Below are 72,089 nucleotides of genomic sequence, written 5' to 3' on the forward strand. Positions count from 1 at the left end.
GTTTTCAGGATTTCCATTATTTTCCACAGGTGATTTGATCAGTTTCACTGCCTTAGTAATTACCACAGCTGTTTCATCTGAGGGAAATCCTGAAAACATGACCTGTTGGGGGTCCATGAGGACTGGAGTTGAGAAACACTGCTTTACACGCACATGACCTTTAATGGCCTCCCAGTCTTAGTCCGTAGGGTTCAATATTGAGTTGGCCCCGCCCTTTCCACGCACATGACCTTTAATGTCCCCCCAGTCTTAGTCCGTAGGGTTCAATATTGAGTTGGCCCCGCCCTTTGCAGCTATAACAGCTTCAACTCTTCTGGGAAGGCCATCCACAAGCTTTAGGAGGGTGTCTATGGGAAGGTTGGACCATTCTTCCAGAACTGCATTTTTGAGGTCAGGCACTGATGTCGGGGGAGGAGGCTTGGCTTTGCAGTTTTCACACTAATTCATCCCAAAGGTGTTCTATGGGGTTGAGGTCAGGACTCTGTGCAGGCCAGTCAAGTTCCTCCACCCCAAACTCCCTCGTCCATGTCTTTATGGACCTTGCTTTGTGCAGTGGTGCGCAGTCATGTTGAAACAGGAAGGGGCCATCCCCAAACTCTTCCCACAAAGTTGGGATCATGAAATTGTCCAAAATGTCTTGGTATGCTGACGCCTTAAGAGTTCCCTTTACTGGAACTAAGGGGCCAAGCCCAACCCCTGAAAAACAACCCCACACCATAATCCCCCCTCCACCAAACTTTACACTTAGCACAATGCAGTCAGGCAAGTACAGTTCTCCTGGCAACCACCAAACCCAGACACGTCCATCGGATTACCAAACAGAGAAACGTGTTTGTCACTCCAGAGAACATGTCTCCACTGATCTAGAGTCCAGTGGTGGCGTGCTTTACACCACTGCATCTGATGCTTTGTATTGCACTCGGTGATGTAAGGCTTGGATGCAGCTGCTCGGCCATGGAAACCCATTCCATGAAGCTCTCTACGCACTGTTGTTGTGCTAATCTGAAGGCCACATGAAGTTTGGAGGTCTTTGGCTATTGACTCTGCAGACAGTTGGCGACTTCTGCGCACTGTGCGCTTCAGCATGCGCTGACCCCGCCCTGTCATGTGACGTGGCCTACCACTTGGTGGCTGAGTTGCTGTTGTTCCCAGTGGCTTCCACTTTGTTACAATCCCACTAACAGTTGAGCGTGGAATATTTAGTAGCCAGGAAATGTCACAGATGGACTTATTGCACAGGTGGCAACCTATCACGGGACCACGCTTGGAGTCACTGAGCTCCTGAGAGCGACCCATTCTTTCATCAATGTTTGTAGAAGCCGTCTGCATGCCTAGGGGCTTGATTGTATACACCTGTGTCCATGGAGGGGATTGGAACACCTGAATCACATGATTTGGAGGGTGGGCCCAATACTTTTGGCAATATAGTGTATATGGTACAGAGTCGGATATTAGAATAGTTGGTGATTTCATACTGCATGTTGAACTAAAAGGGAAAATATGAATAACTGATTTCTTGTTCTCTAAAGCACCATGATTGTTTCAGTAAGAGAACATTGTCATGGCAAAGAATATATGCTTGAGACTCTTTAGATCAGGTGATGAGATGGTGTATTTTGGATGTAGACATGTGAGATTCGTTTCATCACAAACTGAAATTCGGTCAAAATTTCCAGTGGTAGGAGATTCGGATATAACTGAATCTCCGAATCACAATAGTAACTAATATCAACAAATGTTGAATAAATTATAACAAAAATAACACATTCATTTGGATTCACTTGTTTATGACTTCAGAAAGTTTGTAAGTTCAGTAATATGTTTCACACCCTGTAAAGGCTTCTTAGGGACTAAGAACTAGCCGCTGCCATCTTGGTTTTGGGAAAACAATTGATACAAGTGATACGAAGTGCCTGTTTACCATCCTTCCATTGTAAGTGCATTTACCTTATTAAATCTGCATACTCTACTGGTTTACACTATGAGGAGTATCGCCTTTCTTTCTTTACGATGCCAATGTGCATGAGTCCAGTTGTATACTGACCTATAGGAACACAACGGTGCAGTTGTTTAACAAACCATCCGTGAGAAGTTGGATATCCTTGTAGCGTGTATAAGGCATTGTTTGACCACTCAATACATCAAAGTTGCAAGCAAATCACACTGAAGTCACGAGCAAGTCGCTGAAATAACAAAGACATAACAAATTAATCCAAATAACCTGAATTAATCCGAAATAACTTCCAACAATACAAATCGATGCGGAACAACTAATATGCAATATGAATAAATCAGAAAGCAGATCATTCTAACTTAACAAATATGCCAAAGCTAAATGATTGATCTAATAAATGCATCTGAAACTAAACAAATGTTTTCATTGTGCACATCTCTGTTTGAAAGTAGTAGAGTAGGAATGACTTAGGTGAGAGAAGAGGAGGAGGACATCGGGATCTCCACCTCAGCTAATAAGTGGAAGATTTCTATTTATTCATAAAATGTAAGGATACCTATGAATGGCTGAGCAGGTCTCTTCACTACTCGATTTTGTTCTTGGAAATGGATGGGAATAGTTGGGAGGGTTCTTCTATACTTTTGATGTGCACTATCCAATAGTCTTTGTTATGTATATCTCCACTTTTTGGCTTGATTTGCTGAAGCCGGTGCAATGGCACCCCACCCCGTTGCTATTCATAGTCATATGCAGCTATTTCCCTCGGTGGAGCCATTCCTTGTGTTCCCATGACTCCAAGCAGCGGGGTCTGGTGCATTTTGGCCCCTGGAAGCTGTGTTTTTTTCTTTTTTCAGGTTTGTCCAATTGGCTACCTGATCCATGGTTAGATGTAATTGATGTGAGGAGTGTGGCTCACTTGGCCTTTACTTTGTTTTACTTTTCTATGTTTTCTTTCTTACTGGTTTCTATTGTAATGAAGCACTGTGTGTTTGATTTCATCATAATGAGAACGTTGTTCTCTTACTAAGTATGTACTAGTTATATCTAACCCTTGGGTCTTGGGTTGTCTACCTGGCTTCCCAGGGAGAATTTTTTTTTCTCATTTATGCACCCTCATACTCTAGTCATATGCTTCTATATGATTGTTAATCATGGTAATTTGTTGTATCTCTCACAATGTTAAGGGCGTTAATTCACAGAACAAATGTAAAAAGGCATTTCTATATTATAGATGTCTTGGGGCTAAGATTATTTTACTGCAGGAAACTCATTTTGCGGCTAATAAGCATCCCACATTTTTCCATAAAGCACACAAACAGGTTTATTATACGCTGCACTCTTCAAAAAGTAGGGGGATGACAATCTTCCTTCATAATTCCTTCCCTTTAGAGGTTCAACATGTCTTTAGAGATCCGGATAGTAGGTTTATTAGTGTCAAAGGTGCCCTCTTGGGTTGTGAACTTACTATAGTGAATGTATATGCTCCAAACTCTGTTCAGGCACCTTTTTTCTCGAAATGTTTTAGTGTTTTAGACAAATTTACGTCCTCCCATATGTATATAGGTGAGGGTTTTAACCTTGTGGTCAACCCCCTGATGGATAGGAGTACTTTTTCCCCTTTTTCTACAGTCTCCGAAATCACAACGAAACGTCTCTTTTTGTTCCAATTGACGGACTCCTGGCATGCACATAATGTTGGCACCAAACATTATACCTGTTATTCCCGTCCACATGATTTCTTTGCTAGATTATATATATTGTGCCCCGATTATTTTGTCCATCTCCACGGATGCCAGAATCCACTTGTGTTCCTGGTCGGACCATAATATTGTGTCACTGGATACCACTTTTATAGGCTTAGTGAATACTCCTTACTCTTGGCGTCTAAATGATTCTTTGCTCGCTGACCCAACCTCTCTTCCATCCAGGACTACTTTCAGTTAAGCAATATCCCTGATACCTCTTCCGCTATATTGTGGGTGCCACACAAGGCGGTTCTCCGAGGCCTTATCTCTATTTTGGTTACTAAAAATAGGGAACGTTGGAAGCAGATCCTGGCTCTCACTAAAGACTCAGAAGCCCTTTATAGAATTCATATAGGTAACCCGTCCTTATTAAATAGACAACTGATTGCCCAAAATCGACTGGAGTTGAATATGTTATTGTCTTATAAAATGGAAAAAGCACTTTGTTGGTGAATGGGCTAATTTTCTATTACACAGTAACTCAGCATCCGCCATGTTTGTGTGTTAACTTAACCATACGTTACGTCCTCCTCATGTGTATAAATTACATAATGACAGAGGGCATATCTCTTTATTACCCCATGAGGTTTTGGACATATTTAAAAATGTTTACTCTACATTGCTAGCTCCCTCCCATTCAATCCCCTCTCCAGTTGTTGGATCCTGATTTGATTCCATACCACTTCCCTCCTTAACCCCATCCCAGACTTCTGCCCTTAATGCCCCTTGTATGCAGGATGAGGTTCTTAGTCATTAATTCTTTAAAGCGGTCTACAGCTCCAGGCCCAGATGGGTTCTCTGCTAGCTATTATAAACACTTTGCACCACTCCTAGCATCATATCCCTAGAAATACCACTTATTACCACACAATTACAGACCCATCTCTGTTATAAATAACGATTTAAATATTTTCAGTTGTATCTTGGAGGATAGACTGGCTCCTATAATCTCCTCATTGGTTTCCCCTGACCAATCAGGGTTCATCCCAAATAGGCTTATCACGGATAATATAAGACTTACTCAGAATGTGATACAGGATGCCAACTTACACTCTAAGGAGGTTTTACTGCTGATATCAATAAGGCCTTTGACAGTGTTCTTTGGCCTTATCTTTTCTCACTTTTACAGCATATGGGATTTCAGGATGAATTTGTGTCGGGTGTGCAGACCTTATATAATTCTCTTCAAACACGGATTAGACTGCCTGGTTGCAATTCTAATTTTTTCACTTTAGACAGAGGCACCCGTCAGGGTTGTCCACTTTCAGCCCTACTATTCACATTAATTTTAGAGACCATAGCCACTGCTATAAGATTACACCCTGATATTTCTGGGTACCCACTACTAGCCTCCCAATTTAAATGATGTATGTACACAGATGATGTTATGCTTTTTATAACTAATCCATTGTTATCGGTGCCAAACCAATTTTCCTTGTTGACCAGTTTTGCATCCCTATCAGGTCTCACAGTTAAACCAATTGCCTTACCCAGTAATATTGCTCAGCCCCTACGTGAATCTCTTTGTAGTTCCTTCCCATTTCAATGGTCAAGGGACAGGATTCCTTACTTAGGTATTTACCTCATGCCCAGGGATTCTGATCTGTTTGCTGCCAATTATCCCCCATGTGTGTCTCGTCTTCACTGCTCAAAATTTGGCATAAATATTCATTTTTGGGTAGAGTCACGGCGATAAAGATGAATATCTTACCCAAGCTCCTTTATTTATCTAGAGCACTGTACCTAAATCATATCTTGATCACTTCCAACAAGTGCTCAATAACTTTATTTGGCGCAATAAACATCCTTGTTTTGCGTTTCTTGTTTTGTACAGGTCGCAACGTTTGGGGTCCTTAGACTCTCTAATTTTGGCTCTATTTTGGGTCCGCTCATTTTTCCCAGATTGATCAATGGTCTACAATTAACTCAACAGTCCCTTCGGTTCAGTTTGAATCTCATTCAATATGTCCATATTATCTCCCAGGACTGTTGTGGACCACCATTTCTCCATGTCCACTTTCCTGCTATAATTCCATGGTATTTCAAGTAGTGACTTTATGGTCTCAGTATAAAGCTAAATTGGGTCTTGCATTCCCTATCCCACCCGGGTCTTCTTTTTTTCGTAAAATTTTGCTACAACCTTTTCCTGTCCGTTCGCTTATCGTTGGTGGTAGGATCAGGCCCTCATTAGACTAGTTGACTTTCAGAGAGGAGGGGTGTTTATCTCCTTTGACTTGTTGTGGACCCATTTTGACATCCTTATTCAAGAATATTACCGTTACCTACAAATTCATCATTTTTTTTCTTTTGCAACATGGCCTATCACCTTCTTCCCCGCTCACCTTTTTTGAACTCATCTGTCGTGACTCAGCCAGGGGCAGAGGCCTTATATCAGATCTATATCGCTTCGCCCTAACTGCCTATTATGCTTCCCCACATCTTTACGGGGCTAAGTGGGAATCTGATTGTAAAATAACATTCTTGGAGGACGATTGAGACACCATGTTGGATAATATTTGTAAACATTCTAAATATCTTGCTGTCCAGAAGATGGCCCTTAAAGTCCCTACGTGTTGGTATTATACCCCATCCAGACAACATGTTATATTCCCTGGGGTTTCAAGTCTCTGTTTCAGAGGCTGTGGTCTCACTGGTACCCTCATACATATTTTTTGGGACTGTCCTTGTCTTTCTTTGATATGGAGGAGAGTCTCTGAGGTTGCCTCTGCGTTGGTAGAGTCTCATGTTAATCTAGCTCTGCAGACGTGCTTACTGGGTATCTCAGCTGGTTTGAAGAGGTTAATTCACACCATATGTGTGTCTACTTTATGGGCGATTGCTGTGCATTGGAAATGCCTCAGTGTTGCAGAGAGTTGATATGGTTATGCTCATGGGACGTATACATTATACCTTGCTAGGAAGGATGCATTTATTTAGTAATACATGGAATAAATGGAAACTGCACCAACATATATTCCTGGATTAATTTACCTGCTTACATTGTACTCTTACTTGCTTATTTTCTATGAAGATGTTATCAATCCGTGTCATTACATGCTTCCTTTTTGTTGTGCTTTGTTTTCTTTTCATACATATTGCTCAATTTACATTCATTTGTGACTTTTGTACCATTGTGTATTATGGCATGCTTTGTAAATTGACATTGGTTTTCTTCTTTCCAATAAAAGAGTTTGTAAACAAAAAAAACATAGAGATTTATTTTAATGCATTTGATTGCCTATGCGTTTTTTATTTTTTTAGCTATAAAAAAATGACAGACAATTTTGAGAAAAAAACTATTTTTTGCTATTAAACATATCTAGTAAAAAATTTAAAAAATCTAATTTCATCATAAATTTAGGCCAAAATGTATTCTGCTCCATGTCTTTGCTGAAAAAAAATCCCAATAAGTATAAATTAAATGGTTTAAGTGAAAGGTATAGTATTTACAAATGGCAATATATATTGGAATGCTTTGGGTTTTTAAATTTTTTTACTAGTAGTGGCGGCGATCAGCGACTTATAGTTGGACTGCATTGGGCATTCTGACACTGGAGGTAACTGACTTGGTGTCACTGACATCCCCAGTGACACAAATACAGTGATCAGTGCTAATAAAAAACACTGACACTGTACTAATGGCACTGGGCAGGGGTTAACATGTGGTGCGATCAAAGGGTTAACTGTGTGCTATTTCACAGTATGCTGTGTGAGTGCTTTTCACTGTAAGCACGCTGCTTTGTATGGCTCTGCTATGACAGGGTAGAGTTCTGTGTTGTTTACACACAGGTCTCTCCACATCGGAGATAATCAGTGATCACTGGGTGCCAGCGAATAATCACCTGCCGGAATCCTGTGATTGGCAGCCAAGGCCGCAAATGGCAGTGTGGGTAGAAAGGCAGGGATGCGCAAAATCATGTGTGTATATATATATATATATATATATATGTGATATTTCATTTCCATGTAGGGTATGTGAGCAAGCACTCTGATGTAGCCCATAACCTCAAGAGCTGCTGCCCAGACTCCTCTCCCAGGCAGAGTGATATCAAGTGCACTTCACCTGAGACCTTTCTGACAGCTTGGAGAGTGATGCCAGCAGAAACCCAAAGAGGTTTTTGCAATATGCACCCATTTAAAATGGTTAACAACTATTAGGCTGCTTTCATATGGATCCACTGGTGCAACGCCGAGAAGCTTAACTGCACTGAGCCATAGACTTCTATTACATCCTGGTGTTGTAGTGTTGGTGTGGCCAAATGGAAGAGAAAGCTCTCCCTCACACCTCCTGTCCTGTTTGTCTCCTGAGATTGGTGACAGGGTAAGACAGGACATGGATGGACCCCGTGCACCTGTAGTAAACCTTGACCATCAGAAGAACTGGATCTTGCAATGAAGTAGAATTTGAAGATTGACTGCTGGATGTTCTCATGGGGGTTGCAGAAGTAGGAGAAAGGAACATGGTCAGACAGGCAGACAAGTGGGCAGCAGAAGAACAGATTAAGAAAACAAGAGAGTAAACAGAAGCCAGGCCGAGGTAATTATCACAAAGGCAGAAGGTGAGCCAAAGAGATAAGTAAGGTGTGGAGCAGAGAAGCAAGCCAGAGGCCAGGAATGATTTAGATCAGTAGTTAGAAGGCAAATCGGTTATTTCACAAGAGCAGGCAGGGTCTGGTTACAGGTCACAGAAGCTGATGACCGCTTAGCACTGACATTGAGTCTTGCAGTGCTTTAAATAGGCCACTGGATGCCAAAGTCAATTCAAACATTCATGCTTATGCTCATGTGCACTGTCATGTGTATGCACATGTGTAGATGCACGCATGACTCTGGTTCTGTGGACTGTTCTGCTCACATGCTTAGTTCTTTTAGGGTCTTGGTTTTCCATGGACAAAACCGCAGAGATTCTGAGGGCTGGACAATAAGTGCAAAAGGGCAGCTACGTTGGGCAAAAGGGGTATACAGTTATACAGTAGTTATAAATTTAGGTGTAAAGATTTAAGAAGTTTGATGGTATCAAAAAGATTAAATTTTACCTAAAAAAAAATAAATAAATATATATATATATATATATACATAATATAGTATATATGAATATACATTGTATATATGAATATCAGCAAATAGTTCATGAGGTTATTCACTGCTGTAGAAAAAAATATGAGGTAGAGGATGTGGACAATAAATATTTACATGCAATAGTCTGTTTTTCTCTTGTTCCTGTAATACTTTTCCATTTAAAATAGGGGATCAACCAAACTGCATTTACAGACTTGTTTCTCTTGGGATTCCAGAACAGTAAAGATCTAAAAATTCTAATTACATTTTTTTTACTTGTGATTTACTGTATGACAATATTTGGGAACTTCTTGATCATCATACTAGTGTCCTATAACAAAACCCTGCAATCTCCCATGTACTTCTTCCTTACACAGTTGTCTACAAATGACATTCTACTGACATCAGTCATTGTTCCCAACACACTCTATGTTTCGCTAAATGATGGTGGAACAATTTCTTTTGTTGGCTGCATCACCCAGTTTTATTTCTTTGGTGCATCAGAAACCTTGGAGAGCCTTCTTCTTACAGTGATGTCCTATGATCGATATTTGGCCATCTGTAAACCATTGCATTATTCTGTTTTGATGCATAGATGGCTTTGTTTGAAAATGACTATTGTCTCATGGATGTTAAGCATCTCAGTAATACTGACTGATACTCTATCATTATCTACATTAGAGTTCTGCAAAACTAATATTATTGACCATTTCTTTTGTGACCTGGATCCGTTGATGAAAATTTCTTGCTCTGATACATATTTTCTTCAGTTAGAAGTTTCTTTACTAAGTGCTCCACTTTTAATTGTGCCATTTGTAATGATTGTGATATCATATGTTTATATTATTCTTGCCATACTGAGGATCCAGTCTAAGGCTGGTAGGCAGAAGGCCTTCTCCACCTGTAGTTCTCACCTGAGTGTGGTGATCATGTTTTTTGGATCTCTAATAGGCATTTATGTTCTCCCAAGCAGAGAACAGACACTGAACATCAGTAAGATTTTGTCGTTGTATTATACTGTGGTGATCCCTTTGCTGAACCCCATTATCTACAGCCTAAGAAACCAGGATATTAAGAAAGCCTTGGAAAAAAATATAAGAAAAATGATTGTTACATAGAAACCTGAGATTGATTTGTGACCAGTTCTTTTTGTTCTAAGTCAGTTTAAAGCTGAAGTTAAATATACTTTCATGTACAGGTTGTATAGCGAGGGCTACCTGTAAATAACGTAATTACATGAAATGTAAAAAGCTGCTAGAACACCAAAAGGAAACCAACAGACCTTTCAAAAAGATTCAAACGATAAAACGGTGCAGCGCTAGGAAATAGAGTGCAAATGGCAACTGAAGTATTATGAATAGTATGCAAAACCGTTATAGAAGACACAGTGTGTAATGTGATTAATGATCACAGTAAATTATAATGTCCAGATCACAAGATATATATCATATAAATCTTGCAGGATCCTGTCTGTGGTGATAGTATATAATCCAGAGGTGAAACTGTTAGATAAATAGAATGCCCTGCACCCTATGAGGACGTGCTTAGCACGAAACGCGTCAGGGGGCTACAGCATCTGGATATCTAGCCACCGCTGGTGGCCATCCTGAATTTTTGGTCAGTATTGTTTTTGTTCACTATCACTTTGAATTAAAGTTCATCTAAGCAATATTACACTATGTGGCGTCCCTTATTGGGCTCTCTTTGGGAGCACCACCTTCCGCAGTGTCTGCCTTAAAGGGGGACCCAAGATGCCTGTGACTGCTTGATGAATCTTGGAACCTTAACATTACGAGTGAGCAGAGGATGAGGTGGAATGCAGCCTGACCAGAATACTGATGACCTAGGTGTTTGACGAGAAAGGAAACTTCTCTCATGCGTATTTAATACGCACTTCTGGTGAGTGCGCATTCTATTTATCTAACAGTCTTCACCTCTGGATTATATACTATCACCACAGACAGGATCCTGCAAGATTTATATGATATATATCTTGTGATCTGGACATTATAATTTACTGTGATCATTAATCACATTACACACTGTGTCTTATATAACGGTTTTGCTTACTATTCATAATACTTCAGTTGCCATTTGCACTCTATTTCCTAGCGCTGCACCGTTTTATCGTTTAAATATACTTTCAGTTTCCCTTCCCTGGTTCCTCCCATACTATTACCATATTAACATGTTAATAAATGTTTGAATAAAATCCATTCTGTTTTCATTATTTGCTTTTTTTAAACTTACCACTGGGTATCTTTGTGGTTCTTTATGCATGACAGGCAGATCGTGAATGGTGACCCAGCAGGGGGCTGTACAGAGCTTTTTAAAAACATCACAGCACCCAAATAGTTTTTAGTCCTAGGGCAAGCAGCAGGCAAGATCTTTAGAAGATTTTGCAAATATCCAAATGCTTAGATGGGTAGGCATTCCTAGGGACATTACATTTAAATTCAAACCACCCTAGGTACAACCTAAATGTTATGCCATCTGAAACCTAATGAATAGAAAGAAAAGGTCATATACAGTCATGTCGGCAATTAATGGCTAGATAATACTGAACATTTTCCAGCCAGGAAATGAGGAGGGCTCCATCTGCAGCTTCTAATAAACATTGTGAGAAACTCAATGTGTGCAATAAAATCACAGTATGGTACTTGACCACAAGAAATGGATCTTAAACCCCTGTGCAAGGCTGAAGGTACTGCTGAATTGCATATTTAGGGTTGGAGGGTGGGCAGGAGTTGCTCCACAAATAAATGTGGTGTTCAGGTATTAACCAATGCAAGTAGAATGGACAGTTAAAATGATGGTGTGCAGCTTGAACTGGATGGGTAAAAACAGGGCTGCTCCACACAACATCAGAACTGGATGTGATAGAAATAAAAAGTTACCAACATAGGAGCACACACTATTGTACCCTTGGTCTTAAATAATAAGTGGATAATTCCAATAATAATAATATTCAGACATCAAAAGTGCTATAAATCAGTAGTGACAGAAAAAGCCAACAGTTTATAATAAGCTCCAGCCATTTTAATACAAAGGTATAAAGTCATATCAGAAAGTTCATATAACATTTTTGAATTTTGATTGTTATGGCTTAATTCCAAATAATTGAGCCATGCAAGTATAAGCAGGCAGACTTTCATTGTCTCTGTGCTGAGCTCTATGGTGGAACACACTCCATGCAGGTGTCTCCAAAAGGGAAGATGTTGCAAGACAATGTCCGGTGGCTGCTGAGTCACCAGAAGTGACATCACAAAGATCGAGATTATCTCCAATAAACTCTGCAACGATAGAGAAACAGCATGTAAAAGTCAGTAGTTATGACAATGTATTTCGGCACGTGGCCCTTTCTTCAGGTCAGGGTGGCCAGGAGTGCCCCTTGTGGGGCACTGTAGAAAAGTGAAGATACATTGTGACCATCCTGTCATGTATGGCATACCAAGGCAGAAGAGCAATCCAAGATTTTAAAGCATAAAGAAAATAAGTTACAGATCAGTAAACCAGGCCAAGGCTTTAGTTTACAAAGGAAAGTGCTGCCAAAGTTAACAAAGGGCCAATTTAGACAGGAGCCAATTAACCTACCAGTATGTCTTTGGTGTGTGGAAGAAAACCAAAGTAAAAGGAGGAAACCCATGCAGGCACAGGGAGAACATGAAAACTCCAGGCAGGTATTGCATTGGTCAGGATTCAGGCCTGGGGGTCCTGAGGAGCCTTCACAATAGGCAAGGAATCAGAATGAGCATGCAACACATAAGGTGTGTGATGATAGTACCCCTTGCTGTGGAGGGTTCTGAAGTGCTCACTACCTTCTGATTTGAGTGGAGCTGCCTGGTCAGGTCATGGACTGGGAAGACAGAGAACCTATGGTGACTGTGCCCCCTGGGAGTTGGATGCCTCAGGGGTTTTCTTAGTAGCACTATGAGTCTGGAAAACCCCAGTGTAAATGAGCAAAGGGTTATGTTATCATTCAAGTTTTTCTGCACTGCACCTCTGGGGCTAGGCCTTTTGGTCAAAATGTTTGTTACCAGGCTATAACGCCTAACCAATGCACTCGCACTGGCACTTCATTATTTATTTTATTTATTTATTTTTCTCTTTACATGTTTGTCACTTTGCACTTTTGTTTGTTTTTCTTTTTTTCACTTGGATGGAGGGCGTGGGTACTTAGGACTGCCCTGAAGTCTAGGGGGAGGATGTGTGGCTATTAGGTTCCTTCCTCCCCTGAACCAGTGGGTCTCTCTTTGGGAGAGCCCATTACTTAGTAATTACTAATCAACTTTGGCTGTGAATGAGGAGAGCTTGGTGGACCACCAGTGTATCTTGCACTTTGTAGGAGCCTTACTTCCTGGGTGGTCAAGGAAAGGTTCTATTTGTTTAGGAGGTGGACTAGAGACACACCTTTGAGTACACTTTTTGTGTGTGGTTTTCACATGCACTTTTCTGTTCACTTAATTGGTGTGTTGTTTTTGAGCATCACCATGGGTTAAAAAAAACTTTCATTCTTCAACATAACAAAATGTACTTCCCCTTGAAATAGCCAATCCACTTTAATTGATGGACAGAAAATGAGCTTCACTGATGAAACCTGCACTCCTTTTTTGCATTGTATGGAATAAAAACCTTTCACTTACTTTTAAGATTCACTCAACCTTTCACTCTCTGAGAAATTTCCTTACTTTAAATCTAGCAATATAATGTTGATTTAGTAGAAGCAAATAGGCTGTTCAGTTTGCAAGAGAATTTTCCCTTAATTTAGCAAATTAAGTGAAAAATCACTTTACAAAGAATAACCAATCCTGTACAAGGAAAACGGGGGGAAAAAAAACTTTTTGCTTGCAGATGATTGGATCATAGATGTCAGAGCTTCACCTCATTCACTGAGCTAAGAGAAAAGTCCCTTGCAAAGTAAACAGCCCATTTGCTTTTAGTAAATCAAACCTCATTCTCTTGTGGAGAGAATGTCTATTTATATAGGAAGGTGTCATAAGGGAAATAAAGTAAATGCAGATCACACATTAAGATGAAATGTTTGTTAACCCCTTCTGGACCTCCTGTAGCTTTACTGCTACAATGCGGCCTCACTGCACTGGATCAGGTACTGTATATATATGCGATCTAGAACTTCCAGTTAGGGGGCACGAGCTTGCCACCACATATGTGCTGTCATTCACTACAGCACAAGCCAATCAGCAGGTCCCAGCCAATGGTTTATAGCCGGGACCTGCTGATCAGCTAAGCAAATGACAGAAGCGAGTCCTGTGTTGGCAAACAACAAAGGACTCTCTATGGAGGGCAGCAACATGGCTGTTTTTTTCATCCTGCATAACTGATAAAAATTTAATTTGGGTACACCGTTGCATAACCGTGCAATTACCAGTTAAAGTAGCACAGTGCCTAATAGCAATACATGGCCCTGTCATGAAAGAGGTAACTCTTCCGGGGCTTAAGTGGTAAAATTATTTTGTTGGGAGTAGTTTCATTTTCCTAAAGTACTGACATCCCCAAAACTTACATAATTAGAATGATAATAATCTATGGGAGTTTTAATATAGGCAACTTGGGGAGAAACATGAAGATTCACATCTTCACCATCACGACTATGGGATTAACAGATGGGGGGGGCATAGTCACAGATGGGGTGCAGTTTTTGTTGGATTGTGCAGATGCAGTTGAACACAGCAGTTGAACTAAAGCAGCAGGAAGATACAACAAGAAACTCTATTGCACGCTGGATAGTCTGCAAGCAAACACCCTGGGAAACATTTCCTACAAGTCTGAGTCCCACTCCATCTACCTTTGTAATATGCCACCTTTACTCCTCCTTCATATTACTATCCTGCATTCTCTTTACCCCTCTGCTCCACCCCAAAACTTATACATCTCACCCTCACTGCTACCATCTCCCTACTACTGCTGTCATCACCTCCTGCTGATACTTTACTCTCCTGCTGACCCAAACACCAGGACTGGAAGGCATGTGCGCTCATGTACATCCCGCTCCCATGTTACTTTCCTCACCGTCTTTCTTCTCCTATATATCTCCCCAAACCCTGGTTCTCCACTATCTAACCCCCACACCAGGCATCCTCTTTCTTCCAGGAATAGCCGCAATCCCCTCAATTTAATATCAGTCCCCATGTTACCAAAAGCCACCCTCCCTTTTTCATGCGCACTCTCGAATGCCCGCTCTGTCTGTAATAAGCTCACCTCTGTCCATGACCTTTTTGTCTCCCGCTCCCTTAACCTACTAGCAATTACAGAAACCTGGCTTCAAGCAGAAGATTCTTCTTCTCCTGCAGCAGTTTCCTATGGAGACCCACTCACCCAGACCCAGTGGTCGGAAAGGTGGTGGGGTTGGTTTGCTGCTATCCCCACTCAGCACCTTTCAAGTCCTCCCTAACCCTCCCTCTCTATGCTTCTCTTCTTTTGAGACTCACTGCATTTGGCTGTTTTCTCCCATTTCTCTGAGGATTGCAGTGATCTATTGGCCTCCTGGACCGGTGTCCCGCTTTCTTGCTGATTTCTCTGCCTGGCTACCCTACTTTCTCTCCTCTGAACTACCCACTATCATTCTTGGAGATTTTAACATCCCCATTAAAATCAACAACCTGGCTACATCCCAACTTTTCAACATAACCTCATCTTTTGCATTAGCACAATGTATATAGTCCACTCACTCTGATGGACACGGTCCTCCACTCACTTTGATGGGAATACATTAGACCTTGTTTTCTCCCATCTTTGCACTCCCTACAACCTCACAAACACCCACTTTCCTTTCTGTGATCACAATCTCATCATCTTTACAGTGTCCTCATCTTCCAACACTTATCCCTCCAAGCAGCAAACAATTACCTGCAGAAACCTTCACAACTTGAACCCTGTTCCTTTCCACTCTGCAACTGACCAACTCTATGACAGAATCTCTCCCCTGTCCTGCCCTGACCTGGCCACTGCTGTCTACAACAGTTCGCTTTTATCCACTTTAGACTCACTTGCTCCTCTAACTACACTATCAGGCCCCGACCATTACAACCTTGGCAGACTGACGACACCAGAAATCTTAGAACGACATAGTCGTGCGCTGGAGCAAATGTGGCGTAAAACCAAATCTCACCAAGCATTCACCTTATATAAATCTGCTTTCTTAACATACAATTCCTCCCTCCATTCTGCCAAACAAGCCTACTTTGTCACTCTCATCAATATCTTATCATCCAGTCCTCGTCGTCTCTTCTCTACTTTTAACTCTCTACTTTCTCCACCTCCACCAAGTACTGCACAGACATCCATCCCACTTAGCATAACTTATACTAAACCTCCCTCAACACTTTCCTCTTTTGACCTTGCTACTACCGAAGAGGTCACTAAGGGTTTCTCAGAAGACCATCTCACTACCTGCCCCCTGGATCCTGTCCCCTCACAACTACTAAGGTCACCCTCTTCTTCCATCCTATGTTCCCTCACTCACATCTTCAAACTCTCCCTCTCTAATGGTGCCTTCCCCTCCCCTCTAAAGCATGCGCACATTACTTCCATACTTAAAAAGCCCTCCCTGGATCCCACCAACATGAACAACTTAAGACCCATTTCCCTGCTGCCATTTACCTCTAAACTCTTAGAACGCTTATTCTACAATTGCCTGAGCTCCTACCTCACTGACAACAACTTCTTGACCCTTTACAGTCTGGCTTTCGCTCACTCCACTCCACTGAAACTGCCCTAATGAAAACTCACTAATGATCTACTAACTGCTAAAACTAATGTGTGAACAGGGAGGTGCAGCGCTGTATAACCAAACAAATAATAATTACACAATAGTGAACAGTGACTGTAAATTAGTAATGCCACTATATGGTGGCTCCAGGTGAAAAGAGTGAAAAACAGTCCAGTGAAGGAGTGCTCTTAAGATCCAGGGTGATCTTCAGACGTCCAATATACAGGACCATCAGGTGATAAAATATAAAGACTGCGCACTCACCAGATACGCAATCTTTATGCGCATTTGTGTAAAATTATCACTAGGCCTCCTGTATCATCATCCTGGTCTGGTCAGATCTGGTCGGCATATCCCTCATGGCCCGGAGGTTCTGTTGCTGGACCTCGGACCGTCGTCATCCTCACCTGGTCACACGTCACAGTTCTGGTGAGAACCGGCCAAGTCTACGGAACAGCTGCATCCATCCAGTTACCGGGCCATGAGGGATATGCCGACCAGATCTGACCAGACCAGGATGATGATACAGGAGGCCTAGTGATAATTTTACACAAATGCGCATAAAGATTGCGTATCTGGTGAGTGCGCAGTCTTTATATTTTATCACCTGATGGTCCTGTATATTGGACGTCTGAAGATCACCCTGGATCTTAAGAGCACTCCTTCACTGGACTGTTTTTCACTCTTTTCACCTGGAGCCACCATATAGTGGCATTACTAATTTACAGTCACTGTTCACTATTGTGTAATTATTATTTGTTTGGTTATACAGCGCTGCACCTCCCTGTTCACATATATGCTATTGAAGGTTTGATACGGTGCCTTTTGGGTGTACAGCTGCTGCTTATTATACATTATATACTATCACATAAGCGCTCACTTATCCTCTGTTTTTCTTGCTAAAACTAATGGCCACTACTCTGTACTCCTATTACTTGCCCTCTCTGCGGCTTTTGATACAGTTGACCATCCCTTCCTCCTCAAATAACTCCACTCTTTTGGCCTCCGAGACTCTGCTCTCACCTGGTTCTCCTCCTACCTATCGCAGCGCTCCTTTATCATTACCTATAACGCTGCCTCCTCCTCTTCACTCCCTCTTTCTGTAGGGGTCCCTCAAGGTTCCATCCTTGGACCCCTACTCTTCTCCATCTTCACCTCCTCCCTTTGTCACCTGCTAAACTCCCATGGCTTTAAGTACCATCTCTATGCTAAGAACACACAAATCTATCTTTCTACCCCTCACCTCACCCCTTCAGTCTCCTCTCGCATTACTAACCTACTAAGTGACATATCGGCATGGATGTCACTCCACTTCCTCAAACTCAATCTTTCCAAAACTGAGCTCTTAGAATCCCCTCCCCTGACTTCTCCATCAAGATCAATAACACAATCATCAGTCCCTCCCCCCCATGCCAGGGTACTAAGTGTAATCCTAGACTCCCATCTGTCCTTTCACCCCCAGATCCAATAGCTGTCCAAATCTTGTAGACTTCACCTCCGTAACATCTCCAAGATACGGCCGTCCCTAACCTCGGAAACCACTAAGCAACTTATTCACTCCCTTGTTATATCTCGCCTTGACTATTGTAACTCCCTCCTCATTGGCCGACCTCATCGCAGGCTATCCCCTCTTCAGTCTATCATGAATGCTGCTGCCAGACTCATCCATTGCCCAACGAATAAAATTCAAAACATTAACAATAACATATAAAGCCTTGTATAACTCTGCCCCAAATTACATCACCAATCTTGTCTCTAAATATCACCCAAACCGTACTCTCCGCTCCTTGCACAGCCTTCTGCTCTCTAGCTCCCTTGTCTCCTCCCCCTGTGCTCCAGGACTTCTCCAGAGCTTCCCCCATCCTCTGGAACTCTCTACCCCAATTTATCAGACTATCGCCTACTCTGCTCACTTTTAGGTGATCTCTGAAAACCTATCTCTTCAGGGAAGCCTATCCTGCCCTCAGCTAATAATGGAATCTTCTACTCTTCCTACCAGTCCATCCCCCACAGTTACTACCTTTTGTACCACTAGCCCCTCCCTCCTAAATTGTAAGCTCCCAGGATCAGGGCCCTCCTATCCCTCTTGTATTGAACTGTATTGTTGCTGTATTGTCTCCTGTTATATTGTAAAGCGCTAAGCAAACTGTTGGTGCCATAAATCCTGTATAATAATAATAATTATTTCAATATCCTTAACAAGGCTCATATTGAATGCTACTTGAGGGTTGTATCCTTGCAAATTGCTGCCCTAGGTCAAATTGCATTGACCTAAGGGAAGCAACCCTTTAACCTAAGGGAAGCAACCCTCAAGCAATCATTTTACACATATTAACCTAAACACATTAAGCACATATGATATACTCCATATGATTCATATGCAGTATATATTTCTCCTAGACACACAGATGCAACTTTGACATTTAAAAGGTATTGATTTGTTTTATATATACCACAATACATAAGATCCAGTCTTTTTTTTTTTTTTACAATATGTCAAATTAGCACCCTCCATAAACCTGTAATATATACTGTAGTATAGTAAACCAGAAGAGATAATGGTGTGGAGAGAATTTATTTGGGATATCACTAAATCTAGGTGGTACTTTTTTAGGGGAAATTTAAAATATTCAAGGAATAGAAAGATTAAGGGAATCCATTAAAAAGTGTGGATCATTTTCTTACTACTAAAATGTAGAGGAAATCTAACAATCATTAACTGGTCTTGATAGGGCATATGGTGGGCACTCCTTATAATGAACACAGCAGGTGTGCAGAACTGGGAATTCAGCAAAGAGATGGTGGAAACCCTTTATAATGGACACAGCAGGTGTGCAGGACTGGGAGTTCAGCAAAGAGATGGTGAGGACCCCTTATAATGGGCACAGCAAGTGTGCAGAGCTGGGAATTCAGCAAAGAGATGGTGAGGACCCCATATAATGGGCACAGCAGGTGTGCAGAGCTGGGAATTCAGCAAAGAGATGGTGGGGACCCCATATAATGGGCACAGCAGGTGTGCAGAGCTGGGAATTCAGCAAAGAGATGGTGGGGACCCCTTATAATGGACACAGCAGGTGTGCAGAACTGGGAATTCAGCAAAGAGATGGTGGGGACCCCTATAATGGGCACAGCAGGTGTGCAGAACTGGGAATTCAACAAAGAGATGGTGGGGACCCCTTATAATGGACACAGCAGGTGTGCAGAACTGGGAATTCAGCAAAGAGATGGTGGGGACCCCTTATAATGGGCACAGCAGGTGTGCAGAGCTGGGAATTCAGCAAAGAGATGGTGGGGACCCCATATAATGGGCACAGCAGGTGTGCAGAGCTGGGAATTCAGCAAAGAGATGGTGGGGACCCCTTATAATGGACACAGCAGGTGTGCAGAACTGGGAATTCAGCAAAGAGATGGTGGGGACCCCTATAATGGGCACAGCAGGTGTGCAGAACTGGGAATTCAACAAAGAGATGGTGGGGACCCCTTATAATGGACACAGCAGGTGTGCAGAACTGGGAATTCAGCAAAGAGATGGTGGGGACCCCTTATAATGGGCACAGCAGGTGTGCAGAACTGGGAATTCAGCAAAGAGATGGTGGGGACCCCATATAATGGACACAGCAGGTGTGCAGAACTGGGAATTCAGCAAAGAGATGGTGGGGACCCCTTATAATGGGCACAGCAGGTGTGCAGAACTGGGAATTCAGCAAAGAGATGGTGGGGAACCCTTATAATGGGCACATCAGCTGTGCAAACCCAGAAACTCTGAGCAGGGATTGTGGAAGCCCCTCACATTTGCCATGCAGGTTTGTAGACCCAGGAACTCCGGACAGACTCCAAAACACTGAAGAAACTCTATTGAGGCTTAAGACCCGACATCAGCCCACCTCCCGAAAGTAGTACCCCACCTTCTTGAGGCACTCTCGCATTTTTTGCTTTTTTTTTATACTTTCCCTTTCTAGGTGTCTTCAGGCCAGTCACATGATTTCCTCGATCCTTTTCCTCTTTGGATTGGTTACAACGCCAATTTCTTCATTAGTAATCATTGATAGCAGGAAGCTGTCATATGCGCATATATATATATATATATATATATATATATATATATATATATACAGTATACAGTTGCAAGAAAAAGTATGTGAACCCCTTGGGATTTCTTGGAGTTTTGCATGAATTGGGCATAAAATGTGCTCTGAACGTCATCTAAGTCACAACAATAGAAGAACACAGTCTGCTGAACATAATACTACACAAACATTAGATGTTGCCATGGTTTAATTGCACATAACATGTAAACATTCACAGTGCAGGGAGGAAAAAGTATGTGAGGCCCTAGCTTAATGACTTTTCCCAGAGCTAATTGGAGCCAGGAGTGAGCCAACCTTGACTCCAATCAGTGTGATGATATTGGATGAGTTGCTGACAGCTCTCCTGCCCTTAAAAAACACACACCTGTTTTGGGTTTACTGGTTTCAAGAAGCACTGTCTGATGTGAACCATGCCTCGCAGAAAAGAGCTCTCAGAAGACCTACGATCAAGAATTGTTGACTTGCATGAAGCTGGAAAGGGTTACAAAAGTATCTCCAGAAGCCTTTATGTTCATGTGTCCACGGTAAGACAGACTGTCTACAAATGGAGAAAGTTTAGCACTGTTGCTACTCTCCCGAGGCGTGGTCGTCCTGTAAAAATGACTGCAAGAGCACAGCGCAGAATGCTGCATGAGGTAAAGAAGAATCCCAGAGTGTCAGCTAAAGACCTACAGAAATCTCTGGCACATGCTAACATTTTTGTTGACACATCTACAATAAGGAAAACATTAAACAAGAATGGAGTACATGGGAGGACACCACGGAGGAAGCCATTGCCGTCCAAAAAGAATATTGCAGCACGTTTGAAGTTTGCAAAAGAGCACCTGGATGTTCCACAGCACTACTGGCAAAATATACTGTGGACAGATGAAACCAAGATTGAGTTGTTTGGGAAGAACACACAACACTATGTGTGGAGAAAAAAAGGCACAGCACACCAACATCAAAACCTCATCCCCACTGTAAAACATGGCAGAGGGAGCATCATGGTTTGGGGCTGCTTTGCTGCCTCAGGGCATAGACGGATTGTTGTCATTGATGGGAAAATGAATTCCAGAGTTTATCAAGACATTTTGTAGGAAAACGTACGACCATCTGTCCGCCAACTGAAGCTCCGCAGAGGATGGGTGATGCAACAGGACAATGACCCAAAGCATACAAGTAATTCAACAAAACAATGGCTGCAACAGCACAGAATACGTCTTCTGGAGTGGCCCAGTCAGAGTCCTGACCTCAACCCGATTGAAATGCTGTGGCATGACCTTAAGAGAGCGAATCACACCAGACATCCCAAGAATATTGCTACACTGAAACAGTTTTGTGAACAGAAGTGGTCCAAAATTACTCCAGATCGTTGTGCGGGTCTGACCTGCAACTACAGGAAACGTTTGGTTGAGGTTATTGCTGCCAAAGGAGGGTCAACCAGTTATTATGTCCAAAGGTTCACATAATTTTTCCTCCCTGCACTGTGAATGTTTACATGTTATGTGCAATTAAATCGTGGCAACATCTAATGTTTGTGTAGTATTATGTTCAGCAGACTGTGTTCTTCTATTGTTGTGACTTAGATGATGTTCAGAGCACATTTTATGCCCAATTCATGCAAAACTCCACATAATCCCAAGGGGTTCACATACTTTTTCTTGCAACTGTATATATATATATATATATGCCATAAACATACTGCTTCTATATATGATGCTCAGCTCCCACCAAATAGGAGGTTGAATGGGCAAATGTTTGGGCATCTGAGTGCACGACCAGCCAAAGTTTGGTCTGAACCACTAGCTCATCCCTAATCCTGCACTTATAGTCTTTCCTCGTTCTTCTTGGCTGAAAACATCTAGTGAAAAAAAAAGAAGCACTGTGGGGGATAGCTATTGACTGAAAGTGATTATTGCAGTCTGAACTGCTTTTTCCATACAGAGAGATGTATACAAAAATAGCCCAGAGTCATGCTTTATCTTTAAACGCTGTTTTGCTCGGCATACAATTTAATCTGAAGATTTGATAGCACAATTATTATTTTTTTTTAGGTGGACTATATTTTCTTTTAATTAAATCTTAGCAGTCTCAGTAGATTCCATCATTTGCAAATAAAGAAAATATCAGGAGTCTCAAAAGACCTTTACAGTTTGCCTTCAGGTACATTTCTTCTATAAATATACAAGGGTTTGCATTCAGTATTTTATCTTATGAAGAAGAAAGGCATAACACCGTATTTATTATTCCTGTGTCTACTGTTTTTAAAACTGCATTAGAAGTTGAGTGGGTTATGATAATTTTTATAAAATGGAAAATTAAGGAGAATTAACAAACACATTGAGCATGTCATTGCCAAGTTCAAAGTACATTTTTTCTAACATTGTTCCATTATTTTACAGATAATTATACAGATAAGAAGCTGACATTTCTGGATATGTAGGTATGTTATGATGTACTGAGTAGGACTATAATTTTGAAAAGATATTTGCATTTCCATATTTTTCATATATACAGTATTTTGGTAGAGTAAACAATGTAAAAGAAATGTTATATATTTTTAAAATTACTTTAAATAAATAAATAAAAAATTAAGCAGTTTTCCAAATGTAACCTTTTATTCCATATTACAGATCCAGGTCAGTGTAAAGTCAGCTGTGTTCATATTCGTCCTGTCTGCAGTCTCTCTGCATTGTACATCACCGTGCCTTCAGATCAATACTGATAGTAAAGAGACACATATCTTGGTTCAGATGGGTTAATTTGCCAACAAAAATAATCCAAATCATTCAATTATGTGAAAAGCAAATTCCTGTTTACTTGTATCATCTGCACATGATTGGATAATTGAAGTGACTATTATTATTATTATTATACAGGATTTATGGCGCCAACAGTTTGCTCAGCGCTTTACAATATAACGGGAGACAATACAGCAACAATACAGTTCAATACAAGAGGGATAGGAGGACCTGATCCTGGGAGCTTACAATCTAGGAGGGAGGGGCTAGTGGTACAAAAGGTAGTAACTGTGGGGGATGGAATGGTTGGAAGAGTAGAAGATTCCATTATTAGCTGAGGGCAGGATAGGCTTTCCTGAAGAGATAGGTTTTCAAAGATCGCCTAAAAGTGAGCCAAGTAGGTGATAGTCTGATAAATTGGGGTAGAGAGTTCCAGAGGATGGGGGAAGCTCTGGAGAAGTCCTGGAGACGTAAATCAACCTAACAGTCTTTACTTGCAATGTGAATATGTGTTAGTGAGATAAGGAAAAAATTATCACACAAAAAAAGCAATGATTGGGCAAAATGGCACATGGCAGATAAACTTCAATGTTGTTAATGCAACGTTAATACACCTAGCATTTTGCAACAACATTGACCGCTTTACCAACGCCCTATAGCAGAAATACTACTACAGGGCAGCAGGGGTGCACAAAATCATGTATATATACATGATTTTGCATTTCTGGGTAGAGGCCGCACACGTGCCCTATCCGCGCCGCCATTCGCGGCTTTAGCTGTCAGTCACCGGGTCCCAGCTGGTGATTACTCACCGGCACCCGATGATTGCCGAGTAATACCAACGGGGGGTGAGAACTATATGTAAACAATAGAGTTCTCTCCCCTGTCACCTCCAGCACTTTGCTTTGTATGGTTCTGCATAGCAGAGCCATACAAAGCAGTGTGCTTACAGTGGAAAGCACAGACACAGCACACAGTAAAACAGCACACAGGTAATCCTTTTATCGCCCCAGATGTTAACCCTTTTCTGCCCAGCACCATTAGTACAGTGTCAGTGCTTTTTATTAGAACTGATCACTGTATTGGTGTCACTGGGGTCAGTTCCCTCCAGTGTCAGAATGCCCACCACAGTCCCTCTATATGTCACTGATCGCTGCCATTAGTAGTAAAAAAAATGTAATAAAAAACTCCAGTAACTATACTGCCATTTGTAAATGCTATAACATTCACATAAACACGTATTGGGATTTTTTTTAGCAAAGACATGGAGTAGAATACATTTTGCCCTAAATGTATGAGGAAATTTGATTTTTGAAAAATGTTTATTGGACATGTTTAATAGCAAAAAGTAAAAAATATAGTTTTATTCTCAAAATTGTTAATATTTTTTTGATTATAGCTCAAAAAATAAAAAAAAACACAGGAGATTGACTATCACCAAAAGAAATCTCTATTTGTGGAAAAAAGGACGTAAAATTAATTTACACAAATTGGGTTTTTTAGCAAAGACATGTAGCAGAATACATTTTGCCCTAAATGTATGAGGAAATTTTTTATTGGACATGTTTAATAGCAAAAAGTCAAAAATATAGTTTATTTCTCAAAATTGTTAAAATTTTTTTGATTATAGCTAAAAAAATAAAAAACACACAGGCAGTCAAATACCACCAAACGAAAGTCCTATTTGTGGAAAAAAGGACGTAAATTTCATTTGGGTGCAGCGTTGCATGACCGCGTAATTGTCAGTTAAAGTAACGCAGCACCTAAAGCAAAAATGGCCTTGTCAGGAAGGGGGGTAAATCCTCTGAAGGGCAAGTGACTAATGGAGCGAAAATGGAATTGTTGAGAGTATTAGGAATACTGAATAACAGTAGTGATGGGCAAATACTGTATGTCCAGAGTCACCAAAGGTTCAGCACATCTTGATCCAAATTTGGTTAACCTGAACTTAGAGGTAAATGCCATTTAAGTAAATAAAGGGTGAATTTTGTTGTTAAATACTGGGCTAATAGGCAAGGTCATGTCAAAAACTGCATAAGATGTTGAGCCCTGCTATGGGGGACATGAACAAATACAAAAAAAAGTACATTCAATACAGAGGGTCTTTTCATAGAGCTTCAAGGGAAACATTAAACATATACAAAATACCATGCTTGGGGGATATCCTGAAGTTTTATGGGGCGTTCCAGAAGAGTGTGACTTTCAGACAGATTTAGTGATCTAAGTCATTTAATTTAAGAAAAAGGCAATTTATTATGTATTTTTGTCATTGACACATGATTTTCATCAAATAAGTAATGGAAAAAAGAAGTAGAAACTGACCAGTAGTTTGCTAAGCCTGTCTCACTGATGCAAAACTCTCCTGCCACTGGACAATTTCCATTGAATTCTCATTAAGAATAAGAAGACGCAGATGATTCAGCTGTTAGTCAACAGCATGACATGAGAGTGAGGTGGCTGAAACCTACTAGAGAAAAAAAGAGTACAAGCAGCAGTTTTATGGCACCCTGCGCGCTCCCAGCAAATATGTCCGCGACTCACGGAAAGGTCCCGATCTCCCCTTGTGATTGGTACTTTTTCTGATCATGTGAGCGCCGTGACGATGAATTATGGCAGTCACATGACCCTAAAACCCTCCCTACACCCGTCTTCTGAAACTCTTAAAGGGCTGGGAGGAGCTGGTGCAAAGTGGTAATTCATAACGATAAATATACACTATATTCATCAACCCTCCAGTGTGCGGCTGACCCTTCTTCCTGTTGCATCGTGTGTGGTGGCGAGCCAGAGCCTGCACCTGTCATGAATTGATCTGGATTGTTTGCCTGAGCGGAATCCCTCTGTTCTATGAACATAAGGAAGTAGAAAAGATGTCTAAGAAAGATTGGCCTATCTTTCAAATTACAGTATATACATAAGAGTGCAGCCTCTGAGCACCAAATTGCTGAATAAAGTGATTTATCAAACAGGAAAGAATCGTATAACCCTTGTTAATGAAATCTCCTTTTTTATGTGTATCATCTAAAACTACAATATTAACCATTAGCCGCCCGGCCAATGGCTGTTTGGCGGCTTCACAAGTGCTTCTGCACTCCGGGTGCACGCCATTTGGCGTGCTCCCGCACATGCGCAGTTTGCGCTAATGCAGAGCGGCGCAGCGGCGCAATCTGTCACAGGCCGTGTACCTCAGACACGGCCGATGACAGATCTGAGTACCGGCCCCCGTTGCAGGTACCATGTGACCTGCTGTGACCAATCACAGCAGGTCACATGACAGTTGTATACAATGGATGGCTTCATTCATGATGCCATCCATTGTATACTAGTGCCTAGCTGTGAATGGTCACAGCTAATCACATGCACATGTCATGTGATTAGCGGTGACCAAATCACAGCTAAGCACAAAAAAAAAAACAGAAAAAAAAAAAACCTGAATGAATCGATTTCATTCAGGTAAATGCTTGCTTATAGCAAAGTAATTCTTTGCTATAAGCAAATTGTGTAAAAAAAAAAAAAAAAAATACTGATCACTTCCCCAAAGTAGTACAATGTTACTATGGTAACATTGTACTACTTTGGTCATAGTAAAATATGAAAAAAAAATCTTAAAAAAAAATAAAAAAAAGTAATAAAAAATTAAAAATAATAAAAAAATAAAAAAAAATAAAAAAATATATATATATATTTTTTTAATACTGTCACCAGTCAGTGTCCCTGTTCACCACCATGCCAGTTATATGATGATGCTGTACTTCACTGGTGACAGTATGTAAAAAAAAAATAGTGAAAATAATTTTTTTATTTTTTTAATTTTCCGAAAAATTATGACAAAAAAAATACAACTTCAAAAAACTCGCCATGCCTCTTATGAAGACTGTCTACTCTGCAAAAAGGGGTCATTTGGGGATATCTGTACTGTTCTGACTTTCTTGGACCTCAAGAAATTAGATTGGCTGTCAGTACTTCAGGATTGATCAATATTCAGATCTATACCATAGTTTGTGAACTCTATAACTTTCCTACAACCTAAATAATACATCCTAATTTGGGTTATTTTCACCAAAGACATGTAGCAGAATACATCTCGGCCTAAATTATGAAGAACAATTATTTATTTGTAAACTTTTATAACAGAAACAAAGAAAAACATTGTTTTTTTTTCAACATTTTTGGTCTTTTTTTGTTAATTTAGCAAAAAATAAAAACCCCAGCGATGATTAAATACCACCAAAAGAAAGCTCTAGTTGTGTGAAGAAAATGATAAAATTTTAGTTTGGGTACAATGTTGTATGACCGAGCAATTGTCATTCAAAGTGTGAGAGCGCTGAAACGTGAAAAATGGCCTGGGCAGGAAGGTGTAAAATTGCACGGTATTGAAATGGTTAATAATGGTAAAAGAAAACAACTTTAATTTCAAACACTACAGGGAAAACTCTGACATAAAAAATTTTATAAGCTTGAGTACCACATATGACCAACGGCTAGAATGTCCATGTGGCTACCAGTATGTTTGAAATACAACAAAGAGTTTAGGCCAAAGAATAGGTGAACATGTAAAAAAACATCAAAAAGGAGTATTAAAACTATAGTGTATCCAAGTACTTTGAAGATTATATTAAAAAGGATCCTAGCATCAGGAAGGTCATGTAAGTATTCAAGATGTTTTTTCTGTATGAACACCCGCGCAGAGTGGCTTGTAGTCTTACATCAGAGGTTGTTGCTAAATGCGCAGTGATATACGAACTTATGTGTGACTGCATGCATGAACACATGCTGCTATTGTTAGTGCCAAGTGGACTATTTAAACTGGATAGTTACACATGGCAAGTGCTGATTCATCTTTAGCAGTACCTATTAACCAGTGTCCAATATTTCCTGATCAGCTTCCTGATATGCACGTGCCTGCACACCAGTCCACTGATTCTGAGTTTGGCCATCATGTCTGCTGCATAGTTCCAATCTGTCTCTCCGGTGGTGGTCTCCTGCCTTTTATCCTCTGGGAGAAGTCCACACTTCACCACACATGGACTTGACCAGTGACTCCCATTCTTCTGCACCAGTTTCCAGCAATGAGGCACTTGTGCCAGTCTGATTTATTGCACCATCTGCCTAGTCTGTTAGGGGCCCTGGTCTGGAGGTGTAAGAGAGAACATCCTCATCTCATCTGACTCCCCTGCCAGGTACATGACACCAGTGTAATACATTTTTATGGCATATGTATAGATTGAGGGGTTCAAAGTAAAAAAAATGTATTTGAATGAGACAAAATGGATCTATATTGTAGACATTGTGCAACTTGAGGTGGTGTAATATAGAATTGTTTTTATATCAGTATTTTGTCTGTAATATCATAAAGGTTTAAATCACTAATTCCAATAATTTCATGAATTTACTCAACCAATTAGGCACCATTTTGGCATACATTCTGAAATGTATTATGGAGTAGTATATGTTGTGTTTGAATGTTAGGGGGCAATTTTTTTTGCACAATTTTTGGCATACATATTGTAATAAATGTCTACATATGGGATACTTATTCTTTTTGGCCACAAATACATCAAATCTTTTCAATCCTCAGATATGTTGGCTGTATTAGTTTATTATCATTTTTTTTATTGATTACCACTTGAATTGCACCAATTACACAAAAGGTTGGAAAGGCTTTATATAAAAAAAAAAGATGGCACACATATTTATTTCATGAAACAATAACAAATAAAAGCAGCACAAAACAAAATCAAGCACAATAGCAAAATGGGAATATGATACCAAATATAATACTTCAAAAAGTATACATACATTTTGAAATCATTTGACATAAGTCCACCAACTGAAAAATGAAAATTGTGATGAAGTGCAAAGTCCTTATTGATCCACCGAGATCACCAGGTGAACAAGATAATGATGATTGGTTGAATAAAATGATATATAAAAATTATATATAAATATATAAATAAATATAATGAATAAAGTGCACTCAGATATCACCGCGTGCTCCAGAGGAAAACCTCGTCCAATTTAGTGGCACTCACCAGATATCATGGCCCATCCAAACCTGATAGGCAATAGCGCTTGTGGTGAGTGTCAGCGTAGTACAGATCATCAATCAACCGGCCCTTCATCAATTAGAGACTGATATGATGGCGGGACATCCTCCAAACTATTACACTCCGTAATCAGGGAAAGATGTGAAAGGAAACTCATAGCGTAAATCCATTAAAAACCATTTATTGGATAGAAAGTATTGCACTCACATAAAATGAATGAAAGCATGCCAAAATATCCACATTACCCATTAAAGGTATCTGTATATCACATGGAGCGAGTGTCTCACCCGATCCTTCTCACTGCTCATGAGTGATAAGTGATGTATCGCTCACCAGTTTTTATAGGGTACCCCCTAAAATTCATACCAGACACAAAGGTGCATTTTTTGAAAACTCTAATGCAATTTTTTTGAAATTCTTGCTCTAGGAAGTGTTACAGTGAAAATCACATTTATAAAGAAAAAGAAAAAAGATACAATTTAAATTGCTTGCAAATTGCATTTTTTGCCAACATCTTAAAAAAGTGTAGGATCAGGGGACCCCATAAGCATGTTATTTAAAGGAACTGAACATTTTGTATTGTTTTAATTTAGGCATTTAACAAATGATTGCTCCTGGCCAAATGGATTTTTTTTATTAGTTTGTTTTTGCATTGGTACCCAAGGGCAGTTCCCACAACCATGCTATTTTTTGACACCTCTTGCCTATTACCACAGAAAATGGGCACTTTTAATTTGACCGATTCAGCTCATATTAATATCAATGAACTTTCAGTTGGTATCCAAATGATTTGGCAAACCTCTGATGAAACAAACCCAGGTAAGTTTGATTTATCAATACTCACCTCTCCTTCAAAACCATGACTGTTTGTTTGCACACCCCTCCCACCCCCTCCCATAGCAATTGGCACTTTTTGGGTGGGAATGGAGTGGGTACCTGGTTTTGACAGGCACCTGCTCCCACTTCTGGTCGAATCACCTCACCAATCTGAGTGGAAGTTTTGCCTCCCTTCCCCTGCAGCCTTTTAGGAAGCATCACAGATCCCAGAAGACTGTGAGATCATTCACAAAGAGCAGCGTGGCTCGTGCATGTGCAGTCAGAACCCGGCCGCGAAGCAGCAAGGTTTCACTGTCAGTTTCCCATAAATAATAGGCCAGCACCAGGAACCCAAAGCCCATTGAAGAACTGGCTCAGGTGAGGACAACGCTGGATCCCTGGACAGGTAAGTGTCCTTATATTAAAAGTCAGTAGCTGCAGTATTTGTAGCTGCTGACTTTTAATTTTATGGGGGCGAGTTTGGAGCTCCTCCTTAAGTTGGTTTGATGCCTTCAGGACTCAACAATGATTTAGGAGGTTGAAGGAAAGAACCAGCACACAATTTGGAACCCAGGCATCCAAAGCTCCTGGAGCTTTCAATGCTGGAAATGTTCTCTGAGACTGCAATGCTGGAATAGTGGAGAAATAGAAAAAAAAAACAGTAATCTGGAGAAGTAGTAAGTATATGCATTCTTCTAATACAAAAGAATGTTGGACTGAACCCTCTTTAAAGACATGTTAACATACATATCAATCATATAATATGAGCCACTTGTTAAGAAATTAGAGAGCTTTACCTGAATTGTCTTTAGAATATACAATATTGTATGTGGCAATGCAATTAAATTAGAATCCAGGCTCCCCAGTAATTGGCTCTAAAAAAAATGTTTTCTTGTTTAGAAAATAAATGCGCTGAAATACAGAATATTAATGCTTTACTTTAAAATTATATACAAGGTAATAATTCAGTGGGTATTAATCCATAGCTGTCTTAACTCAACACCAGCAAAGAATGAGCAAAACATTGTGGCAAAAGCAAGGTGAAAATGACTGAGAACTATGGAAACATCAAAAGTAAGTCATTGTAAAGCATTATTATTATTCCCACTGCAAATTCTTAGAAAAACCTTCTGATCCTGCTACTGAACTCCACTTCATCCAATGTTATGTGATGGGATGACAACAATGCTGCACTAACCCTGGATCCAGAGCAGCATTGTCAACCTCATGAAGGCTGTACCTCCTTGTACTACCGTTGTTATGGGGGGCATGGCTATCAGCGTTGTCACTGCTGATTTGGAATCCAATAGCTTGTCACTAAACTGACCACATCTAGTCCAGTCCACTTCTTTCTGGTGGACAATACATGCCTTTGTTGCTGAAACCCTCCTTCTGGAAGCTGCCATGTCTTAGAGAGAAATGGTGAAGAGGGATTTGGCTTATTAGGCCTTGTTTACATGCTTTAAAATGTGGCCTTTGACACCATTTTTTTAGAGCACTCTAAAAGCCAATAAAAACATATAAAATGGTTACCTTACAGTCCTGTACACACTTTTAAGTTTGTTTTGCTTCAGAAATTTTGCCCCATGTGTGACCTCTTGTTGTGCTTTACAGCATCTCAAAGCCCCCATAGAAGTGTAAGGTCTTGCTTAGACTTGCTTTGCTGTCTAAAGCATGATTGCTTTTCTCACAGCAACAGACAGGCAGTTGTCCCCTCACTGCCTGTTGCTGCCTAGGGAGCTGTTCAAGAGGCAGAAAAAAAACTCTAACCACAACTACATCTCCATTTAGTGTTAGTTGTGCTTTTGTGTTCACATCCAGGTTGTCGTGTTCAGCAAGAAGAAGGAGGTAGGTGAGCAGGGACTGGATTGGGGAATCAGTAGATATCACACATGATATACAGTGTGGGATTGATAGAGCAGGAAGGTGGAGGGTGAGGACCAAGCTGGAAACTCAACAGCAAGGAATCAGCACAGTGGGAGATCAGAAGGAAATCATCAGAGCAGAGTTGAAGCAGAACAGAGCAGGGGATGTGATTCAGGGGGTGGGGGAGGGCTGGGCCTGCTTCTAACTAGGCTGTACTACTGGGGGGAAAGGGGTATAGAGAATGAATTATATATATATATATATATATATATATATATATACTGTATATACAGTGATGGAAATAAGTATTTGATCCCCAGCTGATTTTGAATGTTTGCCTACTCACAAAGAAATGATCGGTCTAAAAATCGAATGGTGGGTGCATTGTAACACTGAGAGACAGAATAGCAACAAAAAAAATCAGAAAAAATGCATGTCTAACAGATGATGCACTGATTTGCATGTTCATGAGGGAAATAAGTATTTGATCCCCTTCACAAAACATGACTTAGTACTTGGTGGCAAATCCCTTGTTGGTTTGGTGGATGACATTTGGCAACTCAAACTTTCAGCTCCCTCCACAGATTTTCAATCAGATTAATGTCTGGAGACTGGCTAGGCCACTCCAGGACCTTAATGTGCTTCTTTTTGAGCCACTCCTTTGTTGCCTTGGCCGTGTGTTTTGGGTCATTGTCATGCTGGAACACCCATCCACCACCCATTTTCAATGCCTTGGCTGAGGGAAGAAGGTTCTCACCCAAGATTTGATGGTACATTGCCCCGTCCATCGTCCCTTTGATGCGGTGCAGTTGTCCTGTCCCCTTAGCAGAAAAACCCTCCCAAAGCAGAATGTTTCCACCACCATGTTTGACAGTTGTGATGGTGTTCTTTGGGTCATAGGCAGCATTCCTCCTCCTCCAAACACAGCGAGTTGAGTTGATGCCAAAGAGCTCGATTTTGGTCTCATCTGACCACAACACTTTCACCCAGTCCTCCTCTGCATCATTCATATGTTCAGTAGCAAACTTCAGACGGGCCTGGACATGTGCTTTCTTGAACAGAGGAACCTTGAGGACACTGCAGGATTTCAGTCCTTGTCGGCGTAGTGTGTGACTAATTGTTTTCTTGGTGTTTTATTGGTGACTATATATATATATATGTTTTTAATGTTTTTCATCAAAACAGGTAACAATAAAACATTTAATGAATTCATTCTTTTGGGATTTAGTATCAGCAAAAACCTAAATATCCTAATTTTCTTCATCATGCTTGTCATTTACCTTTTAACAATTTTATGGAACCTTCTAATTATCATACTAGTATTCTATAACAAGAGTCTTCAATCTCCCATGTACTTTTTGCTCACCCAGCTGTCAAAAAATGATATATTACTGAGCTCAGTTATTGCCCCAAAGATGCTAAATGTAGTATTATATGATAATGGAAAAATCACATTAATTGGTTGCATCATCCAGTTTTATTTTTTTGCTTCCTCGGAAACATATGAGTGTTTTCTCCTTGCAGTGATGTGTTATGACAGATATTTGGCCATCTGTAGACCTTTGCATTATTCTGCCTTAATGAATATACAGCTTTGTCTGAAAATAGTTGCAATATGTTGGCTTTTAAGTTTGTCTGCGGTTTTAGTTGATACCATAACATTGTCTAAGTTACAGTTCTGTCAATCAAATATTATTGACCATTTTTTCTGTGACCTGGGACCTTTACTAGAAATTTCTTGTTCAGATACTTATATCATTAAATTAGAAGTCTTTTTACTAAGCACACCAATCATTCTCATCCCAGCTCTTGTAATTATCATATCTTACGCTTACATTATTTTTGCCATCTTGAAAATACAATCTAAGGATGGCAGGCAGAAGACCTTCTCCACCTGCAGCTCCCATTTAAGTGTCGTAATTATGTTTTATGGGACTCTATTTTGCATTTACATTATTCCAAGTGTAGGAAAATTAGTGAACATTAAAAAATTTTTGTCTTTGGCTTATACTGTGGTAACCCCTTTGATGAACCCTATTATCTATGGCCTTAGAAGCCAAGAGATTAAGAAAGCTTTGAAGTTGTCTTGTTTACGTGTTTTAAATAAAACTTAAAAGAAAATGTCAAATAAATATTTTTCACAACTTTTGAAATTGTTTTGTTTATGTATTTTAAATAAAACTTTAAAGAAAATGTAAAATAAATGTTTTTCACAACTGACTTTATCATTTTAGTAAAAATATTTTTATTTGCCATGGGACTTTATATGAGGCGCAACACATACAACCGATAAATAGCTTGCGTACGTGATTGATGTTTTATTGATAAATAGATACAAATCTCAATACATAAAAAACAAATAAAATGAATGGAAAGCTAATGTGTAGTCATTTCTATCAGCACTTATCAAATATAATTGAAATGTTACTGGCTATATACATTCCAGTTCATGATTACAGTAAAAAATACATCTGAAAACTCAATGTGTTTCATGAATCTTTGTTCACTTCTTCGGGAGTAGATGCACATATCTGTAAAGAAGAACATCATTTGTAAAGTATATATACTGGTGTTACAATCAAGTCAATGAAGTTGTTCTAGCTTCAAGGGCAACCTAAGGCACACAATACCTACAAATCAGCTATGAAATTGGCAGTATTCCCTCCAGCCCATGCCCCCTCCCCTGACTTCTCCATCAAGATCAATAATACAACTAGAGATGAGCGAATCGAATCAGGCGAAGTGGAATTCGTTTCGAATTTCAGGAAAAATTCGATTCGCAGCGAATCCGAATTTTTGCCAACTTCGGATGGTCGAATCGAATTTTTCCTGATCGGCCGTTTTCATCCCTTCTACAGCCGGCAAAAATGTCCCTGCAGAGAGCTCCGCTATTTCTGACAGCTGTCTGACAGTTCTTTCACATTTCCAGCGGTTGAAACATTGTATCTATTTGTTTCCATTTAGGATACAGATGTTTTTATTAGGAAACAAATAGATACAATGTTTCAATCGCTGTAAATGTGAAAGAACTGTCAGAGAACTGTCAGAAATAGAGGAACTCTGCACATACACTTTTTGCTGTACTGGAATTATTCTTATTTTCATTCTTCTTCTTCTTATTTTCATTCTTCTTTTCATTCTTTTCATTCTTCTTTTCATTCTTTTCATTCTTCTTTTCATTCTTCTTCTTATTTTCATTCTTCTTTTCATTCTTTTCATTCTTCTTTTCATTCTTCTTATTTTCATTCTTCTTTTCATTCTTCTTGTCATTCTTTTCATTCTTCTTTTCATTCTTTTCATTCTTCTTTTCATTCTTCTTCTTATTTTCATTCTTCTTTTCATTCTTCTTTTCATTCTTCTTCTTATTTTCATTCTTCTTTTCATTCTTTTCATTCTTCTTTTCATTCTTTTCACTCTTCTTTTCATTCTTCTTTTCATTCTTCTTCTTCTTTTCATTCTTCTTTTCATTCTTTTCATTCTTCTTCTTATTTTCATTCTTCTTTTCATTCTTTTCATTCTTCTTTTCATTCTTCTTCTTATTTTCATTTTTCTTTTCATTCTTTTCATTCTTCTTTTCATTCTTCTTCTTATTTTCATTCTTCTTTTCATTCTTTTCATTCTTATTTTCATTCTTCTTCTTTTCATTCTTCTTTTCATTCTTTTCATTCTTCTTTTCATTCTTCTTCTTCTTTTCAATTCTTCTTTTCATTCTTTTCATTCTTCTTTTCATTCTTCTTCTTATTTTCATTCTTATTTTCATTCTTTTCATTCTTCTTTTCATTCTTCTTCTTATTTTCATTCTTCTTTTCATTCTTTTCATTCTTCTTTTCATTCTTTTCATTCTTCTTCTTCTTCTCATTCTTTTCATTCTTTTCATTCTTCTTCTTCTTCTTCTTCTTTTCATTCTTTTCATTCTTCTTCTTCTTCTTTTCATTCTTTTCATTCTTCTTCTTCTTCTTCTTCTCCTTCTTCTTCTTTGGCCCCGTGACTGCCCAAATGAGTGAAGTGTGCGGTGATTCTAAGATCGACGGCACTCATCTGCATGTCATACTGACTGACAGTATTATTTCTCTTCCCCAGCAGACTCCAAGGACATTTAAATTAAAGGTACAGTGTTCTGCACTAATATAAAGGCTCTCTGAAGCCTAGAAACCCTTTTTATAAGTAAAATTCGCAGCGAATAAATTCGAATCGAATCAAATTTTTTTGGAAAATTCGGCGAATCAGGCGAATCGAATTTTTGAAAAATTCGCTCATCTCTAAATACAACCATCAGTTCCTCCCCTCATGCCAGGGTACTAGGTGTAATCCTAGACTCCCATCTGTTCTTCCAGTCCCAAATCCAATCACTGTCCAAATCTTGTAGCCTTCACCTCCGCAACTTCTCAAAGATACGCCCGTTCCTAATTTCAGAAACCACTAAGCAATTTATTCACTCCCTTGTTATCTCTCGCCTTGACTATTGTAACTCCCTCCTTATTGGCCGACCTCATCGCAAGCTATCCCCTCTTCAGTCTATCATGAATGCTGCTGCCAGACTCATCCATCTTACTAACCGTTCTGTATCTGCCATCCCTCTCTGCCAATCCCTCCACTGGCCTCCACTCCGTGTCCTCCACCCCTCTCTGCCAATCCCTCCACTGGCCTCCACTTTGTGTCCGCCACCCCTCTCTGCCAATCCATTCACTGGCCTCCACTCAGTGTCCTCCACCCCTCTCTGCCAGTCCCTCCACTGGCCTCCACTCAGTGTCCTCCATCCCTCTCTGCCAATCCCTCCACTGGCCTCCACTCCGTGTCCTCCACCCCTCTCTGCCAATCCCTCCACTGGCCTCCACTTTGTGTCCTCCACCCCTCTCTGCCAATCCATTCACTGGCCTCCACTCAATGTCCTCCACCCCTCTCTGCCAGTCTCTCCACTGGCCTCCACTCAGTGTCCTCCATCCCTCTGTGTCAATCCCTCCACTGGCCTCCACTCAGTGTCCTCCACCCCTCTCTGCCAATCCCTCCACTGGCCTCCACTCAGTGTCCTCCATCTCTCTCTGCCAATCACTCCACTGGCTTCCAATTGCCCAACAGATAAAATTCAAAGCATTAACAATAACATATAACAACTAGAAAATCTACAATTTCTGGGGAAATTGTGTAAAGTGTTCTTGCAAGCAACCCTTACCAAGTGATTGATGAAATGTAAGCAGTGTACATTGCAAGCCTGATAGTGAGAAATGCATTTCAGCTTGTATTTTGAAGCTCACAGTCCAGCCTGGTGAGTCATCTGCCTCTTGAGTGACCTTTGGTTGCTATAGCAACTCACTCAGGCAGGAATGTTAGAAGTCCTGCTCTAAACACACTGCTGCAACTTGCCAACTTCACTGGCGATTGCCATCTTCAAACGCTTGTAGTTTTAAAAGTATAAATGCTACCGTGACAATCACAAGAACCAGACCTAAATTTTGATGTATAGTATGTCTCTGAAATATTAAAAATGAAGGCACAATCGCAGTTTAAAAACGTCCCTTAAAATGTCAGGTGGCTGTGAGTGAAGTTTCAATGAAAGTCAATGGGAGGGGTGAGTTGCAAACAAATGGTCATATTGTGAAAACTATCAGGAGTATGTCCTAGCCGTGAACATTTTTAGTGACAGCAGGGTTAGCTGAACGTTTTGATATAAGATATGTGTAGGTGGGCTTGAAAATGACAGAGTGATGGCAGTTTACAAATCATGTTCTGATTTTTCCTTTGCACACTCTAGCTGTGCTCTGCTGCCACTCTAGATGCACCATTCATTCCTATGGGAAAATTTCACCACAAAAACCGCGATATTTCATGAACGATTCGGCGAAACGTTCCACAAAGTAATAGCAATCCGATCGGGAACAATCCGCACGTTTTGATATATCACTTGTCTTTATAGTGTAAAAACTGTGGGAGGAGATAGGGTGGTAAATATGGCTATAATAATAAGAATAAGAATATATATGTGAGAATACAATAAGTGTTCCTTGCTATGCAAGAACACTTAATAACATATAAAGCCATTTAGAACTTTTCCCCAAATCACATCACCAATCTTGTCTCCAAATATCACCCAAACCGTACTCTCCACTCCTCGCACGACCTCCTACTCTCTAGCTCCCTTGTCTCCTCCTCCCATGCTTGTCTCCTGGACTTCCTATCAGAGAATTTTTGGTGTACATTGTTCTAATAAATAACTACGTCAAAATGAATGATGTCATCAAAGATAAAGGGGAACAATAGGTACAGTGTGGTAGTGAACAGGGAAAGCATAATGGACAATACATTGTGCTACTGGAGAGTGCACCTAAATACATGTGAACGAATAGAAAACACTTTTCTCTTTATGGTAACTACCTTGGGTGATATTATGGAAAACGGTAATCATGTACACTAGCTATTTATCGGTTGTATGTGTTTCACCTCATATAAAGTTCCTGGGCAAATAAAATGTATTTAGGGATATGAAATAATTATAAGTCAGCACACACAAACCCATAACACATAATATCCCTTAAAGTCGTATCATTATCCTTCCCCTGAAGTACCAGTATACAATATATCAACCGACTTAAATAAACAAACTTAAAGTCCCAAAAATAAAATGTCCAAAATTTCACATAAAAAACTCAAAAAAAAGGTCCAACGTGATATCCAAATCTTGATGGATAAGTGCTCACTATTCCAAAATGAAGATGAAGATAAAACATAGTATCTTCATATACCTCAAAAAAAACAAAATCTAGACATAGTGTATTATCTTAGGTATCACAAGTATAGTGCCACACGTGCAGCATGCAAAACACTATAGTGTCACAGCATTCGTGAAGAAGATACTCAATAGGATCCTTGTTGACAAAGTCTAAAACGCGTCCAGGGCACGCGACGTATTGACGTTCCCGGAAGTGCCGTGGCGGCCATTTTGGATTCTGGAGCGCTTGTGTTTGGTTTTTGGCGTTCCTGGGACTCGCGGTGTACTCCTGGTGCTCCCCCAGAGCTGGAGTGAGAGTGGCGGGCAGGAGTGTGACGGGGTGACTCCCTGGAGATCATTTTGATATCACAATGGTGGTACTCAGTTGTCGCTAGGAGCAGGAAGCCGGTTTTACTAGATTTTAATGTAAGTGGCTACAATAAAATTTATATATCAATTTTTCATATACTGATTCCTGGTCTGTTTGTGAGGTCCAAAGGAACAAGAGGATGCCAGCTTGGGGAGTTTCCATGCACACTGGTTGATCACATGCTGATATTTTTTTGAGTTAGGGTAATTATGCATTTTTTATATGGTTTGCAGTGATATCTATTGAGTATCTTCTTCACGAATGCTGTGACACTATAGTGTTTTGCATGCTGCACGTGTGGCACTATACTTGTTATACCTAAGATAATACACTATGTCTAGATTTTGTTTTTTTTGAGGTATATGAAGAACGTCTGAGTTTTATCTTCATCTTCATTTGGAATAGTGAGCACTTATCCATCAAGATTTGGATATCACGTTGGACCTTTTTTTGAGTTTTTTATGTGAAATTTTGGACATTTTATTTTTGGGACTTTAAGTTTGTTTATTTAAGTCGGTTGATATATTGTATTTAGGGATATGTTTATGTAGGGATTGAGAAACACCACAAGGTGCATCAGATCACAGTGTAATTTGTTGCTTTACCATTTTAGATCTTACATGTTTGTATCCCTTTTGGACCTAATGAGATTTCAATTAAGCAAGACTAAAAAAAGTTAACTAGCAAAATAAAAATCACCAAAAATTGTTTAACCCCTTGGTTACACAAATATGCGGCTTCACAGAACTGGGCTTTTTTCCATGGGGCCGCATAATTCTTCTGGGAGTGTGCCGCACAGTGTGCTCCCAGCACAAAGACCTGGGTGTCACTGAGAGCCAAGGGTCCCGTTCTAACAATCGGGACCCAGGACTCCCGATTCCGGGTCACATGATCACTGGGATAGTCTCTGATTGGCTATCACAGTGATCAGCCACTGTACAGCCCACCCCCCTTGTTTTTTTTCTGTATGAATGCAGGAGAGAGATACATTGTATCTCTCTAACTCCTTGCATACAGAAAAATAAATAAATACATATTTAAAAATGAAAGAACAAATAAAGAAAAAATACCTAGATCAAAGTTTGATCTAGTTCAGTGCCAGGGTTAGTGTTTGGGCCAAGGTCAGGTTCAAAGGTCAAGGTCAAAAGGTCTTTCCTCAGTCTGCTTGGCTGAAGACATCTAGTGGAAGAAAATAAGTACCGTGAGGGATAGCTATTGACTGAATGTGATTATTGCAGTCTGAACTGCTTTTTCCATACAGAGAGATGTATAAAAACAAATAGCCCAGAGTCATGCTTTATCTTTAAACAGTGTTTTGCTCGGCATACAATTTAATTTGAAGCTTTTATAACACAATTTTTATTTTTTTTTAGGTGAACTATATTTTCTTTTAATTAAATCTTGGCAGTCTCAGTAGATTCCTTCATTTTCAAACAAAGAAAATATCAGGAGTCTCAAAAGACCTTTCCAGTTTGCCTTCACGTACATTTGCACTGTAACATTTCTTCTATAAATATACAAGGGTTTCCATTCAGTATTTTATCTTATGAAAAAGAAAGGCATAACACCGTATTTATTATTCCTGTGTATACTGTTTTTAAAGCTGCATTAGAAGGTGAGTGGGTTATGATACTTTTATGAAAATGGAAAATTAAGGAGAATTAACAAACACGTTGAGCAAGTCATTGCCAGATTAAATTCAAATTCAAAGTACATTTTTTCTCTCATTGTTCCATTATTTTTACAGATAATTATTCAGATAAAAAGCTGACATTTCTGGATATCTACGTGTCTAATTTTATGTTATGATGTACTGAGTAGGACTGTAATTTTGAAAAGATATTTACATTTCCATATTTTTCATATATACGGTATTTTGGCAACGTAAAAGATTTTTAAAGAAATTTTATATATTTTTATACTTTTTTTTTTTAATTATTTTTAAATAAATAAATAAAAATAAGCAGTTTTCCAAATGTAACCTTTTATTCCATATTACAGATCCAGGTCAGTGTAAAGTCAGCTGTGTTCATATTCATTTTGTTTGTAGTCTCTCTGCATTGTACATCACCGTGCCTTCAGATCAATACTGATAGTAAAGAGGCGGATATCTTAATTCAGATGGGATCATTTACCAAAAAAAAATAATCCAAATCATTCAATTATGTGAAAAGAAAATTCCTGTTTACTTGTATCATCTGCACATGATTGCATAATTGAAGTGACTATTCCCAAACTCTTTAGTAAATCAACCCAACAGTCTTTGCTTGCAACGTGAATCTGTGTTAGCGGGGGAAAAAAAAATGATCACACAAAAAAAGCAAAGTATGGGCAAAATGGCACATGGCAGATAAACTTCAATGTTGTTAATGTAACATTAATACACCTAGCATTTTGCAACAACATTGATCGTGTATGTTTGACCGCTTTACCACCGCCCTATAGCGAAAAAACTGCTACAGGGCGGCAGTGGTGTGCAAAATCACACACATCTGTATATATATATATATATATATATATATATATATATATACATTATTTTGCATGTCCGTGTAGGGGGCGTGTGAGCCTCACGTGTGCCCTACCAGCACCTCCATTCGCGGCCTTGAATCACTGTCAATCACTAGGTCCCGGCTGGTGATTACTCGCCGGCAACCGGTGATCACCGTGTAATACCAACGGGGGGCGAGAACTGTATGTAAACAACAGAGTTCTCTCCCCTGTCTGCTCCAGCACACTGCTTTGTATGGCTCTGCATAGCAGTGTACATACAGTGGAAAACACAGACACAGCACACAGTAAAACAGCACACAGTTAACCCTTTGATCGTTAACCCCTTCCTGCCCAGTGCCATTAGTACAGTGTCAGTGCTTTTTATTAGAATTGATCGCTGTATTGGTGTCACTGGGTATGTCAGTTCCCCCCAGTGTCCCGCAGTCCCGCTATAAGTCGCTGATCGCTGCTATTACTAGAAAAAAAATAAATACATTTAAATTCCAGTATCTATACTGCCATTTGTAAACGCTATAACTTTCACGTAAACCAATTAATTTACACAAATTGTTTTTTTTTAGCAAAGACATGTAGCAGAATACATTTTGCCCTAAATGTATGAGGAAATTTTTTATTGGACATGTTTAATAGCAAAAAGTCAAAAATATAGTTTATTTCTCAAAATTGTTAATATTTTTTTGATTATAGCTAAAAAAATAAAAAAAACACAGGCAGTCAAATACCACCAAATGAAAGCCCTATTTGTGGAAAAAAAGGACATAAATTTCATTTGGGTGCAGCGTTGCATGACCGCGCAATTGTCAGTTAAAATAAAGCAGCACCTTAAAGCAAAAATGGCCTTGTCAGGAAGGGGGGGGGGGGTAAATCCTCTGGAGGGCAAGTGGATAATGGAGTGAAAATGGAATTGTTGAGAGTATTAGGAATACTGAATAACAGTAGTGATGGGCAAATACTGTATGTCCAGAGTCACCAAAAGTTCAGCACATCTCGATTCAAATTTGGTTAACCTGAACTTAGAGGTAAATCCCATTTAAGTAAATAAAGGGTGAATTTTGTTGTTAAATACTGGGCTAATAGGCAAGGTCATGTCAAAAACAGCATAAGATGTTGAGCACTGCTATGGGGGACAAATACAAAAAAAAGTACATTCAATACAGAGGGCCTTTTAATAGAACTTCAAGGGAAACTTTAAAAATATACAAAATAACATGCTTAGGGGATATCCTGAAGTGTTATGGGGTGTTCCAGAAGAGTGTGATTTTCAGACAGATTTAGTGATCTGTTTAATTTCATTTAAGAAAAATGCAATTTTTATGTATTTTTGTCATTGACACATGATCAAATAAGTAATGGAAAAAAGAAATAGAAACTGACCAGTAGTTTGCTATGGCTGTCCTTCCACTGGACAATTACTATTGAATTCTCATTAAGAATAAGAAGGCTGCAGATGATTCAGTTGTTAGTCAGCAGCATGACATGAGAGTGAGGTGGCTGAAACCTACTAGAGAAAAAAAGAGTACAAGCAGCAGTTTTATGACATGAATTAGGTGGCTGCAGTTGATTCAGCAGTGAAAAAAATGGCAAACAGCAGGACAATTTCAATGAGAAAGGCTAGGTCCACGTTTACTACAAGAATTGGGATTCTGCAGAGGATAATAATTATTGGCCATCAGAAGGACAATTTTAATTAGGGATAATATTCTTAACTGTTGTATGCCTAACTTTTATTTTATCTATGGGGGCAGAGGGAGGCAAAAAATGGGAGCAATGCAATGGGAGTTTTTTTTTTTAAGTTATATTTATTCATATTTTCACATTTCCAAAAAATACAAACTCAGATAAAAAACAAACGAGTAGTCATAACATAGTCTCTTCTGGAGTTGTGCACAATACATCAAGCACGGTGTACACACTGAAAGGTATAACACCAAAGGAGAATCAGTTCTACAACTCAAAAAACAAATCATCAAACTCTTGTATAAAGTTGCCCGCCATACCATTCTCTGAAATAGATGGTCTCACCGTCCTAGTTTGATATACATCATATAAGAGATGTCCGAATTCTGGACTGAAAACCTTTTTTTCCATCCTCAATTAGCAAAGGCAACAACATAATATTAGTAAACAAAACAGTCTCACGGATATTACCTGGGAGTTTTTTTTTAAGGTGAGAATTAACACTTTTAATTAATTAACACTGGCATGCTACAAACAAAAGGCAGCTTCATAAACAGATGGTCAGTAACAAGTGAATTCTGTGCTTTGAGCTCCCCAATCTATCAGCATAAAAAAAAAAACTGGAGAAATGAAACCCCGCTCCAAACTACCCCTGAAATGAAAACATATTTTTTAAATGGTCTTGCAGACAAAAAAAGAATATTTGAAGGATGCTTACAAATTTTCAACCACTAGTGGTCAACATTATATGGTCATTCTGCTTAAAACTTTAAACTCAGGCATAACCCTACTTAACCCTTTCTATATACATAATTATCTCTTTCAGTATCTAGTGTTCAACAATAAAGATCTGTAAAGCCGAGTACACATGGGCTGAATATCATCCGGTAATGGCTGGCTCAACAGAAACCGTCCGGCATTAGGTCAGTGTGTGCAGCATCCTGTCCGACAGAAGTCAGCCAAACATCCTGCTTCTATAGAATGGGCATGCCAGAAACAAAAACTGCCAATCAGCATCTAATCAGCGCTCGCAGCCCAAGGCTTTGAGCCCTGACCGGGCTCAAAGCAGTCCCTCTGTCAGAACACAATAGCTCAGTGGGGAGATTACTGTACTAACATTGCATAGTTAGGATAAAAAAAAAAACTCATATTGTGTACCAGGCATTATATAGACATGTATAGCAACATGTCAACATGTTTCCCCAATGCATGCAACATTACCTCCTAACATCTAAAAACAATATAGATCCCATTATGCATTTATAGCAGTGTGTATCCAAAAAAACAGTACAATCATGTTGCAAACCAATTTTGCCATGAGAGACTCTGATGTAAATAGTACAGTATATAACTTTTCATTCATCACCAACTTTAGTATGAAACATAAGGAAGTAACAGGAAGAAGGGTGAGCCGCACACCGGAGGATTGATGAGTATAGTGTTTATGTATTGATCCATAGGACATACAAAACACCAGGACATGAATACAGGACTTGTTAACGCATTTTACACGATCTTGTGCTTAACCCCTTGACGTCGAGCGCACGCAAATATGCGGCCTCTCGGCATCTGGGCCTTGAAGGCGAGCGGCCACATATTTGCGTGCCATTAGAAAGTACATATGTGCTAAGAGCGCGCACCCTGCGCGCTCCCAGCACATATGTCCATGATTCACGGAAAGGTCCAGATCTCCCCTTGCGATCCGGACCTTTTCTGATCATGTGAGCATTGTGACAGTGATTCACAGCAGTCACATTACCCTAAAATCCTCTCACCTTCCGGCTTCTGAAATTCTTAAAGGGCCGGGAGGCGCCAGTGCAAAGTGGTTAATCATAACGATAAATACACACTATATTCACCAATCCTCCGTTGTGCGGCTGACCCTTCTTCCTGTTGCATCATGTGTGGTGGCGAGCTAGAGCCTGCACCTGTCGTGGATTTATCAGGATTGTTTGCCTGAGCGGAATCCCTCTGTTCTTTGAACATAAGGAAATAGAAAGGATTTCTAAGAAAGATTGGCCCATTCTTTCAAATTAAAGTATATACATAAGAGTGCAGCCTCTGAGCACCAAATTGGTTAATAAAGTGATTTATCAAACAGGAAAGAATCGTATAACCCTCGTTAATGAAATCTCCTTTTTTATGTGTATCATGTAAAACTACAATAAGAATAATGGTAAAAGGAAACCACTTTTATTTCAAACACTACAGGGAAAACTGTGACATAAAAAATGTGTACAACATACAGTATAATATATGAAAATACACAGCAAAAACAATCCCAATCCAATATCCCAAAAAAAGTTATCCACCTCCACCCTTGAAGGCCAAACAGACAAAATATATAAAACTTTTTCTTTTTTTACCCAAATAATAAATATATCCCCCAATCCCACCTAACAGAAAGTGTCCAAAAAAATATATATATAGTGTCCCAAATGTCTCAATTATCACAATAAATCTCCAAACATGTAGACCATTAAATTCTTTCTTCTTCAAACTTGCAAATCCTGATGACAATAAACCTCAAAAGAAAAAAACTTAACATAGTGTCATACCATTTAAATAATAAAACACACGTGCCACTCTGTGCAACATGCAAAATCTATGTACACGTGTATGCTCTATAAGTGAGTATCTCTATACAAACAAAAATTATATCAATGGACGACACTCACATAAAGTGTCAGCTACAAACAAACATGAAAACTAAAGATATCACTCCAAACGATGTGTATCACCACACTCTGTGTATAAGTGTACACCTTAGACCCAAACCAACAATCTCCACCTCATGTGCTGATGGATAATTACCCTATGCAGGAAAATATAGGGCATCACATCACTCTGGGTTGCTATCTCTTCATTCAGATATCAGGCTTCCTCCAATCCTAAGATTATTCCTCCATTTCCCTCATGAGGAAATTCACAATTACCAATCGTGGATAAAAACACAATTTTCTTTTATTTGCCAACTTACATTAAAATAAGGGTGAAGCAGCTCCTCCTCACAGGGATACAGATACAAACAAGTTTTAGGGAAACATTAGCCACATGTTCCCACTTCCAAGATGGCCGCGATCGCACTTCCGGTCAGCGTCGATACGTCTGACGTCACGTGTCCCGTCACTTCCTTTGACTTTATCTGAAGAGTCCCTTCAGATAAAGTCAAAGGAAGTGACGAAACGCGTCAGGGACACGTGACGTCAGACGTATCGACGCTGACCGGAAGTGCGATCGCGGCCATCTTGGAAGTGGGAACATGTGGCTAATGTTTCCCTAAAACTTGTTTGTATCTGTATCCCTGTGAGGAGGAGCTGCTTCACCCTTATTTTAATGTAAGTTGGCAAATAAAAGAAAATTGTGTTTTTATCCACGATTGGTAATTGTGAATTTCCTCATGAGGGAAATGGAGGAATAATCTTAGGATTGGAGGAAGTCTGATATCTGAATGAAGAGATAGCAACCCAGAGTGATGTGATGCCCTATATTTTCCTGCATAGGGTAATTATCCATCAGCACATGAGGTGGAGATTGTTGGTTTGGGTCTAAGGTGTACACTTATACACAGAGTGTGGTGATACACATCGTTTGGAGTGATATCTTTAGTTTTCACGTTTGTTTGTAGCTGACACTTTATGTGAGTGTCGTCCATTGATATAATTTTTGTTTGTATAGAGATACTCACTTATAGAGCATACACGTGTACATAGATTTTGCATGTTGCACAGAGTGGCACGTGTGTTTTATTATTTAAATGGTATGACACTATGTTAAGTTTTTTTCTTTTGAGGTTTATTGTCATCAGGATTTGCAAGTTTGAAGAAGAAAGAATTTAATGGTCTACATGTTTGGAGATTTATTGTGATAATTGAGACATTTGGGACACTATATATATATTTTTTTGGACACTTTCTGTTAGGTGGGATTGGGGGATATATTTATTATTTGGGTAAAAAAAGAAAAAGTTTTATATATTTTAACATACAGTATAACCAACGGCTAGAATGTCCATGTGGCCACCAGTATGTTTGAAATACAACAAAGAGTTTTGGCCAAAGAATAAGTGAACATGTAAACATCATCAAAAAGGAATAATAAAGCTATAGTGTATCCAAGCACTTTGAAGATTATTTTAAAAAGGATTCTAGCATCAGGAAGGTCATGGAAGTATTCAAGATGGCTTTTCTGTATGAACACCCGTGCAGGGAGACTTGTAGTCTTGCATCAGAGGTTGTTGTTAAATGTGCAGTGATATACGAACTGACGTGTGACTGCATGCATGAACATTGTTAGTGCCAAGTGTACTATTTAAACTGGATAGTTACACATGGCAAGTGCTGATTCATCTTTAGCAGTACCTGTTAACTAGAGATGAGCGAATTATTCAAAAATTTGATTCGGCTGATTCGTGGAATTTCAGGAAGAAATTCGATTCGATGCGAATTAATTCGCTACGAAGTTAACTTATAAAAAGGGTTTCTAGGCTTCAGAGAGCCTTTAAATTAGTGCAGAACACTGTACCTTTAATTTAAATGCCCTTGGAGATGAGGAAGGAGAAGGAGAAGGAGAAGGATGAGAAGAAGGAGAAGGAGAAGGATGAGAAGAAGGAGAAGGAGAAGGATGAGAAGAAGGAGAAGGAGAAGGATGAGAAGAAGGAGAAGGATGAGAAGAAGGAGAAGGAGAAGGAGAAGGAGAAGGATGAGAAGAAGGAGAAGGAGAAGGATGAGAAGATGGAGAAGGAGAAGGATGAGAAGAAGGAGAAGGAGAAGGATGAGAAGAAGGAGAAGGATGAGAAGAAGGAGAAGGAAAAGGATGAGAAGAAGGAGAAGGATGAGAAGAAGGAGAAGGAGAAGGATGAGAAGAAGGAGAAGGATGAGAAGAAGGAGAAGGATGAGAAGAAGGAGAAGGATGAGAAGAAGGAGAAGGATGAGAAGAAGGAGAAGGAGAAGGATGAGAAGAAGGAGAAGGAGAAGGATGAGAAGAAGGAGAAGGATGAGAAGAAGGAGAAGGATGAGAAGAAGGAGAAGGATGAGAAGAAGGATGAGAAGAAGGATGAGAAGAAGGATGAGAAGAAGGAGAAGGAAGAGAAGAAGGATGAGAAGAAGGAGAAGGATGAGAAGAAGAAGGATGAGAAGAAGGAGAAGGATGAGAAGAAGAAGGATGAGAAGAAGGAGAAGGATGAGAAGAAGGAGAAGGATGAGAAGAAGAAGAAGGATGATAAGAAGAAGAAGGATGAGAAGAAGGAGAATTCCAAGCCGGCAAAAAGTGTATCTGCAGAGCTCCGCTATTTCTTAGGCTACTTCTGACAGTTCTGTGACATTCACTCCATACAGCGGTTGAAACCGATGTATGGAGTGAATGTCACAGAACTGTCAGAAATAGGCTATTTCTGACAGTTCTGTGACATTCACTCCATACAGCGGTTGAAACATTGTATCTATTTGTTTCCATAAATGGATCCATTTATGGAAACAAATAGATACAATGTTTCAACTGCTGTATGGAGTGAATGTCCCAGAACTGTCAGAAATAGCCTATTTCTGACAGCTCTGTGACATTCACTCCATACAGCGGTTGAAACCGCTGTATGGAGTGAATGTCACAGAACTGTCAGAAATAGCGGAGCTCTGCAGATACACTCAGCGGAGCTCTGCAGATACACTTTTTGCCGGCTTGGAATTCTTCTTATTTTCATCCTACTTCTTCTTCTTCTTCTTCTTCATCCTCATCCTCTTCTTCTTCTTCTGAGGATGAGGATGAGGATGAAGAAGAAGAAGAAGAAGAAGTAGGATGAAAATAAGATTAATTCCAAGCCGGCAAAAAGTGTATCTGCAGAGCTCCTCTAAGTGTATCTGCAGAATAGAGGAGCTCTGCAGATACACTTTTTGCCGGCTTGGAATTATTCTTATTTTCATCCTACTTCTTCTTCTTCTTCATCCTCATCCTCAGAAGAAGAAGAAGAGGATGAGGATGAAGAGGAAGAAGAAGAGGAAGAAGAAGAAGAAGTAGGATGAAAATAAGAATAATTCCAAGCCGGCAAAAAGTGTATCTGCAGAGCTCCTCTATTCTGCAGATACACTTAGAGGAGCTCTGCAGATACACTTTTTGCCGGCTTGGAATTATTCTTATTTTCATCCTACTTCTTCTTCTTCTTCTTCTTCATCCTCATCCTCACCCTCTTCTTCTTCTTCTGAGGATGAGGATGAAGAAGAAGAAGAAGAAGAAGAAGTAGGATGAAAATAAGATTAATTCCAAGCCGGCAAAAAGTGTATCTGCAGAGCTCCTCTAAGTGTATCTGCAGAATAGAGGAGCTCTGCAGATACACTTTTTTCCGGCTTGGAATTATTCTTATTTTCATCCTACTTCTTTTTCTTCTTCTTCTTCTTCATCCTCATCCTCAGAAGAAGAAGAAGAGGATGAGGATGAGGATGAAGAGGAAGAAGAAGAAGAAGAAGTAGGATGAAAATAAGAATAATTCCAAGCCGGCAAAAAGTGTATCTGCAGAGCTCCTCTATTCTGCAGATACACTTAGAGGAGCTCTGCAGATACACTTTTTGCCGGCTTGGAATTATTCTTATTTTCATCCTACTTCTTCTTCTTCTTCATCCTCATCCTCTTCTTCTTCTTCTGAGGATGAGGATGAAGAAGAAGAAGAAGAAGAAGAAGAAGAAGTAGGATGAAAATAAGATTAATTCCAAGCCGGCAAAAAGTGTATCTGCAGAGCTCCTCTAAGTGTATCTGCAGAATAGAGGAGCTCTGCAGATGCACTTTTTGCCGGCTTGGAATTATTCTTATTTTCATCCTACTTCTTCTTCTTCTTCTTCTTCATCCTCATCCTCAGAAGAAGAAGAAGAGGATGAGGATGAGGATGAAGAGGAAGAAGAAGAAGTAGGATGAAAATAAGAATAATTCCAAGCCGGCAAAAAGTGTATCTGCAGAGCTCCTCTATTCTGCAGATACACTTAGAGGAGCTCTGCAGATACACTTTTTGCCGGCTTGGAATTAATCTTATTTTCATCCTACTTCTTCTTCTTCTTCTTCTTCATCCTCATCCTCAGAAGAAGAAGAAGAGGATGAGGATGAGGATGAAGAGGAAGAAGAAGTAGTAGGATGAAAATAAGAATAATTCCAAGCCGGCAAAAAGTGTATCTGCAGAGCTCCTCTATTCTGCAGATACACTTAGAGGAGCTCTGCAGATACACTTTTTGCCGGCTTGGAATTATTCTTATTTTCATCCTACTTCTTCTTCTTCTTCTTCTTCTTCATCCTCATCCTCATCCTCTTCTTCTTCTTCTGAGGATGAGGATGAGGATGAAGAAGAAGAAGAAGAAGTAGGATGAAAATAAGAATTCCAAACCGGCAAAAAGTGTATCTGCAGAGTTCCTCTATTTCTGACAGTTCTCTGACAGCTCCTTCACATGTACAGCGGTTGAAACATCTGTTTCCGAATAAAAACATCTGTATCCTAAATGGAAACAAATAGATACAATGTTTCAACCGCTGTACATGTGTTCCTTCAGTCAGAGAACTGTCAGAAATAGCGGAGCTCTCTGCAGGGACACTTTTGCCGGCTGATCGGGAAAAATCCGATTCGCGCACCCGAAGTAGACAAATATTCGGATTCGACGCAAATCGAATTTTTCCTGAAATTCGTATCGAATTCCGGTTCGCCTGGTTCGATTCGCTCATCTCTACTGTTAACCAGTGTCCAATATTTCCTGATCAGCTTCCTGATATGCACGTGCCTGCTCACCAATCCACTGATTCTGAGTTTGGCCATCATGTCTGCTGCATAGTTCCAATTTGTCTCTCTGGTGGTGGTCTCCTGCCTTTCATCCTCTGGTAGAAGTCCACACATCACCACACATGGACTTGACCAGTGACTCCCATTCATCTGCACCAGTTTCCAGCAATGAGACACTTGTGCCAGTCTGATTTATTGCACAATCTGCTTAGTCTATTAGGGGCCCTGGTCTGGAGGTGTAAGAGAGGTTATCCTTATCTCATCTGACTCCCCTCCCAGGTACATAATACATTTTTATGGAATATATATAGTTTGAGGGGTTCAAAGTTAAAAAATGTATTTGAATGAGACAAAATGGATCTATATTGTAGACATTGTGCAACTTGAGGTGGTGTAATATAGAATTGTTTTTGCATCAGTATTTTGTCTGTAATATCATAAAGGTTTAAATCACTAATTCCAATAATTTTATGAATTTTCTCAACCAATTAGGCACCATTTTGGCATACATTCTGAAATAAATGTAATAGGGGGTATATGTTGTATTTGAATGTTAGGGGGCAATGTTTTTTTGCACCATTTTTGGCATATATGTTGTAATAAATGTCTACATAGGGGATACTTATTCTTTTTGGCCACAAATATATGAAATCTTTTCAGTCCAAAGATATGTTGGCTGTATTACTTTATTAACAACAATAACAACTAAAAGTAGCTCACAAAATATAAAACACAATAGCAAAGTGGAAATATGATACCAAATATAACACTTAAAATAATATACACAAATATTCAAATCATTTGACATAAGTCCACCAACTGAAAAATGAAAATTGTGATGAAGTGCAAAGTCCTTATTGATCCACTGAGATCACCACGTGAACAACATAACAATAATTGATTGAATAAAGTGCACTCAGATATCACACGTACTCCAGAGGAAAACCTCCCCCAATTCAGTGGCACTCACCAGATATCATGGCTTATCCAAACTACGCTTGTGGTGTCAGCGTAGTATAGATAGGGAATGGAGCGGGTACCTGGTTTTGACAGACACCTGCTCCCACTTCTGGTCAAATCACTTCACTGATCTGAGTGGATGTTTGGCCCCCCTTCCCCTGCAGCCTTCTAGGATGCATCACAGATCCGAGAAAACTGTGGGATCGTTCACAAAGAGCAGTGCGGCTCGAGCATGTGCAGTCAGAACCCGGCTGTGAAGCTGGAAGGCTTCACTGCCAGTTTCCCATAATTAAGATGCCAGCACCAGGAACCCAACGCCCATTGAAGAACTGGCTCAGGTGAGGACAGCACTGGATCACTGGACAGGTAAGTGTCTTTATATTAAAAGTCAGCAGCTGCAGTATTTGTAGCTTCTGACTTTTAATTTTTTGGGGGGAGATTGGAGCTCCTCCTTAAGTTGGTTGATGGCTTCAGAACTCAACAATGATTTAGGAGGTTGAAGGAAAAAACCAGCGCACAATTTGGACCCAGGCATCCAGAGCTCCTGGAGCTCTCAATGCTGGAAAGGCTTTCTGAGACTGCAATCCTGGAATGGAGAGATAGAAAGAAACAGTCATCTAGAGAAGTAAGTTAATGCTTTCTTCTACTACAAAAGAATGTTAGATTGAAACCTCCAGGCTCCCCAGTAGTTGGCTCTAATAAAAAAATGTTCTTGTTAAGAAAATAAATGCTCTGCAATACAGAATATTAATGCTTTACTTTAAAATTATATACAAGGTAATATTTCAGTGGGTATTAATCCATAGCTGTCTTAACTCAACATTAGCAAAGAATGAGCAAAACATCGTGGCACAAGCAAGGTGAAAATGAAAGCCTTTTTCAGACTGAGATCTATGGAAACATCAAAAGTAAGTACTGTAGTCATTATTATTATTCCCATTGCAAATTCTTAGAAATATCTTCTGATCCTGCTACTGAACTCTACTTCATGCAATGTTATGTGATGAGATGACAACAATGCTGCACTAACCCTGGATCCAGAGCAGCATTGTCAACCTCACGAAGGCTGTACCTCCTTGGACTATCATTGTTATGGGGGGCATGGCTATCAACGTTGTCACTGCTGATTTGGAATCCAATAACTTGTCAGTAAACTGACCACATCTAGTCCAGTCCACTTCTTTCTGATGGACAGTAAATGCCTTTGTTGCTAAAACCCTCCTTCTGGGAGCTGTCATGTCTCAGAGAGAAATGGTGAAGGGGAATTTGGCTTATTAAGGCCTTGTTTACACATGCTTCAAAATGTGGCCTTTGACACTCTTTTTTTAGAGCACTCTGAATGCCAATAAAAACATATAAAATGGTTACCTTACAGTCCTGTACACACTTTTGAGTTTGTTTTGCTTCAGAAATTTTGCCCCATGTGTGACCTGTTGTTGTGCTTTACAGCATCTCAAAACCCCCATAGAAGTGTAAGGTCTTGCTTAGACTTGCTTTGCTGTCTAAAGCATGATTGCTTTTCTGACAGCAACAGTCAGGCAGTGTCCCCTCACTGCCTGTTGCTGCCTAGGGAGCTGTTCAAGAGGCAGAAAAAAAACTCTAACCACACCTACATCTCCATTTAGTGTTAGTTGTGCTTTGTGTTCACATCCAGGTTGTCGTGTTCAGCAAGAAGAAGGAGGAAGGTGAGCAGGGACTGGATTGGGGAATCAGTAGATATCACACATGATATACAGTGTGGGATTGATAGAGCAGGAAGGTGGAGGGTGAGGACCAAGCTGGAAACTCAACAGCAAGGAATCAGCACAGTGAGAGATCAGATCAGTAGAGCAGGAGATCAGAAAGAAATCATCAGAGCAGAGTTGAAGCAGAACAGAGCAGGGGATGTGATTCAGGGGGTGGGGGAGGGTTGGGCCTGCTTCTAACTAGGCTATACTACTGGGGGGAAAGGGGTATAGAGAATGTAATATATACAGTATATATATATATATATATATATATACATATACTGTATATACAGTGAAGGAAATAAGTATTTGATCCCCTGCTAATTTTGAATGTTTGCCCACTCACAAAGAAATGATCGGTCTAACAATGGAATGTTCGGTGTATTGTAACACTGAGAGACAGAATAGCAACAAAAAAATTCAGCAGAAATGCGTCTAACAAATGATGACTGATTTGCATGTTCATGAGGGAAATAAGTATTTGATCCCCTTCACAAAACATGGCTTAGTACTTGGTGGCAAATCCCTTGTTGGCAATCACAGAGGTCAGACGTTTCCTGTAGTTGGCCACCAAGTTTGCACACATCTCAGGAGGGATTTTGGCCCACTCCTCTTGGCAGATCCTCTCCAAGTCATTAAGGTTTGGTGGCTGACTTTTGGCAACTCGAACTTTCAGCTCCCTCCACAGATTTTCAATCGGATGAAGGTCTGGAGACTGGCTAGGCCACTCCAGGACCTTAATGTGCTTCTTCTTGAGCCACTCCTTTGTTGCCTTGGCCGTGTGTTTTGGGTCATTGTCATGCTAGAACACCCATCCACGACTCATTTTCAATGCCCTGGCTGAGGGAAGAAGGTTCTCACCCAAGATTTGATGGTAAATTGCCCCGTCTATGATCCCTTTGATGCAGTGCAGTTGTCCTGTCCCCTTAGCAGAAAAACACCCCCAAAGCAGAATGTTTCCACCACCATGTTTGACAGTTGGGATGGTGTTCTTGGGGTCATAGGCAGCATTCCTCCTCCTCCAAACACGGCGAGTTGAGTTGATGCCAAAGAGCTCGATTTTGGTCTCATCTGACCACAACACTTTCAACCAGTCCTCCTCTGCATCATTCAGATGTTCATTGGCAAACTTCAGACGGGCCTGGACATGTGCTTTCTTGAGCAGAGGGACCTTGTGGGCACTGCAGGATTTCAATCCTTGTCGGAGTAGTGTGTTACCAATTGTTTTCTTGGTGTTTTCTTGGTGACTATATATATATATATATATATATATATATATTAATGTTTTTCATCAAAACAGGTAACAATAAAACATTTAATGAATTCATTCTTTTGGGATTTAGTATCAGCAAAAACCTAAATATCTTAATTTTCTTTATTATGCTTGTCATTTACCTTTTAACAATTTTATGGAACCTTCTAATTATCATACTAGTATTCTATAACAAGAGTCTTCAATCTCCCATGTACTTTTTGCTCACCCAGCTGTCAAAAAATGATATATTGCTGAGCTCAGTTATTGCCCCAAAGATGCTAAATGTAGTATTATATGATAATGGAAAAATCACTTTAATTGGTTGCATCATCCAGTTTTATTTTTTTGCTTCCATGGAAACATATGAGTGTTTTCTCCTTGCAGTGATGTGTTATGACAGATATTTGGCCATCTGTAGACCTTTGCATTATTCTGCCTTAATGAATATACAGCTTTGTCTGAAAATAGTTGCAATATGTTGGCTTTTAAGTTTGTCTGTGGTTTTCCTTGATACCATAACATTGTCTAAGTTACAGTTCTGTCAGTCAAATATTATTGACCATTTCTTCTGTGACCTGGGACCTTTGCTAGAAATTTCTTGTTCAGATACTTATATCATTAAATTAGAAATCTTTTTACTAAGCACACCAATCATTATCATCCCAGCTTTTGTAATTATCATATCTTACGCTTACATTATTTTTGCCATCTTGAAAATACAATCTAAGGATGGCAGGCAGAAGACCTTCTCCACCTGCAGCTCCCATTTAAGTGTCGTAATTAAGTTTTATGGGACTCTATTTTGCATTTACATTATTCCAAGTGTAGGAAAATTAGTGAACATTAAAAAATTTTTGTCTTTGGCTTATACTGTGGTAACCCCTTTGATGAACCCTATTATCTATGGCCTTAGAAGCCAAGAGATTAAGAAAGCTTTGAAGTTGTCTTCTTTACGTGTTTTACATAAAACTTAAAAGAAAATGTAAAATAAATACATTTCATAACTTTTGAAATTGTTTTGTTTACGTATTTTAAATCAAACTTTAAAGAAAATGTCAAATAAATACTTTTTACAACTTTTGAAATTGTTTTGTTTACATGTTTTAAATAAAACTTTAAAGAAAATGTACAATAAATATTTTTCACAACTTTTGAAATTGTTTTATGTATTTTAAATAAAACGTTAAAGAAAATGACAAATAAATATGTTTCACAACTTTTGAAATTGTTTTGTTTATGTGTTTTAAATAAAACTTTTAAAAAAATGTCAATTATATATATGTTTCACAACTTTTGAAATTGATTTGTTTATGTGTTTTAAATAAAACGTAAAAGAAAATGTAAAATAAAAATGTTTTCCAACTTTTGAAATTGTTTTGTTTACGTGTTTTAAATAAAACTTTAAAGAAAAAGTCAAATAAATACATTTCACAACTTTTGAAATTGTTTTGTTTACGTATTTTAAATCAAAGTTTAAAGAAAATGTCAAATAAATACTTTTTACAACTTTTGAAATTGTTTTGTTTATGTGTTTTAAATAAAACGTAAAAGAAAATGTAAAATAAATATGTTTTCCAACTTTTGAAATTGTTTTGTTTACGTGTTTTAAATAAAACTTTAAAGAAAATGTAAAATAAATATTTTTCACAACTTTTGAAATTGTTTTGTTTACGTGTTTTAAATAAAACTTTAAAGAAAATGTCAAATAAATACATTTCACAACTTTTGAAATTGTTTTGTTTATGTCTTTTAAATAAAACTTTAAAAAAAATGTCAATTATATATATGTTTCACAACTTTTGAAATTGTTTTGTTTACGTGTTTTAAATGAAATGTAAAAGAAAATGTAAAATAAATATGTTTTCCAACTTTTGAAATTGTTTTTGCTTACGTGTTTTAAATAAAACTTTAAAGAAAATGTAAAATAAATATTTTTCACAACTTTTGAAATTGTTTTGTTTACGTATTTTAAATAAAACGTAAAAGAAAATGTAAAAAAAATATGTTTTCCAACTTTTGAAATTGTTTTGTTTATGTGTTTTTTAAATAAAACTTTAAAGAAAATGTAAAATATATATGTTTCACAACTTTTGAAATTGTTTTGTTCACGTATTTTAAATAAAACTTTAAAGAAAATGTAAAATAAATGTTTTACAATTTTTGAAATTGTTTTGTTTATGTATTTTAAATAAAACTATAAATAAATAGTCAAATAAATATGTTTCACAACTTTTGAAATTGTTTTGTTTATGTGTTTAAATAAAACTTTAAAGAAATAGTCAAATAAATATGTTTCACAACTTTTGAAATTGTTTTGTTTACGTGTTTTCAATAAAACTTTAAAGAAAACATAAAATAAATATTTTTCACAACTGACTTTATCATTTTAGTAAAAACATTTTATTTGTCATGGGACTTTATATGAGGCGCAACACATACAACCGATAAATAGTTTGCGTACGTGATTGATGTTTTATTGATAAATAGATACAAATCTCAATACTTAAAAAACAAATAAAATTAATGGCAAGCTAATTTGTAGTCATTTCTATCAGCACGTTAAACATAATTGAAAGATTACTGGCTATATACATTCCAATTCAAGATTACAGAAAAAATTGCATCTGAAAACTCGACGTGTTTCATGAATCTTTGTTCACTTCTTCGGGAGTAGATGCATACATCTGTAAAGAAGAACATCATTTGTAAAGTATATATACTGCTGTTACAATCAAGTCAATGAAGTTGTTCTAGATCCAAGGGCCACCTAAGGGACACAATACCTACAAATCAGCTAAAGATGAAATTGGCAATATTTCCAAATAAATGATTGCCTGGGATGTCTAGCTTGGGAGCTGTGGAAATATGACCCGTCAGGACCAAAGGGACAGATAAATGGCAGGTACAACATAGGTAAGGTAAAAAATCATACAATCCATAATATCGCCTAAAGTAGTTAACCCCCCTGGCGGTATTCACGAGTGTAGCTCGGGGTTAAGTTTCAGTATCAAAAGTGGTAACCCCGAGCTACACTCGGGATTATACAAAAAGAAAAAGAAAAAAAGTGTCATTATTATGGGTGTAACTACCCATCAAAAAGCATTTCCCCGACTCACCATTAGTTAGGTGTGGATTCTAAACCAAATAATGGTCATAAGAAAAAAGTTAGCAACTGACAAGAGCAGACCTGCCAAAAAGACGGTATATTATGAATCCTATGCGGAGTAAATTATCACCATAAGTAATGGATGCAAATATTTTATTGAGATCAATTAGATCATGAAAAGGTTGGCATTTGAATCACGGTATGCACACTGTCAATCATACAAATAAAATTGGTGAATAAAAACAAAAATCAAAAAAAGCGTTTTGCGTTTTCACTTTGCTGCATTAGTATAGACAGCTGAAAAGGACGAGATGAGTATTGGACAGAAAATCTTCTGTAAAAGTATTTAGGAAGTCCATAGTGGTTGAATCCAAGTTGGGTGAATCTTCACAATTTAGATTTCTTATTCTCTGTCTTCTGTCTTGGAAGTGTCTATATACTTCCTTCATATATTCATCAATATGGAATGGTGAGGAATGAGTGATAAAACTCCTGGAGAATAAATGTACAATGAATAAAGAATCTTGGAAGAGTCACTCTAAGCATATATCTGCATCTAAAACAACAAGCTTGAATCCAATAGTAAAGAATGGCTTCTAGAAAGGGAATATGACATTATGAACATTATTACCTTCTTTGCAATTCATCATCATTAAAGTTGATAAAGAAAATTGCATTGTATATGGCCAGCTTCAATCGACCGATATTCCTTAAATAGGATGCATTCAGTGGATTACAATGATGATAAATATATGATGAATAATAAAGGTATTAACCTCCCTGGCGGTATTCCCGAGTGTAGCTCGGGGTAAAGTTTCAGCATCACAAATGGTAACCCCCCCCGAGCTACACTCGGGAATACACTGCAGCGTTGCTCCGGGATCCCTTCTGCACTTACCTTGTCCTGCGCTCCCGCGATGTCCCCCCTGCAGTGTCCCCTGTAATGTCCTCTGGCCGATGCCGGCATCTGTCTTCTGGGTTCCTTCCCCTGCGACGTCGGGATGTACGGGGGACGGAACTGGTGGGAAATTTGAAAGTTGTAAAATTGACATTCACTAAATACACTAAAATCACATAGTATAACATTCCTGTATCAAACCATTTCACATACATGTTGTCCCGAGTGCTTTGTCCGGCGCCCTGCCTGCATTTTTACCGCCAAATCTGCCTGGAAACTGAGAAACGTCCATGGCGTCCAAAAAGCGTCCCTTTCGGTCAAAAGCGGTTTTAGACCGGCTAGAGAACAGCGATAGTAAATCAGAACCACTTGCAGAATTGAGTGATAATGATTCGTGGGGGAAATTCCTCATCAGACACTGAAAACGATTCTGCGACTTTGCTCAGCGATGTGCGAACTTGGCGCTCTATTTCACATTTCAGTGTTTTTTGGTTTGATTATATTATTGAATTAAATTTATTATTATTATTATTTTTTATGATTATTTATTATATTATAATTTATGATTTCATGTTTCAAATGTTATCCTCCCCGGGATGTTTACTAGACTCTTGTTCAGACAGATTTCAGTGAGTTATTCCTAAAAATTACAGGCCTACAATAAAAAAACAACATATTTCCAAAAATGTACCGCTTTGAGCACAGAAATACTGACATAAGCAGACTGCTAGGGAGGTTAATATAAAGAGAATTTTTTGGTGTACATTGTTCTAATAAATAACTACATCAAAAGGAATGATGTCAACAGAGATAAAGGGGAACAATAGCTACAGGATGGTAGTGGACAGGGAAAGCATGATGGACAATACATTGAGCTACTGGAGAGTGCACCTAAATATATGTGAACGAATAGAAAACACTCTTCTCTTGGGTGATATTATGGAAAACGGTAATCATGTACACTAGCTATTTACTGGTTGTATGTTCACCTCATATAAAGTTCCTGGGCAAATAAAATGTATTGAGGGATATGTTTATATAGGGATAGAGGAACGCCACAAGGTGCATCAGATCACAGTATAATTTGTTGCATTACCATTTCAGATCGTGCATCTTTGTATCCATGTTGGACCTAATGAGATTTCAATTAAGTGTGACTAAAAAACAGTTAACTAGCAAAATAAAAATCACCAAAAATAGTTTAACCCCTTGGCGCCAACGTCACACAAATATGCGGCCTCACAGAACTGGGATTTTTTCTGGTGAACCGCATATTTGCGTACCTGTCTTTCTGCCGGGGGCGCGTTGCATAGCGCACTTCTAGCACAAAGACCTGGGTGTCACTGAGATCCCCGGGTCCCAATCATTAGAACGGGACCCGGGGCTCTCAGTGACACTCAGGTCTTTGTGCTGGGAGTGCGCTGGGTGCCACTGAGAGCCCCGGGTCCCGTTCTAATGATCGGGACCCGGGACTCTCAATTCCGGGTCACATGATCGTTGTGATAGCCTCTGATTGGCTATCACAGTGATCAATCCCTGTACAACCCGCCTCCCTTGTTTTTTTTTTTTGTCTATGAATGGAGGAGAGAGATACATTGTATCTCTCTAACTCCTTGCATACAGAAAAGTAAATAAATGCATATTTAAATATAAAAGAAAAAATACGTAGATCAAGGTTTAGTGCCAGGGTTAGTGTTTGGGTCAAGGTCAGGGTCAAGGTAAAGGTCAAAAGTTCAGCGCCAGGGTTAGTGTTTGGGTCAAGGTCAGGGTCAAGGTAAAGGTCAAAAGGTCAATGTCAAAGGCCAGGCTTTATTTAACTATTGTTGGTATCAGTGTCATTGTGTTTTAGGTAAAAAAAAAATGTGCACTATTGTTTCTGGGCTGTACTACGGGTACAAACAACAAATAACATACACATATATGATATATCGCTGCGATTGTCAAGAGCTGGAAAATTTATTTTAGGTTGTTCTTTGGTGGTAGGTTATGGTAGTGACAAGAGACACATAGCTGAATTTAAAAAAAATATATATTTTGTTTTACTATTTTGATAATAAAAAAAAATCAGGAGATATCCATTACCATTTACCACCAAATGAAAGCCGAATGTGTCCTGAAAAATACACGGTATAATTCACCTGGATGTACAAAGTAGCTGTGATGATATGTACGGTTTTACTAACACATGTCAATGTCGAAAAATTGTGTTTAGGCATTAAGATTTGTTGTACCTAGGGGCGGACTGACCATTTGGAAACTCCGGCACTGCCCGAGGGCCCGGGGTCAGTAGGGGGCCCCATGAGATGCCCCTGGTACCTTTTTCATAGGCTTTTTTGAGTTTGGGCAAGGACACAGGGGCCCCAAGATCCCCTATTGCCCGGGGGCCCCATGAGTTGTCAGTCCACCCCTGGTTGTACCCTCTGGCATGAAGGGGTTAAATAATAATGGTAAATAAAAATAAATAAATAAATCAGCAGAAGAATTGTTTACAGAAGTTGGGGAGGAAATTAATTATAAATTAACTAATTGATAAATAAATCATCCAATTAATTGGATGATTTATTTTACATATTCACAGGCAAATGGGGTAAAGGAGCAAATACTTTGTTGATTTTTTTTAAGATGCTGTGTGCCCCAGGTACACAACTGGTTAAAATCACTTTGATGACCCTATTCTTCCCCATGGGGGGGGGGGGGTTGGGGATTGGGGATGTTGGGATTTCTGCTTTTCCCCTCCCTCCTCTACCTCTTCACCTTTCTCTCAATTCTTCTATTGTTTATTGGTTTATAATTTTCTGACTTAATGCAGCCTTCAATTTTGCCCTCCTTGCTGATTAATACTGTTTTCTATGCACGGCAAATGTCTAATGTACAACAGGCTATCCTGGGAGCTATGATCATATAGGGGATATGGGTTTGTCAATTCTTACTGTATCTTGCAATTGATGGCCTTTCTCTACTAAAAACTCTCAACTATCTTGTCATTATATTGTTGTTTGTATAAAGATTTTATTTTTAAAAAATAACTTGATGACTTGAAAAAAAAACATTCATTTTAATTATCGTAAATTCCATATTGTAGATTCATACATGCGATTATAGCATTTCTCTTGCAATTCCAACTTATATAGTTGATACAACAGTAATGCTAGTTTACAGTATATCCGTATTGTGCGTTTGTAAGATTCCCTAAAGCAGACAAAATACATTTCATCTGATGCTTTGTGGACATCACTTTTTTTTACATTGCTGTGCTACTTTATATGATTTAAAAATATTTTATACCAAGTAAAGCATTTGGTCTTCAATCTGACTATTGATCTTTCTGATGAATCTTATATTTATCCAGCTCCCCACATGGAAGAAAAATATACATAAAATATTAAAAATATTCTTCCCAAATATATTGACATATATTTGAAATGCTACAATTTTGGCCATATTCAATATATTTCAAAATATATTTCAATATATATATATACTGCATGTCGAAAAGCGTTTTTATTACAAAATATATTTTTAAAAATACATTTCCAAATATACTGTATGTCTTTAAAAATACAAATCTACATTTTAGAATGCATTTACAAATATATGTAAAAATATATGTTAAAATTACTTTTTTATATGTTACAAACAATCTGAAGAGTGTAGTTTAAAAAAAAATATTTTTAAATATATATATACTTTTTAAATATATTCTTCAGATTTTTTTTAACATATAAAAAAAGTAATTTTAACATATATGTTTACATATATTTGTAAATGCATTCCAAACATGTGGATTTGTATTTTTAAAAACATACAGTAAATTTGGAAATGTATTTTTAAAAATATATTTTGTAATAAAAACGCATTTCAACATGCAGTGTATATATATACATATATATATATATATATATATGTATATATTGAAATATATTGAATATGGCCAAAATGTAGGTTTGTAATTTTAAAAATATGCAGTAAATTTGGAATGTATTTTTAAAAATATTTTTCATATATATATTGAAATATATTGAATATGGCAAAAATTGTAGCATTTGAAATATATTGATACCATTCTTCTGAACTATGCCTTGGAATGGAAGGTTGTTTTATGTCCCCACTTTGATGGCTACCAGCCAACATTTGCATGGCGGGTATCTGTTACAAGAAGCTGACACTGATATCTTTAATACCCACTAACAATGGGGGGCCATTCAAAGCGTTTCCTGATCATGTGGCATAGGCATCACGGGAAAATATATTGTTCTCTTTGCACGGGAATATTTCCCAGAGCTTTCTGAATGAAATGAAGCTCTATTAACCTCGGACACCCAATACTGTGCAAGCAAAAATATTATTTCTTTATCTTCCTTGCACTTAAGTGGGTATTCTTTGCAAAAGGGACATTTCACTACATTTACTAAGCTTTGGTTAAGATTACCTTCCACAATGCAACTTCCCTTGCAGGTTAAACAGCTTATTTGTCTTTAGTAAATCAGCCCCATAGTGATCACATACACGCTAAAGACCTTATTCACAAAATATGTCTGTAGCTCGTAAGAGGCACTGCAGATACCACTGAAGTCTGAAGACGTGATTCTGTCTCTTCTGTAATTGTGATATTAATAATAATAGTAATAATAATAATGTTATTTAATTAACAATGTATTTATTTATTTCAGGTACTTATATAGCGCCGTCAATTTATGCAGCACTTTACATATATATTGTACATTCACATCAGTCCCTAACCCTCAAGGGGTGTACAATCTAAGGTCCCTAACTCACATTCATACATACACATACTAGGGACAATTTAGACAGGAACCAATTTACCTACCAGCATGGCTTTGGAGTGTAGGAGGAAACTGGAGTACCCGAAGGAAACCCATGCAGGCACTGGGAGAACATGCAAACTCCAGGCAGGTGGTGCCGTGGTTGGCATTCAAACCAATGACCCTAGTACCCCAGTACTGCCAGGTGGAAGTGCGAACCATTTATCCACAACAATAACAAAATATTTTTTTACATTTATTTGCATAATAAACTAAAATATAATAATAATAATAATAATATTAACAATAATCAGAACATTAAAAAAAAATAATTTAAAGAAGATCAGCCTTGAATAGCTCCACATATCACTCATTCAAATTTCAATGGTCCCGTTGGTTACAGAACCCAAACTGCTATAAAATCTTGATACGTCAATCTTTACTTTTAACATTTAGACCCCTACCCCTAGACTGGTGCACTTTTCCCCTTCCCCTCCTCCTTCCTCCTCCCCATTACTACTTACACTCCTTTCCCTCACCCCCCTTCATATTGTAACCTGCTCACAGTAATACGGTTAAGATCTAGCATAACGTACTTCTCATGAATATGCACCACAACTATATACAATCCCCAGCCAATTGGTGGGGATTCTACAACAAACTAATATGTATTGTTATTCCTACTATGAACCGTATTGAATTACTTTGTTATGCCAAAACCTGTTAATAAAAATTACTGAACATAAAAAAAAGTAATTTAAATTGTGGTAATTGACATTTCCCTGCTGGCTACTTTTTTTGCAAAAAAAAAAAAGACATGGGGACCACTGAGGGACACTTCAAAATACATACCATACATAAAGGGGACCCTCCAAAATACATACCATACATAAAAGGGACCCTCCAAAATACATACCATACATAAAAGGGACCCTCCAAAATACATACCATACATAAAGGGGACCTTCCAAAATACATACCATACATAAAGGGGACCCTCCAAAATACATACCAGACCTTAAGATTCCGCTATTTGTTTTGGGGCTCCTCACACCATTTTACAAAAAAAAACCCAGTTACCACAATTTAAGTGACTTTTTTTCTTTCCAAATTTCCGGGGACAAGTAATGTGGGGGCAGCTCCAGAATGATAGTGATCATTGCAACCTAACTTTTAGTTTTTGTTTTGTCTGGAATGCAATTAAAATAAAAGTATAAAATTCAAAATGTAAAAAACCAAAAGTGATGTAGCGCTAAACCAAAAGAATCATATTAGGCCCATAAACAATCTGACATAATGATACGATCATTAACATGTATAAAGGGCAAGGTAATGCGTGATGGAACTAGATAAATAAAAATGAAAAAGCAAAACACATGTGAGACCCCTACACACAGTGCACATATCATAAAAAAGTCCAGTGATCCGTCTCAAATTCCCTCTACTCATGCAGAATCAGTAGACTGTGTGTGGACCCGCACACCACAAAGTGCAATCCAAAACCGGCTGGAATGGCCTCTCACCTCCTACCTGCGACCCTGCAGGGCCACAGAGCTTGATAAATCACCACTGAATCAGGATAGACTTCCTCTTGGGTGGATGGCTTCAACGGTATATCCCCAGTATACTGATTCCACCTCTCCTGTAATATCCTCAGAGGTCAAATGAGCAGGGTGGATCCCAGCTCAAATCCCAATAGGATAAAGGAAGCAGAAGACATCCTCCATAGTGTAAAATCGCTTTAATTGTATTAAAATTCAATACTTGTACACACTCACATTAGCCAGATGAAATGACAGCTAGTACCCATACCATGGGTGTAAGCGTGTGGCTGAAGGGTGTTCCAAGATGGCGCCGCTCCGGAAGTGCGTCACCACGTATTGCCGTCGACGCGTTGTGTCACGTGACCTCGTGACTTCCTCAGGACTAACGCGATTGGTCTATTGCACTTCCTTAAATAGGCCAGACTTTCCTCCAATCGTGACCCACTGGGTGGGGTCACGGCGGCCATATTGTTGTAGCCCGTCGATCCCATACATAAAGACAGACTAAATGTGTATATATATATATATACCCAGGGCTGCTACACCAGCACTTGAATCATACCAAATGCCATAACAGAAAACCTGGTAAGTGCTCATGATGCACTAAGTCCGAATCTTATAAAGAGTCAACTCCTGCAGCTGGAATGTAATGTATAAAATATGTAAATAGAAAAAAATATGTAAATAGAAAAAAAAAGTATATATGACCCCATAGAATAAACTTTAATAAAATCATTAAATAAAAAAATATATATTGAAAATATATAAAATCAATATATAAAAAATCAAAAAAATAGAAAAACCATATATATATAAAAACAAATCGCAAAACGCCGCAAAACTGATATAAAAAAATGAGTTTTTAAAATTAAAAAAGGAAAAAAAATTTGAATAAAAATAAAGGAACCACCTCTAGACATATGCCAATCACCCATCGTATAAACAGATGAAATGCCAAAATACATACAAAATAAATAGCAAAAGACCTACATTATACTCAAATATGACACAGAAAATTAATGATCACTAATAAAGCAATTTAAATCAAAATCAATATTTAACCCTTTAGGCGTATGTGTATCTAAAATGAAAATCCATTTAGACTCTGTCTGACTTAATGCTCTGATCTTATGACTTCCCCTCCAGTGCCTATGGTACTTCTCAATTCCCCAAAACACAAGACTTGAGGGATCTTTATTATGATATTGTAAGAAGTGTTTAGAAACACTGTGCTTTGGAAAACCCTTACGAATATTCTGAACGTGTTCTCTCAATCTGACCCACAATGGTCTTTTTGTCCGGCCAACATATTGGAGACCGCAACCGCATTGCAATGCATATACTACCCCCTCCGTCTTACAGGATATAAAATCCTTGATTTGAAATTCTCTACGATTACTTGTAGAGATAAATGAATGAAGTCTAGGGTTGGGGCCTTTGATGGCTCTGCAGGCATAGCACATCTTACAAGGAAAAAACCCTTTCGATCCAAAAATGTAGTTGTCTTCTTATTTGGTGGATCTATAACATTATGTACTAAAGTAGATCTCAATGTAGGGGCTTTCCTATATATAAATTTAGGAGTGGTTGGTAATAATTTGCAAAGTAAAGGGTCCGTGAGCAAAATCGGCCAATGTTTAATAAAGACATTTTGTATTTCCTTGTAATTGACTGTAAAGTCTAGAATAATAGCCCATTGGTTGTCAAATTCTATCCTGTTCATATTATTCTTATCTACCAGAAGGCAACTTCTATCCATATCTCCTACTTCTCTGATTTTATTCTTGATAGCCTCTTTGCAATATCCTTTATCTACAAACCTCTTTTCCATAATTGTAGCCTGCTTGTAAAATTCTTCTTTATCTGTACAGTTCCTTCTACAACCTTTAGTCACTAAAACTAAGGCTTATTTGAGAGATACCAAGCATCTCATTCAGTGTCTAGGTAATGTCAAAGGGGGTAACCAATTGGTGTTTGCAAGTGCTGATGTATCAGCCTTATATACAATAATCAACCATGAAGATGCAATAAATTCAGTAAATTAGAGCTTGAGAGAGCTTAGCCAATTTAAATGGACTCAGAGGAGATATATTATGGAGTGCCTGGAGTATTGCCTATCTCACAATTACTTCTGGTATAGAGATGTATTCTACAAACAAATAAGGGGTGTAGCCATGGGGGCAAGATTTGCTCCCAGTGTGGCCAACCTGTCTATGGCCCACTGGGAGGAGGAGACAGTATACCATCAACCCCCACAACAATTAGTCCTGTACAAAAGATACATTGATGATGTGTTCATTGTCTGGGACAGTACAGAACAAGATTTATTGGTGTTCCTCCATCAGCTGAATACTAACAAGAAGAACATCATTTTCTCATGGGAGGTTAATTGGTCATGTATTAACTTTTTGGATTTATGTGTTTATACACATGAGGGGAATGTTTGCACAAGGACTTTCTTTAAGAAAGTAGATCGCAATGGGTATATCCCATTGGATAGTTGCCATTACCCTCCATGGCTTTTGAACATCCCAAAAGGACAGCTGATTAGATTGAGGAAGAACTGTACAGATAAAGAAGAATTTTACAAGCAGGCTACAATTATGGAAAAGAGGTTTGTAGATAAAGGATATTGCAAAGAGGCTATCAAGAATAAAATCAGAGAAGTAGGAGATATGGATAGAAGTTGCCTTCTGGTAGATAAGAATAATATGAACAGGATAGAATTTGACAACCAATGGGCTATTATTCTAGACTTTACAGTCAATTACAAGGAAATACATAATGTCTTTATTAAACATTGGCCGATTTTGCTCACGGACCCTTTACTTTGCAAATTATTACCAACCACTCCTAAATTTATATATAGGAAAGCCCCTACATTGAGATCTACTTTAGTACATAATGTTATAGATCCACCAAATAAGAAGACAACTACATTTTTGGATCGAAAGGGTTTTTTTCCTTGTAAGATGTGCTATGCCTGCAGAGCCATCAAAGGCCCCAACCCTAGACGTCATTCATTTATCTCTACAAGTAATCGTAGAGAATTTCAAATCAAGGATTTTATATCCTGTAAGACGGAGGGGGTAGTATATGCATTGCAATGCGGTTGCGGTCTCCAATATGTTGGCCGGACAAAAAGACCATTGTGGGTCAGATTGAGAGAACACGTTCAGAATATTCGTAAGGGTTTTCCAAAGCACAGTGTTTCTAAACACTTCTTACAATATCATAATAAAGATCCCTCAAGTCTTGTGTTTTGGGGAATTGAGAAGTACCATAGGCACTGGAGGGGAAGTCATAAGATCAGAGCATTAAGTCAGACAGAGTCTAAATGGATTTTCATTTTAGATACACATACGCCTAAAGGGTTAAATATTGATTTTGATTTAAATTGCTTTATTAGTGATCATTAATTTTCTGTGTCATATTTGAGTATAATGTAGGTCTTTTGCTATTTATTTTGTATGTATTTTGGCATTTCATCTGTTTATACGATGGGTGATTGGCATATGTCTAGAGGTGGTTCCTTTATTTTTATTCAAATTTTTTTCCTTTTTTTCCCTTTTTTAATTTTAAAAACTCATTTTTTATATCAGTTTTGCTTCGTTTTGCGATTTGTTTTTATATATATGTGGTTTTTCTATTTTTTTGATTTTTTATATATTGATTTTATATATTTTCAATATATATTTTTTCTTTAATGATTTTATTAAAGTTTATTCTATGGGGTCATATATACTTTTTTTTTCTATTTACATATTTTTTCTATTTACATATTTTATACATTACATTCCAGCTGCAGGAGTTGACTCTTTATAAGATTCGGACTTAGTGCATCATGAGCACTTACCAGGTTTTCTGTTATGGCATTTGGTATGATTCAAGTGCTGGTGTAGCAGCCCTGGGTATATATATATATATACACATTTAGTCTGTCTTTATGTATGGGATCAACGGGCTACAACAATATGGCCGCCGTGACCCCACCCAGTGGGTCACGATTGGAGGAAAGTCTGGCCTATTTAAGGAAGTGCAATAGACCAATCTCGTTAGTCCTGAGGAAGTCACGAGGTCACGTGACGCAACGCGTCGACGGCAATACGTGGTGACGCACTTCCGGTGCGGCGCCATCTTGGAACACCCTTCAGCCACACGCTTACACCCATGGTATGGGTACTAGCTGTCATTTCATCTGGCTAATGTGAGTGTGTACAAGTATTGAATTTTAATACAATTAAAGCGATTTTACACTATGGAGGATGTCTTCTGCTTCCTTTATCCTATTGGGATTTGAGCTGGGATCCACCCTGCTCATTTGACCTCTGAGGATATTACAGGAGAGGTGGAATCAGTATACTGGGGATATACCGTTGAAGCCATCCACCCAAGAGGAAGTCTATCCTGATTCAGTGGTGATTTATCAAGCTCTGTGGCCCTGCAGGGTCGCAGGTAGGAGGTGAGAGGCCATTCCAGCCGGTTTTGGATTGCACTTTGTGGTGTGCGGGTCCACACACAGTCTACTGATTCTGCATGAGTAGAGGGAATTTGAGACGGATCACTGGACTTTTTTATGATATGTGCACTGTGTGTAGGGGTCTCACATGTGTTTTGCTTTTTCATTTTTACTTATCTAGTTCCATCACGCATTACCTTGCCCTTTATACATGTTAATGATCGTATCATTATGTCAGATTGTTTATGGGCCTAATATGATTCTTTTGGTTTAGCGCTACATCACTTTTGGTTTTTTACATTTTATTAGATCTATAGGTATTGGATCAGATGTTAGCAGCTTTACTTATTCATTTATTGATTTTTTACATAAGAGCGCAAGTAGACTTTGTATATCATTATAAAATTCAAAATACTAACCACAGCTTACAAAGCCATCCACAACACTACCCCTAGCTACATCACCGACCTCATCCACGGATACCGCCCAAATCGCCCACTCCGCTCCTCCCAAGATATCTTCCTCTCTAGCTCCCTCCTCACCTCCTCCCACGCTCGACTCCAGGACTTCTCCACAGCATCTCCCATCCTCTGGAACTCTTTATCACAGTATGTCCGGTCAGCCCCCACCCTGTCTACCTTTAGGCGATCTTTGAAAACTCACTTCTTCAGGGAAGCCTACCCCACCTCCACCTAAGAACTGTACTTGAATCACCTCCACCAGATCATCCCCCGCAGCTATCACCTTTTGTATCACCTCCCCCTTCCTTTAGATTGTAAGCTCCATGAGGCAGGCCCTCCTATTCCTTCTGTACTGAAATGTATTGTAATTGTACTGTCTCCCTTCTATTGTAAAGCGCTGAGCAAACTGTTGGCGCTATATAAATCCTGTATAATAATAATAATAATACAATTGAAGATTTGATCACACAACTATTTAATTTAATTAAGTAAGCTATATTTTTTTTAATTAAATCCTGGCAGTCCTCAATAAATTCCTTTATTATCAAACACCCAAGGAAATATCAGGAGTCTCAACAGACATTTACAAAAAGCCTTTACATACTTTTATACTTTAACATTTCCTATGTAATTGTGTAAGGTTTTGCATTCAGTATTTTATGAAAAAGAAAGGCATACACCATAATTCTTACTCCGGTGTCTACTGTTTTCAAAGCTGCATTAGAAGGTGAGTTGGTAATTGTAATTTACATAAAAAGGAAAATTAAAGCAAATTCACAAACACATTGAGAAAGTCATTGCAGCAGTAAATTCAAGTATTTTTTTTCTAACGTTGTTACATTATTTTACAGATATTTATTCAAATAAAAGAAGCTGACATTTCTTGATATGTAGGTGTCTATGTAATGATGTATTGAGTAGTATTTTAATTTTCAGAAAATATTTGCAGGGTGTCCAGCGACATATGCCTTTCCATATGTTTCATACATATAGTATTTTGGCAGAGTATGAAATTTAAAGAACATTTCTATTTTCTTAATGTTTTTTTTTCTAAATAAATACAGAATCATTAAACAGTTTTCTGTATGTAACCTTCTACTCCATATTACAGATCTAGGCCAGTGTAAAGTCACAAAAGAATAACATCAAAGGCACATCACAAAAAAGACAGCATGGTCCAATCTCCCTTGATGGTGGCTGTTGGGGGACTGTAGGCCTCCAAATGGTTGACGCGTTTCAAGGCAGAACCTCTTCCTCAGAGCCTCTTCCTCGGGCTAACATAAATAAATAAATTATATATATATATGTATATATATATGTGCATTTCGTGGCCCCGTCAGCACTTATGGATTAACTTCTCCTCCAGAATCCTCAGGATCATCTTACAATAGCCTAATAAAATTAGACCCTCCTCCTCACCCCATGATCTCTTTTTTTGGTGGGAGCCACTAGTTTTAGCTCACCTGGTTGAATCCTGGAATTCTGGAACTGGGCAGGTGCCCCCCTGATGAAATCCCTCCCCCACCAGGTTCAGCATCTCCTTAGGTTGGATGGTCCAGACGGCTGGAGGTAAATCCTCCTAAAAACTGGATACCCTGTGTTCCAGGGTTGTGGGCAATGTGCCTAAACAGCATTTTTTTTTAAGGTTGGTGGACAGCTTAGAATTTTAGTGTGTTTTTACCGTCGTCCTAGAGAGGTGCGCTGCCCCCACACAGCTCTGTTTTATTTCATTAGCTGAGGGTGGATTTCCTAGGTGGGTGGCGTGGAGCTGATGGGCTTCCACCCATCACCTAGTAATGGCACAGGCTCTGATGCTGGTTGCTCAGACCTGTGTGTTTCAGAGGGCAGAAGCCATACAAGAAAACAGTCATGAGAACAAAAG

General features: G+C 38.8%; 3 protein-coding genes across 3 annotated transcripts; all 3 read left to right on the plus strand.

The window, feature by feature from the left end:
* The first annotated feature begins 9,032 nt into the window (after positions 1-9,032).
* Positions 9,033-9,875, plus strand: LOC149452630 (olfactory receptor 11L1-like). Its single transcript, XM_089689303.1, has one exon. The coding sequence runs from the start codon at positions 9,048-9,050 to the stop codon at positions 9,873-9,875; it is 828 nt and encodes a 275-aa protein (XP_089545429.1). The 5' UTR covers positions 9,033-9,047.
* A 20,185-nt stretch (positions 9,876-30,060) lies between these two features.
* LOC149452631 (olfactory receptor 1496-like) lies at positions 30,061-34,176 on the plus strand. The gene is made up of 3 exons (XM_089689304.1): positions 30,061-30,160; positions 31,979-32,005; positions 33,209-34,176. The coding sequence occupies exons 1-3, from the start codon at positions 30,061-30,063 to the stop codon at positions 34,135-34,137; spliced, it is 1,056 nt and encodes a 351-aa protein (XP_089545430.1). The 3' UTR covers positions 34,138-34,176.
* A 20,826-nt stretch (positions 34,177-55,002) lies between these two features.
* LOC149452632 (olfactory receptor 1496-like) lies at positions 55,003-55,950 on the plus strand. Its single transcript, XM_089689305.1, has one exon. The coding sequence runs from the start codon at positions 55,003-55,005 to the stop codon at positions 55,948-55,950; it is 948 nt and encodes a 315-aa protein (XP_089545431.1).
* Positions 55,951-72,089: the final 16,139 nt, after the last annotated feature.

Source organism: Staurois parvus, unplaced genomic scaffold (assembly GCF_062004578.1).
Source record: "Staurois parvus isolate SC_StPar_1 unplaced genomic scaffold, SC_StPar_1.0 ptg000470l, whole genome shotgun sequence".
NCBI classification, from domain to species: Eukaryota; Metazoa; Chordata; class Amphibia; order Anura; family Ranidae; genus Staurois; species Staurois parvus.

Bases quoted from the DNA above. Each gene is read 5' to 3' on its own strand.
- LOC149452630 (XM_089689303.1), top strand. From the start codon at position 9,048: ATGACAATATTTGGGAACTTCTTGATCATCATACTAGTGTCCTATAAC.
- LOC149452631 (XM_089689304.1), top strand. From the start codon at position 30,061: ATGGGCACTTTTAATTTGACCGATTCAGCTCATATTAATATCAATGAA. The intron at 30,161-31,978 runs GTAAGTTTGATT...GTTCACATCCAG, and splicing joins CTCTGATGAAACAAACCCAG to GTTGTCGTGTTCAGCAAGAA. The intron at 32,006-33,208 runs GTAGGTGAGCAG...TCATCAAAACAG, and splicing joins TGTTCAGCAAGAAGAAGGAG to GTAACAATAAAACATTTAAT.
- LOC149452632 (XM_089689305.1), top strand. From the start codon at position 55,003: ATGTTTTTCATCAAAACAGGTAACAATAAAACATTTAATGAATTCATT.